Here is a 72,089-nt window from a genome sequence, read left to right on the forward strand (position 1 = left end):
GTAAAATAGGCCCTCATGAACAGGCTATATAAAAACGTGATTGATTGGTCTTGACATGTAATGTGTGTCAGCATGAATTCCTAATTGTGTATGCTTAGCGAGAAAAACAAACAAACAAAACAATCAATACTTAGTATAAGATATAGATACACACATGGGCATCCAGACTATGACATTGTCATTGATCTCCTCCCCACTCTGCTCTCTCTCACTCTGCTGTCTCTGTCTCTCTGTATGCCTGTGTCTCTCTGTCTCTCTGTCAGTCAGTCAGTCAGTCAGTCAGTCAGTCAGTCAGTCAGTCAGTCAGTCAGTCAGTCAGTCCGTCCGTCCGTCCGTCCGTCCGTCCGTCCGTCCGTCCGTCCGTCCGTCCGTCTCTCTCTCTCTCTCTCTCCCTCACTGTGTCTGTATATCTCTGTCTGTCTGTCTGTCTATCTGTCTGTCTGTCTATCTGTCTGTCTGTGTCTCTCTCTCTCTCTGTCTCTCTCTCTCTGTCTCTCTCTGTCACTTTGCAGTAAATCTCCTGTTATAAATCCACCCCCTCTCACTCCCTATGCTCCTTCATTCCATCACTCATTTTCAGTAACTCAACCTTTCAGTTCATCACCTTCACCTCGTCTGTCTACATTACTGTGTGTGTGTGTGTGTGTGTGTGTGTGTGTGTGTGTGTGTGTGTGTGTGTGTGTGTGTGTGTGCGTGCGCGTGTGTGCGTGCGTGCGTGCGTGCGTGACAGCTCAGTGTACCGCGTGCGTGTGTGACAGCTCAGTGTACCTATTCCCAGGTGACTTAACCTCCATAAATGATTGAACGAGCTCAAAGAGGAAATGGAGAGAGATGTACGGAATGAGAGGTGTGATTTGAACCTACTGTATTAAAGAACCAATGAGATTTCTCTCTCTTTCTCCCTCCTTCCCTATTTCCGACTCATTCGACAAGACACACTCACGGTCTTCTCCGTATGTATGCATCCCATTCAGGGACATGCTGGGCCCCTGATTCAGCCCGGAAAAAAAGAGTTGGAGAGGCCCTCATTTTTTTTCTGTTTTAGTTATATTCCGTCGTTGTCGGGTGGAAACCTTGTATGTCCAAAACCGTTTGTTTTGTATTTATCATTTTAAAAATGATTTAAACTAGTGAAAACAGCAGATCTACAAGCACACAACGCCTCGCGGTGCGAGGCGTTGTGTGCTTGTAGATCTGCTGTTTTCACTACTTTTGTGCAACAGCCTTGTATGATGAAGCAGGGCTTTGCTTTGCGAAAAACTTTAGACATTTGAAACTTGGAGATACAAGGTTTCTGCCCGACAGTGACGATTTACTTTGTTGGCTGCCCAGCCCCCAAAATGGAACATTTTATTTTTATTTTTTTTCTAATGGCCGGCCTGGACAGGCCGGGAATGAACCGGCCGTTCGGGAGTTGTCCCGCTTTTCCCAATGGCCAGCACGTCCCTGATCCCATTTGTTGTGGGATTTGTGTTTAAAGGTTCACGTGGTGGACGTAAAACATATACTTCCAACGGTCTACATGAACCCATTTACTTGCCCTTGGGGAAATGTGCTTCAGCTTTGGGGCTTAAGATATAAGGGCACTAGATATCAAATGCAGCAGCGGCTTGCATCCAACATATACAGCTACCCCGGGAGAAATCAAGCACCGCTGCATCGCCTCGCCTCGCCTCGCCTCAGAGCCCCCGCCCTTTACATCCAACTCTCATCATCCCAGGAGAGGCCCTCTAAAACTGGGGGTTTATGTGGGGGGCTAGCAGCTGTGTGTGTGTGTGTGTGTGTGTGTGTGTGTGTGTGTGTGTGTGTGTGTGTGTGTGTGTGTGTGTGTGTGTGTGTGTGTGTGTGTGTGTGTGTGTGTGTGTGTGTGTGTGTGTGTGTGAACCCCCTCAACCCCCTCTCCCAGCATGCGGCATGGGAAGACTGGCAGCAGAAATGATGTAAACTATAGGAAGAGGCCTGGTCATATACATAGGCGTTACGTAAGCACTACCACGCTGTTTGTCCCTCTGGGGATGCCCCTGTGCAGTGGTGATTATTGGACAGTCTGGCGGTAGTGGACTGGACTTTCAATGAGGCCACCGTGTTCTGCTCTGTACTTGGATTACGGTTAGATGGTCGATGGTACAATGATGAGCGAATAAATAAGTAAGTAAGTGAAGAAATGACTCCTGAGTTCATGGCTGCATCACTTATTGTTGAGTCAAGTGTGAAACGAGCTGTCCTCCGCATGTTCAGCATGCCATGCATGACCGTGTAAACGCATGCAGCACTTGTCCATGTCATCCACATGGACAAGTGTTCATACGGTGGCAAGGCACACACACACACACCCGCACGCACGCACGCACACACACACACACACACACACACACACACACACACACACACACACACACACACACACACACACACACACACACAGTGTGTTTGTTGGTATCTATCTCATGAAATGCAACAGTGCTATCTTCTGTCCTGCGGGAGGACTGCAGGACTGCGGTACAGTAAGTGGATTCTGTGAACAAGTGGTATACAGTTAGGTCTCCCTTTCTCCTTCCACCTGTATTATGGACAACACCTGCTGATTCATCTGAACCAGCAGGTTCGTGCGTGCGTGCGTGCGTGCGTGTGTGCGTGTGTGTGTGTGTGTGTTCCACTGACACTACATTATTAAAGATTGAATTAAAAACTTCCCATACTGTCTGTCTACCCACAAGGCCTGGGGTTCCAGTATGAAGTACAATCCTCCACTCTCACCCCCACCCCCCGTCTGTCTCCCACACTGGTGTTTCATCTTCCTCTCCAGTCTCTCTCTCTCTCTCTCTCTCTCTCTCTCTCTCTCTCTCTCTCTCTCCACCGCCACTCCATTCTGATTCCCCGTTCTCTGTGGCTCCAACTCCTGTTCATCCCCCCTTCATTCTCTTCCTCTTTTTCAACCTCCCCCTCCCATAGCTTCATTTATTTTTCCCCTCCTACTCTCTCTCTCTCTCTCCTTTGCCTCTCCCACGGTTCTCCATCAACCACCACTGACATACCTCACCCTCCCTCCCCTCTCCCATCTCTCTGACGTCATAGTAAACTGCAGTGTGGGCTCTGGCACTTGCTCTCTCCTTTCTCTCTCTCTCACACACGCACGCACGCATGCACACACACATGTACACACACGCACGCACACAACACACACACACACACACACACACACACACACACACACACACACACACGTACACACGTACACACACACACACACACACACACACACACACACACACACACACACACACACACACACACACACACACACACACACACATCCATGCCTCTGTTAGGAGGGGAAAAGGCAAAGTGATTCCACCGTCAGCGTTGGTAATGATATGACTCATACAGTGGTGCATGGCGCAGAGGGGCCAAGGCAACAGGCAGAGATGAACAGACCGGCGTCATACTGACGAAAGAGGGGGAGAGAGAGAGATGGAGATCAAACCATATGGACTAGAGAGGGAATGTTTGAGCAGAGGAGGGAGCAACTGAGCATGATATTGCTTGCCATAAGAAAAGGATGTGCTATTTTCAGTTTGTGTGACAAAGTTAGTGAGAGGAGAAAGAGAAGAGGATGTGAATTAAAGGCATTTTGGGGCAGTGAGCAAAGGGTTTGGGGATGGAGAAAGGGTTAGGCCTATTATATACTGTAGAGGTGCAGACAGTGTGAGATGTTAAGTGATTAGCATTCTATGGAGATGGCTGCTGAGTCAGGACGTTGTGCACTCTACACACTGAATATATATATATATATATATATATATATATATATATATATATATATATATATATATATATTATTATTAGGGGTGCAACCAGGCCTAGAATTTTGTCGTTTTAGGGGCAAGGCCAATTGGCCTTTGGTGTTGTCAGTTTTTTTAGGGCACAAAGGCCAAATGCTAGGGCAGGAGGGCCATCAAATAAAATAAATAAAAAGGTTTAGACCATTGAAAGAATTAATTGAATTTAGGGGTTAAGGATGATTTTGAAATGTAGATTATCTGCAGTGAAAGAAACCTCAGCCCTGCACAAATCAAACTTACTGAGTGTCTTGTAAGCCCGTGTGGGCTGGGCATCATTTGGTGCAGGACCCATAAATAAAAATCTCTATCTATCTATCTACTCTACTGCATTGGTCAGGGGTCATCAACCCCTGGGCTTGTGATGGACATTTTCCTCAAAATATATTTTTGCCACGGACATACAAAAGGAGTGGTCAATAATATTACTATGAATAAAATACTAAATGTATACTAGTCAAGTAGACATGATGGAGAACATATGCTGTTTTTAAAGAGGGAGAGTGGTTAGTCATCATCCCAGTAAGTAGGAAAGCTGAGAGAGAAGGCGTAGATGGAGCAATTTATAACCCATTTTCAAAAATTGCTTTAAAAGTCAAGTGTATTATTTCCATGGCGATCTCTGAACTGTTGTCTACTTTCTTACCTTCTTCACTTTCTATTTTTTCCTAAGTGATGGCTTTAAACTTTTCAAAGCACTAAAGACATATTAGCGAAGAATTGTCATATTGACGTCATCTACCGGTCATCATTCATTTGCGTAAAAAACCTGGGCTCTTTATTAGAGTGTTAATGTCAAAGGGCATTTGAGAAACGTAGCTCTTAAACTCTTAAGTTAAAATGAGATTATTCATTGGCTTGGAAGATATTTTTTGGTATGGTGACAAGTAAGAGACACTGGTGTCTATTGACAAGACAGAGACAGAGGAGAAAGTGGTAGGCCTACAGTCAGCTGGGGAATTAAGGCCACAGTGGCCTCAGGGCATGCCATTTTTTGAGGGGCACAAGGCCAAACCGAGGGGCAACGACGGCCATGGCCTTCATGGCCTCCCTGAAATTCCTGCCCTGGGTGCAACGGTTCACAAAATTCACGGTTCGGTTCTGTTCAATATTTTGGTGACACGGTTCGATACTTTCGATACAAATAATAAACAGAAATGTCCTTGATTTATAAATGTATTTTTATAAATATGTATTTTTTTGTTTTAATTTCAACAATACCGCACCCAACCTATAGGGTAGTGGTTCTCTAAGTGGGCCCCTAGGGGTCCTTGAGGGGGTTCCAGGGGAATGTGAATGTGGAGTGGTATGGTATTGTATTGTTCGGTACAGGGTCATTCGGTTCGACATTTTTTGGTTCGGTTTGATTTTCGATATTCGGTTCGATAAGTTGCACCCCTATATATATATATATATATATATATATATATATATATATATATATATATATATATATATATATATGAACAGGCTATAGGTATGTCCAAGTTTCAAAAATGTGTATGTTTTTTCGTAAAGTAGAGCCCTTAGATTTTGCATGTAAGCAGTGAGGAATTATTTACTGCCTATTGTGCTCATTTAGGTCATGGTCACGACTAAGTGGACCACAGTTTAATTCAAAGTGACTTAGCAATCGAGATAACTGTAACACACACACACACACACACACACACACACACACACGCGCGCGCGCGCACACACACACACACACACACACACACACACACACACACACACACACACACACACACACACACACACACACACAGGAACTCTGTCTCGCAACATTGGAACTCAGTCTCATTTTGAGAACAAGAGATTGAAATCGAATATCCCATAGGCCCTAGGGCAGATTTTGCAGCTGTAGCATCAAAGCAGCCGTTCCAGTCATGCATGAATCCCCACAGCTGAAAGTTAAGTGCTCATCATTTGACTCTAAAATCCATTTTGGCTGGCTGCTTTGGTACCTAAACCTATAACCTAAGGGATCACTTGGTGTGTGTGTGTGTGTGTGTGTGTGTGTGTGTGTGTGTGTGTGTGTGTGTGTGTGTGCGTGCGTGCGTGCGTGCGTGTGTGTGTGTGTGTGTGTGTGTGTGTGTTCTAAATATCTGATTAATCTGAAGAAGAAAAAAAGGAGAATAGACACATAAAATAACTATTTTGGTAGGTTAAATGTAACTATAGGCCTTAAAGGAGTAGTTCACCCCCGAAATGACTATTCTATTGATTACTCACGCCATGGAGACTTGAGTTCAATAATATCTTTTGTCTTTTGTCTTATATGCGACAAATACAAAAACATATTATTGAACTCAAGTCTCTATAGCATGAGTAATCAATAGAACATTTTTCATTTTGGGGTTGAACTACTCCTTTAAGGCCAAATATAATTGCTAGATTTGCTATTGCTTCAAACTCTAAGGATCTATCTACTTTGGATATCCAGTCATTATGGGAACAAACAAGAAGCTGAAGGGTATATGTAGGTAGGCCTACTAGTACTAATGATGTGATAATGATGTAGTACTGCATGTTCAAATCATGTATACACATTATTTCAGACCATTCCACTCAACCTGTTACCTACCAATCCCAATAGTCCAATACAGACTACATGACCAGATCATTTGGTGTCAATGGCTGAGTGAATGTGTGCCATCTAGTGGACAAACACATTAAACGCATTATGTCAGTGTGAGATGATCAGTCACTTCATGAATAGACGTTTTTCACAGCAGACCAGATAACTCAATGCAGCAGACTAGTCACAGTCAGGGTATAGCATGGTGTACCATGGATACAAATAAAATATCAATTACATTTAGTTAGGTTGTTTAAGGCAGCACAACCAATAGCACCAATACAGCACCAGCAGCACCCTGAATCTGATTATTGTAGGCCATGTTTCGAGTATGTTTTGGTACTAAGTATATTTTAACACCAATACTTTATTTGTACTTTTTACCCGAGTAAATTTTGAATTCCGGACTTTTACTTGTATTAAATGGAGTCTTTCTAATTGTCTTTCTTTCTTTTTCCTTTATTTATTCAGTGGAGCCCATTGAGAGCACCACTAGCTGCTTCTCCATGATTTCTAAAGGGATTACAAAAGCCTTCAAATAGTGGCGAAATCCTCCTTAAAGTAAATCATTTGAGTACTTTTCCCACCCTCAAATGGCCCCATAAAGACTACAGTTGTTGTGAATGAAAGTCCTCCCGAGCGAATGAATGGAAAATGTAAATGCATGATGATTGTTTTGCTATCGTAATGCCCACGTCATTCGTCTGCTCCACTGCGGAAGGATATTTGGCTGGAAACGTAGTTCCGGGATCTGGAACTACTTCCCGGCTCAGAAAACCTTTACACACTACACAGTAGGCTACAGGGCGCAAGGATACGACAGAGCTCCACGTCGCTACAGCAGCAGGTGCATGACGCAAAACACAGAGAGAAGCCAGCGAAAATAGAACGGGGAAAGATGCGATAGGAAACTTACCTTTTATTTATCTGCAAAGAAGCCAAAAGCAACGCCTCGTTACGACACAATGATGACACGGTAGGTAAGTAGGCTAGCATGCTATCGTCGCACAATATGCATTGAATATTCAACCGGGGTTGCTGTGAAATGTTAGCATCGGTGGCTAACAGCTGATGTCTCGTTGTCAATAATCCTCATATCTATCCAGGATGCTTACTTTAATATTACCTATCATCTCAAGTGTATGTAGGACATTTGGCATTGAAACAAACAACGTGGACGAATTGCAACCGGCATGCATTGCATAATAGTTCTTTGCTTTTTCTAGTCGCATTATAATTATGCCAGAAAATGGCATCATTCGCATACATAATTAGGGTGATCCCTCCCTGCGATAACACAGTACAGTGTGTCATTACAACCTACAAGAACTCAGGTTGTCAGAGGGGCCCTAACATCTCACATACTGTAAGTGTAATACAGTGAACAACATGACATGTGGGAAGAGTATTGCCTCCTCACTGTGTGTGTGTGTGTGTGTGTGTGTGTGTGTGTGTGTGTGTGTGTGTGTGTGTGTGTGTTTTTTTTGGGGGGTGGGATTACAGTTTATCCTGATTGCTAAATCACTTTGAATTAAACTATGTTTCACTTTTAGTCGTGACCATAACCTAAATGAGTGCAATAGGCTGTACTCACTGTGTGTGTGTGTGTGTGTGTGTGTGTGTGTGTGTGTGTGTGTGTGTGTGTACACTTCTGCTTTGGCAATGTAAACATATGTTTTCTCATGCCAATGAAGCCAATTGAATTGAATTGTGTGGGCATAAGGAGGAATATAATTGCCATGACAGGAGTCCTCTAGCCCAAAACTTTGCCACACCCTGTATGCCCACAAGTTTAAGTACCTGTTGCAGCTTCCAAAGTTGGAACTGCAGCAGCTTTACTGATGCCAAACAAACACCCGTTGTTGCATAGCAGATGCAGCGTAACGCTGATTGAAAGCCAAATGTAGGCAGTTTTAAGTCTTTGCCAAAGCTTTGCCCTACAGTTCCACACACTTCATTTTGGGAAGATGTGGCATTAAAGGTTGCAGTAGATTAGAGATTATCATGATTGATTATGTGTGACGTTATAGAGTAGATCATGTATTCGTTGATTATATTAATTTCTAGGTCTTTATGATGATACTAATACTTGATAGTTATGAGTCGAGAGGTCTTCAGTAGGCCTCAGTCTTGTTATGGTACAGCTCGTTCCAGAGGCCTTGAAGCCACACAGTATAACTCTAGTGTCTGACCATTATTCTTGGCAGAACTACCTTACCTCTGCCCAGAGTGTTAATTGTACTTCTGTCCATGATATCATGTTACATAAACTTGACCACCACCACCTAATATAATTGTCTTGTCTCCTCAATTGTCTTGTCTCCTCGTAATCTCACTGCATTTCCTTGTTTCCCCAAATGAACGCTACTTCGCAACAGCGGGAAACAAGGAAACAGGGGGAAAAAGGAAATGCATTGCGATTCCGTGACAAGCTGGAGTAAAACACTTCTTTATTGTAAAATATGGACTGACACATCCAGAGGAGGTTGCGAATAGATAGAGAACACTTGGACCAAGGAGGGAAGCACTTTATATTTTGGATTTGTGCATTCAAGCAGTTACAGGACCAAACAGCCTCATCAACAGGCCTCCCCCTCTCGCCGTTGTAAGTTTCCAATGTCCCATCGTGCATTGCGCAGAAGTTGTGCGGCAGTGCCGGCGTCGCAGCCGAGAGTGATCAACAAGCTCACAACAGTTGCATCTGCGACGTGACGTGAGCTTGTATGTCTGCTGTTCTCCGGATGTGTCCCACACATCATTCTACAGTAAATTCTCTTGGAAACAGGTGGATAAAGAGTTATAATTTATGGCTACTACTGTAGCGAAGAGAGGAATGCCAGCAAATAAGAAAATATTGGGGTAGCACCTTTAATGCCACAGCTTCCCAAAATTAAATGTGTGGAACTGTAGGGCAAAGACTTAAAACTGCCTACATTTGGCTTTCAATCAGCATTGCGCTGCATCTATTATGCAACAAACAGAGGTGTTTGGCATCAGTAAAGCTGCAACAGGTGTTCCTCTACAGGAGTAACTTATAATGTATGGCTACCACAGTAGCACATGTCTGTGTGTGAATGAGTCTGTAAAAGTGATTGTGGCGCGTGCCTGCGTGTGTGTGTGTGTGTGTGTGTGTGTGCGCGCGCACACACACGTGTGACTTAGTGTTCCAATGATCATTATTCATGGGAAGGCCCTCAGTTCTGCACAGCAGAGTTTTCTCACACAAGAGGGAAACATGAGTCATCATTGACGTCGCCACTGTGAGGGCCATCTGAAGGAACAGCTGGCATGGGACCGATTTGGGAGCAAACAAATTAGTGTATTGTTTATGCACACAGATCAATACACAGATGGATACAGACACCCTGGAGTATCTTGACACCATAACACTCTTCCCATTTTATCATAAATAGCAACGGACTGGGTTTTGGCGTCTCAGGGAAATGTCACACTCAAATAAACGTCCACAATGGGATTTCTTGAGCTTTGTTTAATGGCGTCAGGGTGTTGGCCAGCATGTGCAAACATGGGTCACCCGAGTCTCACCTGAGCAGAGTGGACCAGGCCCTCTTTGTAGTCATGCAACTAGGAGGTGGGCAGTTTTCCTTATCGTAAACACACGGTCTGGCACAAAGTAAACAGGTGGTGCTTGATTTGTAAGGGTCCTGTGGGTTTGTGACACAGTGGCCCCATTTAGAGCTGTTTCATCTTAGAATGTATCCCTGTTTGTTTGTTGTAGATATCATTAATGTGAATTATATTTGCTCTTTGCTTGCCTTTAACCCATTTAGGCCTAAACCTATAGTTAGGCCTAAATCAGAAATTAGCCTACAAAAACAAATATGTTGCTACATACTCTACATGTACTGTAAGCCCCTCCCATACACTAAAATGTGTACCCAGTCCCTGCCTGAATGAGTTAAAATACGGTATGTAAATTTCCTGGTATACACATTTCTATCTGTTTCTCCTTCCCCCTGATATGTCAGACTCGGTTTTAAAAATGGTTGTTTATCTCTGTATGTGTAACATAACTATATGTTAAGTGTATGTTTGTGTTTTGAGGATAATCCTGGCCCATGCTCTTGCTTAGACTTTTCTGGAGAAAGTCTTCTGGGTGAAGAGCTGTCTTCACCACGTCTTTTGGACGATAGCGCAGCCATTTGCAGCAGTGTTGTCCAGAGTCCAGACAATGTCAAGAATCAAGATAGTTTGTTGGATCAGGGTTCAAGGAGGTTTTCTGTCATCTTGACTTCCTAGGCAGCTGATTACGCTGTTGGCTGATTGTGCCTCAGAATCCCCGCTCGCCTCACCTCACCGGCTTCACATAGGCAGAGCTGTGAGACGGCTGGCAGTCCTCCAAGCCTCAAATTGATTTCCCTTCTCTCTTTAAAGTCCCAAATTCCTCTTCAGAGATGCTGCAAGCCTGCTGCTGTAATGAATCACTCCTAGGCGAGGCTGCCCGCCTGCTGGCTTGCTGCTTTGGCGTGCTAAGATTATAAAGCCATTGTGGCTGCCTGTGTGTATGTTTGTGTGTGTTATTTATCAGTCATTGCACAGCATGCCTTGCTAGTTACTTGCTAACAGTGTCCCCTGTTGCCGTATTGTGAGCTTTTCTTGACAGAGCTGCACTCCTGCTGTTTTCTGTTGAGGGGAGGGGGAGGCAGGTGGTCTGAGAATCCTTTGCTGTGACATTGTTGCCATGGAGACAGAAATGCATGACTGAGTTTATTTGTTGTTTAAAGCTAACATAATAAACACTGCACTGCAACCAATGCATAGTACATTAAGAATCACAGTGAGGAAAACAGATGGAAATACAATAAAGCCCAAGGGCTTATTTCAATTGTGGGTCCTCTAGTCTGTAACCACAAGATAAACACAAAACAATAACATAATAGGACAGCAAGCAAAGACGATACACTTAGTAGTTACGGTATGTCAGTGTTGTCATGTTGCACACATGTTTTCTTGGTCATAGAACATTTGTAACTTAATGCTTCATGCCTTTTTTTAAAGGGATATATATATATATATATATTTTTTTTTTTTTTTTTTTTTTTCATATCAATTACTCACCCCTTGGAGGCTGGAATTAATGGATGTTTGTTTGTTTGTTTTGGTTGCATTTCTAAGCCAATAATTTGATGACCAACAGTGGTTCCCTATGGAGACACAAAGAGTCTCCTGAGTCCTGACTCCTCACATTATTGGCATAGGAATGTGAGAAAAACAAAAATATCAAAGTCATTTTGGGGGTGAACTATTCCTTTAAGGCCACTTAAACATACTCTGTGAAACACTGAATTTAATATTTGTGGGCATTCCACAGCTGTATGATGTGTTTGTCTATTAGGCTTTTAAATCAAGAGCATATGTAGTTGTAGAGCTTTAGTGTCTCTTATTAGTGCAATAAGTATTTTGTTATCAAATGTGTAAGTGAGCAGCATCTTAGGTTCTTCTACCATCATCAACCAGTTAAGCTTTTTAAAATGTGCAGGACCGACTTGTATACATTGGATGGACATTTAAAAAGGTTTCAGCCAACCTGGATGTACAACTAAACGTTGACCAGGTCATTGTACCACTTTGACTGTTGGTTTGCTGGGCAACATGGTCTTTAGTTGACCGATACCAATATGGGAAAAAAAGAAAAAGGGGGCAATAAAAGTGTGTGTGTGTGTGTGTGTGTGTGTGTGTGTGTGTGTGTGTGTGTGTGTGTGTGTGTGTGTGTGTGTGTGTGTGTGTGTGTGTGTGTGTGTGTGTGTGTGTGTGTGTGTGTGTGTGTGTGTGTGTGTGTGTGTGTGTGTGTGTGTGTGTGTGTGTGTGTGTGTGTGTGTGTGTGTGTGTGTGTGTGTGTGTGTGTGCCTGCGTGCGTGCCTAAGTTTGCACAAATACTCAAGTCATGCATGCAAAGCAGCGCACGTTATGCAACCTAGTGAACCTACTGTTTCACTTGAGGTTCACAAATAGCATAATACCCACTGTTGCTAGGGGACAACTCAAACTAGTCCTTTTATTGTCAGAGTAATAACAGAAGCTCTGTAAGTTAAGTTTTATGAGACTGCAGAGACCACATTGAGTGTGTTAGTACGTCATTATCCCCCTCACCAATGCAAATCATCCAGTGGTGATTGACCAACTGAACTGTAGGGATCCATGGTCCTTTTGGCAACAGACTTGATGGTGACTAAAATGCTATCTACACTTACAATGCTTGCTAGCAGTGCACACAAGACTGTTTCAGGCAAGCTGTGAATATAAATAATATATTATTTTTTAATTCTGAGCACTAGCCTGTATTTAGTGTTACATCACCAAAGGGCCATTTGGCAGCAATGTAGCAGGCCTTTGCACTCTATGGAATGGCAAGCACCAACTTCAGAATAGAACGTAGCGTAGACCTGTGTGTTTGCTTATAGCTGACAACATAAGCAATTAAAGTTCAATTAACTCAAACTTAACATGAATTATTAAGTAGCCACTGGCCAGCTCGCTTGTTTTTTTTGTTTTTTTTTAATCTGGAAATGTTTATTTCAGCTCTAAGCCATTGACCATAAGCATATCTATTCATCCAGAACGGCTGTTGTCAAAATTGTATGCAGTCAATATATAGGCTACAATAATTTGTCACTGGGATAATGCACAGTGGTGGTTTTGTGAATTGTACCTATACCTGCAATGTACATTGAGCATCATTGACCCACCTGACCACCCTGTTCACATTTCAGCCCAAAAAAAGATTCTAGACCTCATGTGGAACTGGAAGCTAGATTGTCTGAATTTTCACCCCTTGTATCATGCACTGTGTTGACCCCCCAGTGCATAATGTGTAACCTACAGTAGGTTCCATGTATCTGCATGTCAATTACTGTAAAATCACTCAGTGACATGTGCTTGTGTGTCCCGGCCTTTTCCTGCTGCCATTCTCTCTCCGTTACTACTTATTGTATGCTTGCATCATGTTGCCCTGGCAGACACCTTGTAAATGCCAGTTGGCATTTACAAGGTGGTAAATGTCTCAAAAGAAGAGCAGGGAGAAAAAAATACAACCACTCCAATTGTAGAAGTTATATATTTGTATTATCACTCTACCATACATTGCATATTGGACAAAACAACATTTATTCATTTTCAAAAGCGACATAGTGCCAATTTAAACTCTAGAGCTATTGAAAAAATTATCCCAGAAACTGACAACAATTACATTAGCCCAGTAAATTAAAATGTCCATGGTGGAAAACTAACCAATTTTCGTTCAATCTGTGGTAAACAGGTTTTATTTTTGTGTTGGGAAGTGGCTTAGATGTAAACTTTTTGATTAGCTTAAACATCCATGAGAAACACTTATGTGTTTGTCCAACCTCTTTAAGGCTAGTCTTTTAAGACAAACCATGAATTGTTGCCCCAAGTCCTTTCCACAATAAGGAACCTGTTATTCACTTCCACTCGTCAGGCAAGACACCAAATCTGCTTCCTGCACATTGAATACTGCTGCGCAGTACTACCAGCTTTATTAACAAAGTCAAAAGGCTTTATGCTGTTTAGAAAATTCAAGGGATCTTTGCAATTGGACTAATACACAGAGTTTGGGGTTTTAAGCTTCTGCCAGTCGCTTGCATATTATTATGGCTCATTTATTGGACTTTCCCCACAAATGTCCCCATGCTACTTCCGTGAGCAGCTGTGTCATGAGTTGAGCCTGGAAGAGCCAAGACAAATAATTGTTTGTGTTGCATATGTGAAACAGTGTAAAAACAGGCCTAAAGGCATAATGACTCCTTTATTAGTTTAGCCTAGATCTGTGATCTAATCAGGGAAACAGAACAAACAAGTAAATGGGGCATTCTGTAGGAATAAGAATGCTGCCTAATGAAACTGCGAGACATGTTTTCTAGAATAATACTTACTTACCAGTAAGACTCCCTAATCGGGAGATATATTTAGAAACTTTGATATAGATTCTCACACACGCACACACACACACACACACACACACACACACACACACACACACACACACACACACACACACACACACACACACACAGTTAAGTGAAGCAGTTATCCTACTGCTGCTGTACAGACTCCCTCATTATCTGTACAGTTGATTTCTCTAGTCTACAGTGTCTTTGTGTGTTTCTTCTTGTCCTGAGTTTTCTTCTTGTCCTGAGTTCAACTCGGGGAACATAGCTTCCATGTCTTATCTCCAAAAATGCAATTCTAGTGGAGTGTTCATGGTCTTTTTTCTTTTTGTGTTTTTAATTCATTTTCAGGGTATTCTCAGGGTATTCAGGGTATTCCATGATAAGGTGGGGGATAATTCCATCTGCAGAATGGATGCACACACATGCAATCGACGCGCCGAGCAGGATTTAACAAATATTTTCAATGTGTCAACTAGCCAGATCATGCCAGTTGCTGACAAACCAGCACTCATCGGTGTATTTCCCCCTTGTCCACTCTTTTCTGTCTCTACAGAGCGGCTGCTATCTGTTGACCTCCTTACTCCAGAGCGGCCACACTCTCTTTGTACAGCCGCTGTTCACTCTCCTCCCAACAGCATGTCAGGTAAAGACTGAGGCTACATTCTGTGTATTTTATACATTACCATTCCTGCTAATGATCAGTTGTGTTTGCTTCCAAAATCCACATCAAAGTTGTGCTGCATAAAATTTCATAAACCTGATGGCGACACATTTCTTGTGCACACTCCAGTAGGCCATAGAAGTACAAGTCGATCGAACTAGAAAGAATGCAAGCACAACTGTCACAAATAATCAACCTTTTTACAGAGTGTGCAAGAGTTCAATATCGGCCAAAGAATGCCAGCAGTCACGGAAGTGTCCTTCAGTTACTTTTAATTCAGATAAGGCACAACAGGTAAATGACAAACACGTTTCAGCCGAAGCTTTCCTCAGAGTGATAAACATGATGATTATCACGCTGTGGAATGCTTTGACATTTGAAGGCTTTGCCTTATATGCCTTATCCACAAGTTTCCTATGTCCCATGAGCCCTTGCGTGAAAGGTGGGTATCACTTCCTGCTCCTCAGCCGTTTCATTCTGACTGCTGTGAGCCTGTGGCCTGTCACACCTGAATCACTCCAAGTTTGGTGTATTGTTGAATCAGCTGTGTGGAGGAAGTGGAGCTCACATTTTTCCCCAGCTCACTGGGAAACTTGTGGATAGTACCTGAATGCACGCTATCCTGAGTGCTGACTTTCTGTTGCTGACTGGTTTTCTTTACATTACGTTACAGTTTTGCTCTTTAAATGAATGTCCACCTTTTAAAAAAATAAGAGAATTCACAAACAGTATGACCTATGGTATGACCTCTCTGTGATAGTGTTCCACGTACTTTGTGTGTGTACTCCATCACTTCTGTGTATACCGTACCTCTGAAGTCTCATTGGCCTTTGCTTCTCAGCAGGTAGCTACACTCCGGCCCCTGGGGGCCCCTTCTCAGCCCTCACCCCCAGCATGTGGCCCCAGGACATCTTGGCCAAGTACCATCAGGTGAGGCTGGGATTTATTTAGATGTGTGAGGGCCGTCCTTTTACATTGGCCTATTACAGCGCCACCAGGAGGCGTTTTACTTACGTATTACCTATTACTTAGTATTTACGTATTACTTTGATATAACAGATTTTGACCAATCATCACGCAAAACGGTACACATTATTGTGATCAAGACGGATCTGTCTGATTTTTCATATTCCATCCTGATTGGCTAAGATTATCTTCTACTACCCGGCCAGGCGGCTTTTCCTCAGGCTCAGCCAAATGTTATTTTTTGTGTGTAATAACAACTGAAGGTTTTCCTGTCTACTTTGTGCAATAATTCTTACCTAGAAGTCAAAAGGCCATGATGAGATGGAATTATATAACCAATTATCATCCCTCACTGTTGTTGACAATAATGTTTGATGCTTTGGCTTTAAAGTGCCGTTTCTGCTTGTGTTATTTCGGTACATGCCTGAACATCACAATATTTCATTGTTTCTCCCTGAGCTTTGCTACAGTATATCTTCAGTTGTCACATTGTGATTTAGATCTTGTGCATGGCTCCCAAGAGCTGCCATGGACATTTTCAACAGGGATAGGACTATTTGAAAGTGGTATGTCTTTTTGTGTTCTGTCTTGTCCTACAGAAGGATCCCGAGGAGGAACTAAAGTTACATTATGATGAATTTGGCTTCAAAATGTACAGTGAAGGTAAAAAAAGAAAAAACACACACACACACACACACACACACACACACACACACACAATGCTTTCACTCAATTTCCATGGCTAATGTATCTTTCACGTTAAAGCCGCGAACAGAGTCGGGTCCGCGGTGGAAAGCTATCCACCGCGGTGTAGTCTTTTTGCGCGTTAACGTTGTAGTTTTATGACTCAAAAAGACTACACCGCACTACACCGCGGTGGATAGCCTTCCACCGCAGACCCGACTCTGTTCGAGGCTTAAGGGGTAAATAAACACGGTACCTTTTTGGCGTATGTGAATAATGTGTTACATGCGACGCGGAGTCCCATGGCTGAAATTCAATTGAGCCATTTCTCAAGATGACTCTCGCTGATGGACATCTTCTGTGTTCAACAAGGGCAGCGATACACTACCTACCTACAGTACCACCTGCACACAGTCTGACAGTGATTTAGAGATGTGATTCTCAACCTGTGAGGATATTGCAAGTGGGACCCCATATAATTGTAAAACATTGTTAAAAAAAAAAAATCTTTAAAACCTTGCCAAATGTGTTATAGGAACATAAAGTACACTGCATTGGTTCCATTGATCCAAGCTGGAACACAATTGATGATTGATCATTAAAATAAACGTGCTCTGAAAATGCACTCATCTGACCACTGAAGTTAAGTGGTCAGCTGGGCTGTTTTCAAGTGGGTTTTGATCCAGAAAGGGTCGAGAACCATCGATTTAGAGAGTTGATTTTATAAGCTTGGGTAATTGTCTTGACAGCTGATCGGTGGCTTTTATATTTCAGATTTATGACTGCATATGTAAATACAGCTGTTTACTGTATACTCAAACACAAATTATTTGCTTAAAAACTCTGCCTTTCCACATCCATCAGTTTCAAATCTTAGCTCAGCTGGGTAAATTTGTCATGTCGAGAGAGCAAAAATATGTTTATCTCCTTGGGTCTCTTGCGTGATTGTACTCCATGGCAATCCTTTGGAATTTCTTAGATTTTCTTTTGTATATTTATGGAAAAAAAAGTAGGAAAAAAATAATAATCAAGGAACCCATATAAATATGTCTGGGAACCAGTGTTTTTTGTGTCAGTATATGCATGAAATTAAGAAATCCCACCTGCTTGCACTGCTTATAAAACACATAACCAGTATACTCTCTTCCCATGTAGGCCTGTCACAATCATTACATAATCGTCTAATCGCAATTATTTGACATAATCGCAATTATTTTGTCATAACCGTCATAATCGTTTCCATGTTGAAAAATGTTCATATATTTCATATATTTTCAAACATGTTCAAAAATAGTGGAAATAGCAGATCTACAAGGTCGCGGTGTGTTGTGGGCTTGTAGATCGGCTATTTCCACTATCAATGTTCAAATATGTCATTCATTTCTTTGTCATATCTGCCATGTGCAACTTCAAAGCCTACAAGCCAAACAGAAATGTAATTGTCAACGACAAAAACACAATGAAATTGTTAATCACAATTATTTGAGTGACAATTAATTGTCCTGTAAAATGGCATAATCTATTTCCCATGTGCGCGTGTCAGATGGTGATGAGCCTAGGGGATGGCTGGGCGCTGATGGCTCTCCGCAGCGTGAGGACCCCCAGCAGCGCCTGCGCTGGCAGGCCCACCTGGAGTTCACCCACAACCACGCAGTGGGCGACCTCACCTGGGAGCTCATCGCCCCCGTCCTGCCACGCTCCGAGCGCCTGCGCTCGCTGGTGCTCGGTGGCATACCACACAGCATGAGGCCGCAGGTGGGCTCATCCAGACCAGTGTTGGTTTTGAACGGCAAATTTTGATTTGGTTTTAGCATCTGATGCCTGATTTTACGCTTGGTTGCATGCTGAAAATAGCCGCCGCTCACAACGTGTTGCAGCGCAACGCGTTGTGAGCTTGTATAACTGCTATTTTCCGACCGCAACCAAACATAAAATGACTTGTCTTTTAGTTCTACTGTTTTGAGAGTTGTTGTGTTGCCCTATGTTACCACCTACCGGTCGGGAACTATTATTGAAAAGACCCATATCTGTGTTATGTAATAAATATGCGACCAAGCTAAAGAGTTACCGTCTGATATCCCTTAACAAGTCGTTAATGTTCCTGGTACTACCATGACACTACCAGTGACTGAATTGTCAGTGTATTTAGTCTTAGTTTTAGTCATCATATTTTAGTTTTTGTCGTTTTCGTCAGTGAAAAAAGGTAGTCTACGAACTTTTTTGTCATAGTTCTAGTCAATGAAATCAACAATGACTCAGGCACAGTAGGGCAAGGCCCTTTGTATTTTGCAACAAACAACACAGACTCATTTCTTTACATCTCTGGATTGAAATGATTGAAATTGTTCTCCCTGCTAGTTATGGATGCGGCTGTCTGGGGCTCTGCAGAAGAAAAGAACCTCTGAGATTTCTTACAGAGAGATCATCAAGAACAGCTCCAACGATGACAACACAACAGCCAAACAGGTCTTACACGCACGCACTCACTCATGCGCACACACATACATGCGCACACACACAGTTTATATAAAGAGCTATAGGATCTTGTAGTAGCAGAAACTCACAAGCTGACTTTGACATTCGTGGTTGCAGTAAACATTTCCAATGGTAACCGCAAGCTTCACTAATCGAAGATGTCGCTTTTGCACTTCTTGGGATTCTGGGTAGTGTAGTTTGTGTTCTTGAGTTGGAAGGATTTTTTATGAGGGCTAACATTTATTAGTGTTATTTATTCGGCCAATAGGAGCTGATTTGCCAGACCTCCAAATTTGCTAGGTCTCTCTAGAAGTCAAAACACATTCCATTTATCAGCCTAACAAATCAACGCTGGCCAAACAAAACACCATTAGCATTATAGATCAAACACTTCTCTCCCTTTCCTAGTTGGTGCCTGCAGTTTTCAACTATCTGATGTTGTTTTTGTTTGTCTGTTCCTTCCCCCTCCTCAGATAGAGAAGGACCTGTTGCGGACAATGCCGTCCAATGCATGTTTCTGCAGCATGACCAGTGTGGGAGTGCCCAGGTTGAGGCGGGTTCTCAGAGGCCTGGCGTGGCTCTATCCAGACATAGGCTACTGTCAGGGCACTGGCATGGTGAGGACTGACCACACACAATCTTTAATGGGCCTCGTTGCTGATTTTCAAATCGTACATAACACTTCCCAGTGCTTGCTCTGTGACTAGGCGATTTTACATGTCCTCACAATAGAATGATATGGATTCAGGTGTAAAAACAAATTGCCATTTAACCCATTAAAACTGGGAAAAATAATCTGTGTCACTTTACATTTTAATCACTTTAACCGTTATTTTATAATTTGGCCATTTAAAAATGGCTGCTCTACAAGCTCAGCTTGTAAATCTGCTATTTTTGAAAAATGTTGAAAATGTGTGCAAATCTTTGAGTATAACGTTTTTAAAGCAAACATTTTTAACTCAAATCTTTGCTTCTGGGGGTCCCTGAAACAAATTATTATGAGATGGTCGGCCAAATACATAATTGTGGGGGTCCTTGACACGTTTGAAAACCACTGACATACTGTAGAAAAACACACGTTTTGCGTTAATGGGTTAAGTCGCCATCCACGCACACTTCTAACTCACTCACCCACCCTCTCTCTCTCTGTGTCTGTCAGGTGGTGTCATGCTTGCTGCTCTTCCTGGAGGAGGAGGATGTGATGTGGATGATGTGCGCGCTGATCGAAGACCTCCTGCCCCCCTCCTACTTCTCGTCCACGCTGCTGGGCGTGCAGACGGACCAGAGGGTCCTGCGCCAGCTCATTGTGCAGTACCTGCCCGCCCTCGACCGCCTCCTGCAGGATCACGACATCGGTAAGGCCTTTCACAATTATTATTATAATCGTCTAAGCGCAATTATTTGATATAATCGCAATTATTTGAAATAATCGCAATTATTTGAAATAATCGCCATAATCGTTTTCATGTTGAAGATTTTTCATATTTTTAAACGTTTTCATTTTTTATATTTAGGTTATGTGTCATAGCTGCCATGTGCAACTTAAAAGCCTACAAGCCAAACGGAAATGTAATTATCAACCACAAAAACACAATGAAATCGATCTAACAGCCCTAGACATCGGTAAAGGGTGCAGTGTTGAGAAACCAGAAAGAAGTAAGGAAGCTCCTCTCACAGAACCGGTCTGTCCCCAGCCGCGGTCCTGCAGGAATATCATGTTCTATTTTATTTACATTTTGGCAGTTCTCTGCTTTTATTCATACAGGACAGTGAACATTGTCAAAGTGTAATAAAGATTCAAATGGATCCACAACAAAATCAATATACAAATAAAATGCAACTCATCTTTAAAGGACAAGGGTTCATATTTTAGATAGTCATAAGCGAGATGAGTGTTAAAATGTTTTCATTTACTTCTTTCTATTGTTTTAACGATTTTGATTTGCATGCCCCCAGGTTGGGCATGCATGCCAAGTGCCTAAATATGTATTTTTAGACACAATAAGCCCATTCCCAAGATGCACCGCAATCTTTCATTTCATGGGCAGATGTGACTTATGGGGGCTGGTGTAAATAGTAACAAAGAAATTGCCGGCTTATTGTGTCTAAAAAGACATATTTAGCCACTTGTACGCATGCCCCCACCCACTGAAATCAAAATACTAAAATCGCTAAAACAATAGAAAGCAGTAAATTAAAACATTTTAACGCTTATCTTATCTTTTCTTTTCTCTAATTACAATCTAAAATATGAACCCTTGTGGTAAAAAAAACTAAGTTGTCCCTTAACCAAAAGCAGTGACATAAAAACAAAAAACCTAGACTGCAAAAGCTTGGTTTATCTTGGTCATCAGTCTGGATTTTGGAACGGCCATTGGATTTCTTCTTGAAGGGAGATCCTCCGGCTGTGGGAGACTCATAGGGGGAGAAAACTTCCTCAGAGTATTTAAGAGCTAGACCATTTTATAGGCTGTTTTGAAGGTGATATGTTTAGGATTTGAGTTTAAGATTTTAATTAAGGGGCATCCAATGACAGGAGTAGACATTTACTGACTTCATCTTGGCAGGGAACACACCAGAAGCTGTTAAGTTACACACACCAGGGCTCCTGACGTGTGTTGTATATTAGATGATAAGTGTGTTGGTTTAGTCCATTATTATCCAATCAAGTTCCACTGAGGAGGGGGATTGGTGTAATCACCTGGTGGCGTGTTTGCCTGGAGTTAAAAGCCTGCATATCATCAACCCCCCCGGTACATGATTGGATACCACTGGTTAAACCTTTAGATGTGTAGGAGGGGGACTGATTACTGGCATACAGACCCCACTGCAGAGAGATGAGCTTGAGGTGAAATGAGGGTAAAGGATATTTAATCAGTCTGGCTTTTCAGGAGATCATCACAGCTTGCTGTATTCCACTCACGGCTCCCTACATCCATCTCTCTGTCTCTCTGCTTCCACAGAACTGTCACTGATCACCCTCCACTGGTTCCTGACATCATTTGCCAGTGTGGTGGACATCCGTCTGCTGTTGAGGATCTGGGACCTGCTGTTCTACCAGGGCTCCCTGGTGCTCTTCCAGGTCACACTGGGCATGCTCAAGATCAAGGTGTGCTTGCATGACACCACCACACATAGGGCTGTCACAATTATTACATAATCGTCTAATCGTGATTATTTGACATTATCGCAATTATTTTGTCATAATCGTCATAATCGTGAATGTTGAAAAATGTCAGAAATAGTGGAAATAGCAGATCTACAACGCGTCGCATCGCGACGCGTTGAGAGCTTGTAGATCGGCTATTTCCACTATCAATGTTATTTTTTAAGTAGTAAGTTGTCAAATATGTCAGTAATGTATTTGTATATTTAGGTTATGTGTCATATCTACCATGCAACTTCAAAGCCTAAAAGCCAAACAGAAATGTAATTATCAACGACAAATACACAATTAAATCGTTAATCGCCAATTATTTGAGTGACAATTAATCGTCATGTAAAATGTCATATCGTGACAGCCCTAGCCACACACTTACCCCCCCCCCCCCCCCCCCCCAATTGTTGACGGGCTGATTCCAGAGGCTCTGTCGACTACATGGAAAACAAATAATATGGACCTCACTCAAACCTTTATTTTTTTTTTGACACTGTACATTTGCACACAAATTTGTCCTTATCCATTTTAACTATTAGGACTAGTGGGTGCTACGAGATAGCTCCCGCTTGTCAGATTGCCTCTCTACCCATTCAGCGTACTGCTACAAATGTGAGCATCACAGATTCAGCATTCAGCATTTAATTGTTGTTTTCGCAATAAGACAGTAATACAGTTTGGAACCGCTCGCGACACAAGTAGATGAAGCAGGCTAGGATATTTCCCTAGAGAGACTGCAAAGCTTTCTAATACTATCTAACATTTTATCGCCATGTATACAATATAACCATCCCAAGTAATGACCCTCCCCCCCTGCCTCCACTCAGGAAGAAGAGCTGGTATCATCAGAGAACTCTGCGTCCATCTTCAACACGCTGTCGGACCTGCCCAGCCAGCTGCGAGACGGACCTGCGGTGCTGGGCGAGGCCATGAGGCTTGCAGGTTCGCTGTCTCAGGAAACCCTGGAGGCTCACCGCCACAAGCACCAGGCCTACATCCTCAACGAGCAGGCGCAGCTCAACAATGGAAACAACGGGACAATCAACACCAACCTCAACAAGGTCAGTCACTGTCGTCATCAGGAAGTAGGCGCTCTTGAACACCCAACTATTCTCGTTGCGACACATTGTGAGCTTAAAGATCTGCTATTTCTGGCAAAGATATATGGTGTAGAAGAAGTACAGAGCCAACTCTGGTCCGTGTCACCAAGTATTGAGGGTTAAATGGTTAGAATATGCATACATGCATGACATGTATGTAGATGGTAAGTCTAAATGATCAACTCTTGAAAGGTCAAGCCATAATTTCCTCAGTTTAGAAGATTGTTACAAAAATCTTCTTTGTGTTCACGTTCAAGGACTCTGTGTATCTAGGGCATATTCTATATTCCAGGTTGCCATTTTGCATTATGTTTTGTAAATGCGTTTGCCTTGGGGGTAGAAAAAGAACATAAATGACAAATTATTTATGAAACCTTTTCAATGAATACTTGCCTTGTGCGCAGGTGGTCAGGAGACAGTCCCTGCGAAGGAAGTCCACCCTCAGCTCCCTGCTGTGGGGCGAGGACGAGGCGGAGGCCCTGAAGTCCAAGAACATCAAGCAGACAGAGCTGGTGGCCGCCCTCCGGGAGGCCATCGGCAGCACTGCTGAGCACTTCCACTGCCTGGACCCGCGCCACTGCAACACCGTGAGTTCAAGGCTGCACGTGCACGTCTCTTTAAGCCCTATATACTGTACTATTTCAACAAAAAGCTCACAATGCATCACCTCACGATGTGTTGTGAGCGCCTAGATCTGTTATTTAATACTTGCGCAAGCAGAGCGTGCAAGCATGTAATCGGCTGGGTATGAATGTAGCCCTGAAATGGCTAGGATTCTGGGTATGTATGTAACTACAGCCAATGAGGGACCAGCATTCCTGGTGATGCCACTGGTGATCAGCAGAGTTTGGTATATAAGAGCGTTCTTGGTAATGTCTTTAACAGCCATGTCAGCCAATGAGGCCAGCATGGCACACCTAGTGGCGCACTCTGCTTGTGCACAATTTGGCCATGTGTGCATGTGTGGCCTACTTGTGCGTGAGGCGCAAGTTGGCACCTCGACAGAGTGCAGTCTAGTTTTCACTATTTTTATTAAAGACACATTCCCCTCCCCCATAATAGGTACAGAGTAAATATGATATTATATATCTATCAGATAGTCAACATTTCCCAGATGAGAATGCATGTATGTAATTCAGTGTGTCCAAAAGCAGGGATAAAACATAGTGTATGACCACCGGCGATAAAAATGAATGACCGCGGGGGGCCTGCTCACACACACACCATCACTCAGCTGCCGAGCAGATAGCTGAGTTGCATCTACACCCCAACAGGCTTTTTTTTCCTTCTTTTTTTTCTTTTTACGGCTTGGAGTTTATGCTCTGTCTCCTAGGAGTTGGAAGCAATCAGTGAGTCATTCTAATGCGGCAGAGTGCAAGGTAGAATGGAGTTGACAATATATAATGGCACAATCGAGCCCCACAGCCTCCCTCAGCTGTTTGTTACAGTATATATATATATATATATATGTATGAATTCATGAGAGTTAGTCGATCCTGCAGTTTAGCCGCTGGTGTATGTGTAGTTAACCCCCTGTGTGATCACAGGTTTATGGCTAGAACCGTCACCAGTTTGAATCCCTGGACCAGTTGGGAAAAGCCTTATGTAAGGCAATAAACCCCACAAATGAGGCCCCAGTGGAACTGCTCACTGCTGGCCAGCTGTAGAAGATTGCTGTGGTTAGAATGGTTTGGTTATGTCCAATGTTTGAATGTGCGTATATGTCAGAGGTGTACAGCGGGGTATTCATTAATTGCTATAGATTTTAAACCGCAATTTTCTTTGTGATTTTATTTTTATTTTGTCTGCATCCCTGAATCCCAGGACATGAAAATGTACAGATTGGATTAAAGGATAAGTCCCGGACTAAATTGTTAGTTAGCTTGCTAAATACATTTGTCTAAATCTGTCCATCTAATCGAAATCAATCTGCCTATCTTGGGGGGGTCCGCTGGCCTAGTGGTCCAGGTGCATACCACATATAGGCTCTAGCCAGCCTGACGGCGCGTCCTGGGTTCGAATCCCGAACCTAACGAACTTTGCTGCATGTCAATCCCCATCTCTCTCTCCCTGTTTCCTGGCATATCTTCACTGTAACGCTATCAATAAAAAAAGAAAAAGCGGCCTATCTCATCTAACTAAATCTATTCTATAAATTATAGATCACACTTTCCTTTAATGTCACTGTCACTGTATGATTTACCAAATAGTTTTCTTAAATATGGTGTTGCAACATTATGCTGTTCAGCTAGTTGCCATCAGTTAAGACAAGAGTATACCAGTATCGCCGTCTAGTGGCTTCAACCTTAGTTAGACTTCTTCTGTAAGTTCTGTTACATTTATTAGTTTTTCCTAAGAAAGTTGTTTTTATTTTGTTGCCATTTTGTAAAGCGACTTTGAGTACTCAGAAATTGTACGTATTATTATTACTGTCCATTCTGTCCATTATTAATGACCACTGGACTTTGGACTGTCTCTTTCTGTCTCAGTCACAGGAGCTGACTCCTGACTACTCCATGGAGAGCCACCAGCGGGACCACGAGAACTTCCTGGTGGTGTCACGTAACCGACGGCGACGGGCCAAGGCCCTGCTGGACTTTGAGCGCCATGACGACGACGAGCTGGGCTTCAGGAAGAATGACATCATCACCGTGAGTGACAACCCATTCAACTGGGGACTAGCATTGTCTTAGACACACACACACACACACCTGTCTTTAACTCAAAATCTTAAAATCTCTTTGTTGTGTTGTTCCATTTCAGCTCATCTCACAGAAGGATGAACACTGCTGGGTGGGAGAGCTCAATGGCCTTAGAGGTGACAATTATCCCAATGACCAAACACACATGCTACTATACCAGTGGTTCTCAAACGTTTTTATTTATTTCAGGGACCCCATAACTCTTGAGTTTACAAACAGGTCCATTTGTACCAATTTGCACACTCTGAGTTACATGGGCTACATGGGCTCGTTGAGAGGGTCCATTTGGACCCTCTCAACGAGCCCATAGGGTCCCTGAACCGACTGATATAAATTCACACAGCTCATTATAAATGATGTGTGTGTGATCTTGTTTGACCACAGGTTGGTTTCCAGCCAAGTTTGTGGAGATCCTTGATGAAAGGAGCAAGGAGGTAGGCTATGTGATATTTTTGGATATGCTTGAAGTGGGGTGAGGGGGGATTAAATACAGAAATGTGATCTTGGGGTGTGTTGATGAAGCCCTGGGTATTGAATTTGATGATTGATTGGAATCAAATGGAAGCTTACACTTCGGCGTCCATTTAGTTCCATGTATACACTCTATTATACACTCTTGATTGGTCCACTTTGTCTCCAGTACTCGTTAGCAGGTGATGACTCTGTGACGGAGGCAGTGAATGACCTGGCCAGAGGAACCCTGTGTCCTGCCCTCAAGGCCATCTTCCTGCACGGCCTCAAGAAGCCGTCCATCCTGGGGGGGCCCTGCCACCCCTGGCTCTTCATAGAGGAGGTATCCTGACCTGACCCTGTTAATGAATACACACTCAATCATTACTATCAGAATATAGAGCTATTTAGCCAAACAGTTAGTTTAGCTAAATGAAAATCACTTAACTCTACCCTGTAATGTGCTAGTTGGGTTATAATCGTTTTGCTGCAAGCTACACGCATTATAATGATGCAACTGTGTGACAATATTCAAGGTTATGTTCAATATGTTGGCTAGTTGTCACCCTTCTGTATGCATAATAGCATAGCAAGCAATATTATGCTTACAAACGTAAGTGTTATCACTATCCCATTTAATACATAATATCTTACTCAAACATCAATCATCAGCACCCTAGAAATGTATGTCTAGAAATACCCCTGTACAAGGTTACTATATGAAAGTTATTTGGCATTGTTAACACATGTTAGTAACATTTTACTCCTAACAGTAAAGAAGAATCATTTAGTTTCTCCTCTAAGTTAAGTTAATGTGCTTTCTGCTCTTCTGTCAGGCCGCCAGCAGGGAGGTGGAGAGGGACTTCAACTCTGTCTACTCCAGACTGGTGCTGTGTAAAACCTACAGGTCTGACTCACATACACTACACCGAAAATAGCAGATCTGCAAGCTCAACGCATCACGCTGCGGCGCATCGTGAGCTTGTAGATCGGCTACTTTAGGCGCCGATCCGCTGCTAAGTTTAACTCGGGCTTCAGGCAGTACTCACACTCGTAATTTTTCTGCTCTCCGTGTTCCTGTCATAATGAATGATTCCATCTCTGCTCTTTCTGCAGGTTAGATGAAGATGGGAAGGTGCTGACGCCAGAGGAGTTACTCTACAGAGTAAGTATTGGTGAAAGCTTAGATTACTTCCACTGTCAACTCAATACGAGTTGTATTGTAAAGTCCACAGTAAAGGGGGGAAACGCTTTAATGGACATGCTGACTGAGCTTTTATGCAAGTCTGGGGCATAAGGCCCATACAAGTGGTTGTGTGTTGTCAGTAGCCTGTGATTGAGCGCCCTCTGTCTGCCCCTGTCAGGCGGTGCAGTCGGTGAATATGAGTCACGACTTGGCACACGCCCAGATGGACGTCAAGTTCCGCTCACTCATCTGCGTGGGCCTCAAGTGAGTTACACCCACACCCCACACACACACACACACACACACACACACACACACACACACACACACATTTGAATGCTGTTATTTGAATCTTCTAAGTAAATTATTCAGCATGACATTCAAATACAAAGGTCCCACATACATTTACATACTGGTACAAAGCATATATCATACTTTTCCACACAGCCTGGCCACAAAATGTATAGACTCGTTTCACAGCAGACATTTAAACACAGCTGAAGGTAATTAATTAATTGTTAATTGTAAACATTAATTGTGCACTGTGCTTCAGTTAAATGTTTTACTGTATGCCAGCTGTACAGTTAAAATAACCTCTGGCACCCACAAACCGCTACATGAAACAAACTCACGGCTAATCAATATTATTTAGCCTGGAATCCGGCCTGCTACGCTACAGTATGTTCGGTGGATTTGTTCAGTCACTTCGGTTCTCAGTCTAGCAAGCCTGCATTTGGCTTGTATTTTCACTCGTTTGGTATGTCCCGCCTCCCTTGGAGATAGGAGCCTTGCCAGACTGAGAGGCGAAGTGACAAAACAAATCGACCAAACGTAGCGTTGCAGCGAACCTTCAGCTGTGTTTATCTGTCATAATGTTAGCCATGAAAATAGTTTGTTAGGGCCGATTTAATAGAAACAGGATTTTTTGGGGGGCAGTGTTGTGTTCACAAATCACAGAAGTGTGCAGGAACAATCTAGAACCAAAAAACTGTCTGTTCTTATTAGCCTCATTGCTAGAGTTGATCAACATGCAGTTTGTTAATGTGGAAAATGTGCACTGAAGAGACCCCCCACCTACCACCACCCATGGAACTCATTTGCTTAGAAACAAGGCAAACAATGCAAATGAACAAAAGCACGCTGTTCTGTCCCTCTGCTGACCCGTGCACCTCAACCCCACCCCCCAATGTGACCCCACCAGTGAGCAGGTGCTCCACCTGTGGCTGGAGGTGCTGTGCTCCAGCATGCCGGCCGTGGAGAAGTGGTATCACCCGTGGTCCTTCCTCCGCAGCCCAGGCTGGGTGCAGATCAAGTGTGAGCTCAGGTAAAAAAGAAAAACACGCACACACGTACATACATACTGTATATATGCTGCTGCTTTATTATGTTTATACTTTTAAAATATACTATAGGGTCACTGAAGAAGAAGGAAATTTAAATCTCAAACCTGTCACCTTTGGTCATTTTTACCATAGATAAACCATACCAAGATTTAAGTGAAAGTAATGCAAGTAATGCATATTTGTATATTTTTAATTAACTCATTAACTGATCTACTTGGTTTGTGTTTCTTAAGCTGTGGGCAGTTCAGAAACAATGGCTTCCATTATAGCATGGTAACACTTTTCAGTATAGAAAGCCTGTAATTTCTATAAGAAGAAAAAAACACACACACTTGAAAACACGCCTTTGGCGGTGTGGGCTTTGGAAAAAATTGGCAGTACATGAGTAGTTTAACTAAACGTGTAGTGTAGTCGTAGACTGAGGTGTGTTACAGTTTAGAATCAGGATCAACTAGATTGTTTGCTTATCCTTCCCCAACGTCTAGGTTACTCATATTCCATCAGTTACAGCAGATAAGCGGTTTAAGCTTCTAAACGGTGTCCGTTGTGTTGCTGTTGTGTCCTCAGGGTCCTGTCCAAGTTCGCCTTCAGTCTGTCCCAAGACTGTGAGCTGCCTGACAAGAAGGAGGTGAGCCCAGATGATCTTACGCACACACACACGCACGCACACAATACGCCTAATATTTAGGCATTTTAGCAGACGCATCCAGAGTGACTAACAATAAGCAATACACCAAATGCATAGAAATAGTCATCTAAAAACATACAGTAGGTAGACCAAGAGAATCATCAATCTACGGTAGAATAACCAAAAAATAATTCAATAATCCGTACAACGAAGTTATACACACTATGACTATAGGATGGCAGGTCAACAATGACCTGGCAGACTATATAACGCACGCACGCATGCACACACGCACACACACACACACACACACACACACACACAGTACAGTACAGTAGATACAACGCATGAATAAACGTGTGGCTCTACTGTTTCAGAGGTCTGCTGTTCTGAAAGCAGAGGTTGTGGACGTGCTGGTTGAACACCACCTGTTTAGTTGGGATCTCTAGGTGAACTGGTCACAGGTCAGACTGTACAGTAGATGACTGTAGCTGCCATCTAATGCTGCCTCATTAGTCTATACCTTTTATTAGTCCGCCTGTACCAGTGTTTCCCAAACACATCTTTTATCCCATTTTAACATGAACTAAAAAAGAAAATCCAAACATTTTCACTGATACAAATAATTCACATTTGTCAATTATTTTCAAAAATAGTGAAAACCGTTTCCTATACTGTAATTGCGAGCTTGTAGATATGCTATTTTCACTCTTTTTGAAATGGGGTTTAAGTGATTAATTCGTAATGCACTTTTGTACCTTTGGGTCCGGAGAGACGCAACATTTCTCCTTTGGGTCTCGAGCTGAAATGTTTGGGAAACCCTGAACCCCTTTTCCTCAATTAGGTTTCATCTAGTTTGAATGAACTGCTCAAGCAAAGCTTTGAAATGTAACTTTTGATCTTGTAAGGAGAACAAGGGCAGGTTGCAGAAAGCAAGTTTCACACTCAACAGGTCCTTTCCTAGTCGCATAGCTAGAGGATGTAAGATCTACTATAAATTAAATGACTGCATTGCCGAAAGCAATCCAAAGACAACAGGGTTGGTCTTCCGTATTGGGGTGGCCGGGGGCAGCGATATGATTGGTTGGTTTGCAAAGCACTAGGCGTAAGTCTGTGAACAGCAATTCTTACTGCTATTGACCATAATTATTCACCTGGCGGCCATTTTTGAAATTTGCATTGAAAACTGTACCTACATAGGGTGGCAACTAGGGTGGCAATTCATTGTCAATGGCTATTTTATTTACCAAGTAGTTTCTATATGCTACAGCATGGCACACAGCCAATCCCTCCCTTCCATGTTGGATTAGCTCAGTGTCAATCTGAGTTCCCAGAGGTCCTTTTTTTCACCACTAGGGGGGCAGATAGCTCAGTATTAGATTAGTTTGTAAATTCCCTCTTGTCAACATCTCTTTATTCTTTGTTTCCCTTCTAGGAGAAGGAGCAGAGGCCATTGAAGGAGGGGGTGCAGGACATGCTGGTGAAGCATCACCTCTTCAGCTGGGACATTGACGGCTAGACACACACACACACACACACACACACACACACACACACACACACACACACACACACACCAGGGTTCCCACGGTCATGAAATTCCTGGAAATATTTTGAAATTAGATTTTTTTTTTTCAGTACTGGAAAAGTTTTGGAATTGATCAAGGGTCCTGGAAGGTCCTGGAAAAAATAGCTATGCATTGTCTTTGGTTATTGCTTTTGTTAATACCTCTGAAATGACAAATTAAACATTGGCCAAATTGTCAAATATTAGAGTCACAAATTGTGAAAATAGCAGATCTACATGCTCACAACGCCTCACGTTGCGAGGCGTGGTGAGCGTGTAGATCGGCTATTTTCACAATAAAACCGTGTTATACAAAATTCCTCAACTCTTAGTGCTTGTCAGGGTGCCGGGGTCCCCAGTTCAAATATGATTTCGGGGGTCACAGCCTGAAAAGGTTGAGAACCACTGGCATACACTACCTGTCTTTGGGCATTGCACATAGGAGTAAGCGACCTGTTATTGAGCTGAATTATTGTTATATAGTCCTGGAAATTGGGTTAAATATTCTGGAAAAGTTTTGGAAATTAATTGGTAAAAATGTGTGGGAACCCTGACACACACACACACACATACACACACACACACACACACACACACACACACACACACACACACAGAGTACTTGCATAGACAAATATACCTCCATCCCTAATCCCTAATGCTCATATCCTTAAAACCCTTGCCATTCCCATCCGGGACTGCATCGCTGTAGGCCTACATGCTCAAGCCATTCTACAGACATGGTGACATTATGATCAGCCAGAGAAGGTAGCACCCCTTGCAGCATAGACTTGAGCTCTATATTGCAGCTACTGTCCACTGGTCAATGTTATTTATTTTGACCATGCTCATTCATTCATACTAAACTGTCAGGGATTTTGGGTTGCTTCTTTTCACATTAGACTGTGACTCGGACCACATTGGAAAATGACGATACTTCTTTTTTCTTTTTCTTTGCAACATTCCTCTGGTTTGCATGGACTTGTGTGCACTTTTGGAGTTTGGTTTTGCTTATAGCCAGTGTGCGAGTTTTCACTATACAGTAAAAACTAATTTGTATAGTACTACTTACATAACATGGTCTATATTCCATGGGAATGCAGCATTCTGCAGTCAATCAGGAAGTATTTCTTTTCAGTAGGAGCTAACTACTAAGGGCTGTCAGCCTTCCATGCACATTCATGAGTGCATGGGCATAGAAGGATCGAGCAGTATAGGTCATTTTCTTGAACTGCCTTTGTCTATACGTAGCTGAAAGACACTTGGCCTTTGACAAATTCCACGTTGACCCACACATTTCCAAATGTAGTAGAACAGAACATTCCAAAACATGGAGCAAGTGTATACAGCTCCAAGATGCTCTCAATGTTAAAGTGGGAACGACACTCCTTCCCACTGGAAGCACCAACGAGTGCTACTGCATTTTATTGTTAACTCACATGCCAAGTAAAAGCCTTTCCCTAGTTTTATTGGTATTGGTATGTGTGTGTTAAATGACAACTGAGCATGAGCGATGGTAGTAAACACTACTGTACAGTATCTACACATGTATGACATTTATGTACTGTAAATGCCACAGCCACCACTTGAGTGTTCTGAGAAGATCTCCTTTTTGTGTCATTAGGTCTCAAAGAAATGTTACATTAATGTATGTTGAATGGCGTTTTCAGTACATACTGTATGGAGAGTACATATCCAGAGTGTACTCTTCTGATGCAGTCAAACAAGGACACCGTTTTCCTTTTCATGTTTCCACACATATTTTGTCTTAGCTGCTAGAAAAATGACGGCAGATTTATACTTGGGCGCGGCGGTGCTGTGAACCAAATATAGCAGAACTACAAAATGATGTGTATTATAAAGATATATTTGTAGTACAGCACACTGAGCTCCAGCAAATCCAAATGAGTCTTTGTGTATTATGCTGTATAATTTATGATTACCGTGAATATGGCATTGCCCAAATTAGAAATTTCAGATTTTGAGTTATTCTATATACCCACGCAGTCTTGTTGACATCTCCCTGTGTTGACAAGGATTTTCAAACGGTCCCCAGCTAATACCCCAAACCAGCTACTATTGGATAGGAGGGAGTTCACTCCACCTAGCCACCTAAAACTGAGTTCTTGGGTGTTTCACAAACTACCAACTACCCACACCCATTTTGCAACTATTCTATGTTGCAATATCCTTGATTCTTGGTATTCAAATGTTACTTTAATTTGTTGAAAAGCTGTAAATCTCAGAGGTCTAATTTTGGCCCATTGCTCTTGCTACCAATCTGAGATCATGCAGTTGGAAAATGTGTTTGTTACTAAAGACTTCAAAGGCAATTAGTTCCACCAGCGGCTAAGCTTGACACAAGATACTTTGGGTGTGCCATCGAAAGGTTATTAACAAATTACCATGACATTTCCAAAAGTTTGTTTTTGTGTATATATTTTATATAATAACTTTTCCACTGTAGGAAAATGCATTTGTTAATTTCATTTTTTTTCTTTTTTTTTTTTTTTACTATGTAAGTATAAATCAGATTATATCTACTGTCAGAAAATGTCAGTTGAAAGATTATATTGATCTCTATTCACAAGGTGAAAAGGGTGTTTATCCAACCAACAGATGTCACTTGTCACTCCTGTTCATGTACTATTATGAAAAGATTGAGGAAAGTGCTATATTTCTGGACCCAAAGAATCACATTGTATGTACAGTATACTGTATTAAACTACTATAAAGATTATGATTATTGACAGAGAAATGTGCCCGCTGTCCCCGATCATTTTTACGAACGTCTATGCTTTCACCTCGGCAAAGAAATTCATGCAGTACTTGTATAATTCAGATGGCAATTAAAATTTGCATTCAACATTTCAAGAGAAGTAGAGCTCGTTGGGATGAAAGACAAAGCAATAGGTTAAGTCAATAAAGCCTGTTTATTCATGGCAAACTTTTCAGAGGCAAAGTGTATTGAACATGTAAACAACAACGGCCCATAACGGATAAGGGAGAACTAGATATTCAAACGGCACTGCATGTATTAACGACCATGAGTAACTGCTGGAGTAACATCGTCATGTGCTGTATTCTGCGTTACGTCAAATACCGTCACCACGTGGTTCTGTAACTGGAGAGAGTGATGCTTTAAGCTAGAGGAGATGCAGTTGGGAATATAAGACCACAAGTGAGCCGGAAGTACGGAAGATGGATTACTTGGAAGGCCATCCTGGAGATGTATTATGGTGAATAAATAATTATAAAATCTAATAGCTTATATTTTCACATCTACAATTTCTTAAACCACTATTATGTGCCTTCTGCTACATTCGCTGTGATTTTCCTTTCCACACTTTGGGTCCCCCCCCCCCCCCCATTCACAACACAACTATATTACATAATGCAGTATATAAATATTACATGGACCTGTTTTGCATTGCTGAGACCAAGGGAATGTATGGGTGGGGGTCCACTTATAGCTGCTCAGATTGGTCCACGACCTTCAATGTAATGTTTTGGGATATCGGCCTCCATCACTGCCAACTGGCCTAAGAGACGCGTTGGATCATGCTGTGGGCTTGATTCCAAACCAAAGAAAAATACCCTCTTCCCTTTTGTTCTTGTTAAATGGGTGGAGTCCTGTAAAAATGAAATAACGTAAATCATTGTCAGTAAGTGGCAACCTCAAAAACCACATTACTGTACAATCAAATAATATATGCATATATCTTTTTGGAACACATCCCTTATTGTTCCCTTTAAAACAAAATGAAAAAAAGATAAATAAATAAAAGGCAAATCAAAGAAACTAATGACTGAGAAGTCATCTAAAGAGGAGTGGTCCAAGACGGATGGGAGTGGTAGGAGGAGGCGCGGACGGGGGGGGATTCTAGAAGCCCGCTGTCCCGGATGAGGAAGGAGCTGTAGTGGAGTTGGTGGTGCTGCTGTTCTGGCCTTTTCCTTTATGCCTCTGACCTCCTCTTCTCCTGCCACCACCTCCGGACTTTGGCTGCATATGAAAGGGCGTCGAAAAGTGGTCATTGAAAAGAGGGAATGGCTGAACAGACTACAGATATTGTACACAACCAAAAGATTTTGTCATGAAAGTGACAGAAAACCTCTCTACACTAAGACAAAACAAAAACGGTACAGTTGAAAATGGTTGCTGACCCAACTGAATCTCAGTTCAGAATCTAATCCAGTAATTCTCAACCTTTTTACATTTCAAGGACCCCCAGTTTGATGTTCATTTTGATCTCTGGGACCCCAATCTACACTGTAAAATCCATAATTTAACTCTTGAGAATGTGCAAATGGAACCAAACGGACCTGTTTGGTCCATTTGGTCCCGACTCATTGTTTGAATGAACTCCGTGACCTAACCCACTTTACCTTGTTCTCCTTGTTGCCCTCCTTTATCTGAGGGTCCTCATCCCCCTCTCCCTGAGGCGGCCGGCCAGCCACGCAGCAGAGGAGAGGGGAAGGGAGAGAGACGCAGCTCAATAAAAGTCATGTGATCAAAGAGGGAACAAGTGGCGCCAACGTAAAGAAAAGCGGTAAGAAATGATGGATAGAATTAAAACGTTTGATAATGGACAAGAAGAAAGAGCGAAAGTTGCACTAGGCTTGAAGACAAGGAAACAACGAGAATTAAGGTAACAGGAAAACAAGGAAAACAGGGAAAACAAGTTAACTGAACAGAGGATGCAAGGAAACGGAACACAGCAGGAAACAAGGAAACGATGGCCCAATTCCAATGTCCTCCCTAAGCCCTCAAGCCCTGCACCCTCACTGACTTAAAGTGACTTCAGCTGGTTAGTGCTTGAGGGTGCATCCCCCTAGTGGTGAGAAAAAGAACTTCTGGGGACTCAGAATCGAGGGTGCTGCTCCAAAATGGTATAAAAGGAATGGAACAGCACTTAAGATGACACTTTACATCACATCACTCTTTGCTGTCCTGATTTACAGTCATTGCTTTGAAGGCTGTGATTGTTGATTATTATTATATTTACGTTAATTGTAAATAATTTGCATACATTTGGAGGATACTCCTGGTAACGAGATGAACTGTGGGTAATACCTTTGACAAAAGCTGCACAGGTGCGGACTTACGGAAAGTCAGCAAAAAGGGGCAGAGCCCTCACTGACTAACCCATTTCAATTGGAACAGCCCTCAACGTGAACGCGCACCTACTGTAAGTCAGTAAGTAAGGGGATTGGAATTGGGACAATATAGAGGAAACAAGAAACCGAACAGAAGAAGGAAACGGGAATAAGGAAACGAGGAAATGGAACAGGAACAAGGTGTGATGGAAGAGCTTTCAGAGTTTCCAGAACACAATATCTCTCTCACACACACACTACAAATGATTTCCACAATCTTACCGGTTGTTGCGTAGCATTTGGAGTTGCAGTCTGTGCTATCGTTCCAGCCTCGTTGACAGCGATCATGCCATCCTCTTTTCGGGGCGGCGCCTTTTTCGTGGATTGCATTTTGATTTGTGGAGGTTTGGAGTTGGACGGCAAATTGTTGGTCGACTGCAATAGCTATAAAGAGTGGCAGTTGGTGTCAGAGTTATTATATTATTAGTTTACATACATTATTATTATTAATATTTAACATCGGGCGGAACTACCATTAATCACACTTTAGGAGACAGAAACAGCCACTGTTTGTGAAATAGCAGACAAAGCTCTCAGGGGAAAAGACCCACTCATCACAAGTTATAATGGTTTTGTTTTCTTCATTAGTTTTTATTTATTTTATTCGTGAGGTTTATTTTATTGTTTAAATTAATTTGTATTTTCTTTTACTTTTATAATATGGGGATATTTATGGAGGCAAGATTTAATACGTTCAGAAATAGATATTCCAAAACGACACATTGTTAAGCTAATGGACTCGCAGTCGTTTTGTCATCAGTCTTTTCAGATGCCTGAAGAAGGTCTTTGACTGAAATGTTGCATTCCTAATAAAGAGGTTTTTTTTTGGCAAGTGGAAGAAGCTGTGCGGGTCTTACATCTTTTGCATGTTTGAAAAGGTTAAAATTTGTATTTTCCCCCCACATATAGATTTAGTTTTGTTTTGTTCAACTATAATAGAACCGGGTCATGATTGTACAGAGTGGTTCAGACAGAAGCATGGGTACCTTGGTGATGGTGCCCACAGCCTTGGTACGGCCCTCCCTGAACACCAGCCTCTGGTCGCAGTGCAGGTACTCGGGGGTCTTGATGAAGCGGAAGTGGACGGAGGCCTTGTCGCCTGTCCGTAAGCAGTCCCTGTTCATGGTCAAGATGGTGGCCGTCTGCCGGATGCTGCCACAGTGCACTGGAGTGGCGGATGATGCATGCGGTTGGACAGAATGTAAGGTAAAACAGTTACACACTTGATGACACGCATCGTTATGCCCATTTGTGTCATGACTCATGAGAAGACATCTAAAAGTAGCATTCCATTTTTTAACCACTTTTAAACCCTATATCAAATTGTTATTTTCACAGAAGGTTAGGTTATATTTTGCTAAATGTTTGCAGAATTTGCACGTATTACGTATATATACGGTTTATGTGTCAGTGTGTGATACCCACCCATGGCCTGGTATCGGGGGGATATGGTGGTGGGGTGGTGCAGCACCAGTATCTCTGCCTCAAACTCCCAGGTAGCCTGTGGGCTTAATCTGGGAGACACCATCACCATGCCTTTCCGTATGGACGAGCGCTTGATCTGCACAGAGTGAGGAGGATGGAAGAAACGAGACCTGAGCATTCATTTCCAGGCCATTTTCACCTACAATATAGTGTTGCTGTCAGAAAGAAACCTTGTAAGAAATGTGTGTGTTTGGTTGCACTCTGAAAATGGCAGATCTACAGCTGCGGCGTGTATTGAGCTTGTAGATCGGCTATTTTCAGCATGGAGCCAAGTGTAAAATCAGCCAGTACGACACCATCAATTCTGTCCCAGTGTGCAAAGGCCTTTAATCAAATGTCTAAAGTCTGACTAAAACTAAATGGAATTTTATTCAAAAAAACTATGATTAAAACTAAATCAAAATTTTCTGTCAAAATCAACACTGAAATTAGTCATACAACAGTGTCGTGGAAGTCTGTCTTATAGTTTTTTTATTATTTAACAAACGGCAAATATGAACAAGTTGTGACTAAGTAATAACTATAATGTATCGATTAGAACACAGGTTATTTTTTTCTGTTTCCTGAAATGTAATGGTTTTGTACATACAAGGTTTCCACCAGACCACGATGATATGCCACTGTGAATAACCCACAATTCAATGTGGTTCATATAAACCATTGTTATGTTACAGTCTATTAATGTGAGATTGCATGAGTTATTATAACATTCCATTTAATCATTATGTAAACAACTTAATTCAGTTATTAAATACTTAATATAATAAGAGGGCAAGGACATTGGACATTATTGTTTCCATCATTAATGATAGTCCATTGTTTTTCACAGTTCATTATGTCTCATTACACATTATGAGCCCCATTAAATCCTGAAATAATATTGATGTCGACACTTGAACGTCCTACTGGAATGAGTCAACGGCCAATAGTCTGAATAAGTAAAATACACAATCCAGGGGTTGACACTAAGGTCTCAGGACCCTGGGGATCCTCAGAGCCCACTTTGAGAACCATTGATTCACTGATCCCATGCAGTCCCTAAACTGTGCCAGCAGATGGTGCTGTGAGGAGACCCCCGCCTACCTTTTTGAGAGCGAAGGAGGCCGTCTGTCCGCCCCTCACCTCCTTCACAGGCATCCTCTTGCGGTGGATGGATTTGACGGCGATGGGCATGAAGCTGCCCAGGGGGTCGGGCCCCAGCAGCATGGTGTCGTTCAGACGTATCAGTCCGCGTAAAGTAGTCCCCGAGACCACCGTGCCCACACCCTGACGTGTGAATGAGAGAGAGAGAGAACTGTGAGGCATCAAACAATGTTGTCGAGTGATTCACACATTACATCTCTCTCTGTATCTGAATCTGAATCTGATCAAGTACGTTATTTCCAGGTCTGTTTTACCAATTATAGAGGTCCCAGAGGTGTGTTGATCCCAGTGCATGACGGAGGATAATTTCACGATAAATTGAAATCTCCACGATACGATTATTGTGAGTGTTTTTTATCACGCTAAACGATAATAACGATTATCGTCCCATCCCTAGTTAATATATACTAGAAGCTGGGCCGCCCTTGCCCAGCGTCTAGTCGGCGACCTGGCCAACTCGGAACAATGTAAATAGGGAATGAATGCCCCGCCCTTTAATGCAAACCCCATTATACCTGTTTTCATAGGACCCGTTTTGACCATTTGTCTGCCTGTGTCCATTTATGCCCATATATGGAGATATCTGTATCTGTCTGTCTGTCGGTGTCCATTTTATGTCCATATATGGAGATCACTGCAGTTATAGTTCTGGGTCCATTTTATGCCCATATATGCCCATATATGGAGATATCTGTCTATCTGCGTCCATTTTATGCCCATATATGGAGATCTCTGTATCTGTCTGTCTGTGTCCCTTTTATGCCCGTATATGGAGATCTTTGTGATTCTGCATCCATTGTATGCCCATATATGCCATATATGGAGATATATGTTTATCTGCGTCCATTTTATGCCCATATATGAGATTTCTGTCGCTTTTTCAAACAGATGGTCAAAACGGGTCCTATGACAACAGGTATAATGGGGTTTGCATTAAAGGGGGAACCGGCACTGTGTCTGCAACACAGTCGGAGGCACAGACAGATACAGAGATCTCCATAATGGGAATAAAGGGACACAGACAAACAGATGGAGGAGGAGACAAACTTAATGCAAACCCCATTATACCTGTTGTCATAGGACCCGTTTTGACCATCTGTTTGCCTGTGTCCATTTATGCCCATATATGGAGATATCTGTATCTGTCTGTCTGCGTCCACTTTATGCCCATATATGGAGATCTTTGACCATCTGTTTGCCTGTGTCCATTTATGCCCATATATGGAGATATCTGTATTTGTCTGTCTGCATCCATTTTATGCCCATATATGGAGATCTATGCAGACACAGTGCCAGTTCCAGACATCAGAATCCGAACCTTTCGTGCTGGTTCCAGAAAATCGTGTATCGGGTCGGGTCGAGGCCGAGCACTGCACTACCTGCTGCGGTGGGGAACGCACGTGCCGAATTTGAAATAGGGAATGAATGCCCCACCCTTTAATGCAAACCCCATGAATGCCCCAGCCTTTAATGCAAACCCCAATATACCTGTTGTCATAGGACCCGTTTTGACCATCTGTTTGTCTTTGTCCACTTATGCCCATATATGAAGATCTCTGCACACACAGTACCGGTTGCGGAAAACTCTGATGTCAGACTTTATGCCCATATCTGGAGAACGCGCGTGCCGGTGGGAAGAAGGGTTCTCGAGATACGCGGATTACATACATACATACACATTCACAGAGATTTTGTGTTGACTCATGTGGCGTACGTGATGTCAGAGCCTTTTATGAAGTGATGTCACAATGACTCAGCGCTTGCGCCGATTTCCTCCGGAACAGCCTGATGTCAACAATCAGCTCCGCATAAGGAGATTCCGAACGTTTCGCGCCGGTTTCGGAAAACCGCGAGTCGGGTCGGGTCGAGGCCCGGCACTGCACTCCGCGCGGCGGCGGGGAACGCGCGTGCCGAATCTGAAGCCGGTGGGACGAACAGTTCTCGAGATACGCGGATTACAAACAAACAAACAAACAAACAAACAGACAGAGATTTGTCGCATTTATAGATAGATGTCTATCTGAAACTTTGAGAGTGTACAAATGTTCTGCTCTGGGGATTTGACAGTGTACCGGTACAGAGTAGGTATCATCTATCTGGAACTCTGCAGGCTGGTCATCTCTGTAGGAGGTTCTGGATGACAGCAGGTTGAGAAACATTTTCAACAGTTCCATGTTCTCCCCCGACACGTTGGAGATCTGGAAGATCGGACACATCCTGGGACACCAAAAATATATTTTGAGTTCTCAATCTTGTATGGACCTTGGAGTGCCAACAAAATGTTTGTGTAGCATGTTTCATACACAAAGGCAAATTCAAAGTTACTTTGAATACATAAAAGGCATTTTAAAGCACGATCGAAGGAATAAAATGGAAAATTGGAAAATAAGATGAACAAAATTAGGTCAGGCAGACTGGGAGTCAAGGGGATTTATACTAATTTGTGCTCCAGCGTCGCCAGATTTCAAGTGCTCTTGATGTACGAACGGCAGCGCACTGAATTATCGAACAACGATTAAGCACTGAGTGCACTCTGACACTTACGAGAGGCAGACTGTACTGTACATTTGAATAAGACAGGCAGGGAAAGTGAAGGCACTGGGGTAAAGAGGGAGAGTGATGGATTGACTCGCTGACTGACTGTGAGCAAGTGACTGACTAACAGAAGTGAGTGGCTGACTGCGTGTACCTCTCGGAGCTGAAGTTGGAGGCCGTGACGATGACATCGTCTTTGTTTTGGACAAGGACAGGGATCTTCCTACAGCCGGGGGACTTAAGTAACCTCTGCAACAGCTTCAACGTCTCTGTTACCACCGGATCAATACAATACATGAGTTAATTTATGTTTATATTTAATTGTTAGTCACTGCCATTTGTGAATTTAATCTACATTTGATGGACCATTGGTACACTATCAGAGTAGGCCTAGAATTATTGAATGCTTTAACTATTGAAAAATAGCAGATATACAAGCTCACAGCGCGGCACCGAGTGCCGCACTGTGAGCTTGTAGATCTGCTATTTTTGAAAAGTTGAAGTGAAAATGTGTGCAAATCTTTGAATATATATATATTTTTAAAGCGAACATTTGTAACGCAAATATTTGCTTCTGGGGGGTCCCTGATACAATATTTTGAGATGGGGGTCCATGGCCAAATACAGATCATTTTGGGGGTCCTTCACATGAAGACGTTTGAGCATCACCGACATAGAAACGGGTTTTTCAAAGAACCTTAGAAGGATTTGAAATATTCAAAGACGTGCACACATTTTCACGATTTAAAAGAAATAGCACATATACAAGCTCGCAGAGTGGCACTCTGTGCCGCGCTGTGAGCTTGGCCCAGAATTTGGTGCGACAACCCTGACTGTCAGAGTGGACGGACTGACCTTGCAGGATGTTGGCTGGACACATGTCGATCTTGGTGACCACAACAAACACAGGAACATTGAGAGCCAAGGCCAGGCCCAGGTGCTCTTTGGTCATCCCTACAATACCTGCGTTGCTACCCACCTACGGAGAAGGAAGAAGAACATGCATTGTAAATGTTTTTAGGAAAAGTGTATTATGCTAATTCACATTTGTGTGGAGCGGAGGTAGAGCCGCAGAAGGTTCCCAGTTCGATCCCCGGCTCCTCCTGGCTTAGCGTTAAAGTGTCCTTGAGCCCCCAACTGGTCTCAATGAGCAGGTTGGTGCCATGCCGTTTCCTCCACCATAGGGGTGTGAATGTACAGTTGCACCATTTACCAATATCATGTAGTCCCTGTCATTGCTGACCCCTACTGGTTGGTCTTGGGGAGGGTGTAGAACACTATCAGCTATATTTTCGTCCAAGCCCTAAACTGCTTTTCCTTTTTTGACTATTTTGAAAAACATTTGAAAATAGTTTAACTAGGCGATCTACATTGACACGTTGTGAGCTTGTAGATCGGCTACTTGTAGTATTTTAAAATGTTTTTCAAAATAGTAAAAAAAGGGAAATAAGTTTAGGGATAAGGGTTAAGGCATGGATGAGAATAAGCCCTATTTGTCTCCTCCAATACTCGTGAAGTCGCCAGCCGAGGAGCATGCTATTCTTCCCACCACAAATGTGGCCAATTGTGTTCATTGGAGTGCACAGACAAGCTGGATGCACCATGGAGTATTCGAACCCCTACTCTACTTCAGGGTGTTGGGCAGGAACTTTACCCCTGCGCCACAACTGGACATTGGGCTTGCCTTGAATTCATCAGAGTTCTATAAAAACCTTTCGCAATCTATGTTTTCTGTGCATTTAAAATGCTTCCTATATGCCCCATAACACATGATGATACACATCTAACCATAAAATAGGTACAGACTGACCAGATGTGACCAACCTCCTGGCAAATATGTTTCCTTATACAGTAGATCTCCCAGATGTATAGGCATATCTTTGCATTTAACATTTCCACACCCACTCTCAACGTGCCACATGCGCACGCGCGCGCACACACATACACATACACTCCGAGCTCTCTAACCATGAGCATGCAGAAGTCGGGCAGGTGTCCGGTCATGCCAAACACGGTGGTCTTGAGGTACTTCTCGTGACCAGCCAGGTCGATGAAGGTGATGACCTTGGAGGACTTCTCACAGATCTTGGTCCAGTCCAGACTTCCTCCATGACTGTCTGGTTTATTCACCACCTAGAGAGACAGGGTTCCTCAGGGTTCATTTAATTAAGAGAAATACAGACTTAAAAGAATCTTAAACAGGCATAAAAGAAACTATATCCATTCCATTTTATGAGCACATACAGTATTCCTTGGCTTACTGCTGCTTGTTGGGGTAATATTTTATTAGAAATGAATGTACTTGTCACCTTCATCTGACCTTGATTTAAGCACATAAGCATTTCTCCTATCTGCAATGGTAAAATTACATTTACATGCATATTAACAGGATGACGGGGAAGATGTGAGAGAGGGCTGGGGTGACATGAAGTCAATATGCTACAAAACCTAAAACCAATGCAATGTCCTATTGATGTACTCTCTAATCCATATCCTGTCTCCTCTCACCTGTCCCTCCTGGTCGAAGCCCAAGATGTCGTTTCCTACGCTGCTGGTTCTCCCGCTCTCCATCTCGTGTTTGTGTCTGAAGAGCTTCTGCCGGGCAAAGCCCCTGCCGTTGTCCAGCTCGCCGTGGGTCAACACCCCCAGGAGGGTGCTCTTGCCGGCGTCCACGTTCCCCACCACCGCCACCCTGGAGGAGGGGAAGACACTGACTAAGTCTGCATCTCAAGCCTTGCCAATGTTAACTCCACACATCACCATCAACTCATCAGCGTTGATTTAAAGCTTCAATCCGTCTCATGTCCTACCCGGGATTTGAACCCCGGTCTCCCGTGTGTGAGAGACCAAACTGTGGACAAAATCCTTGCTTAGTCGGGAGATAGAGTATATTGCGCTTCTGAGGTTCAGACCGTACTACTTGTCAACCAGTAGGTGTGAAAGAGTAGGGAGACCACTAGCCATACAGGGGAGCAAAGTACCGTTCTCCACTACTCATGGTGCTTCACATTTAAAAACATTAAAAAGTAGAGAGAGCAGAACATTGGTTAAAAAAAGGTGCTAATGCATTCAAGGTGCAATTTTAGGTACCATACTATTCAAATGTGCTACTCATCTCTCAAGAGGTTGGTTTTGGGGGCAGTATACTGTATGGTGAGCATTCAGGGTTCTGATGGTTTGGTTATTTCAAATAATGTTTAATTCATTAAAATAAGTTCTGGATTCCAGCTTTAACTCTGAGAGTGTCCCAAGTGGTTATATTTGAACACTTTCAGAGTTAAGGTCTTTGCACACTGCTGCGTTTTTTTCGGCTGAATATCGGCGCGAATTTCGGAGCACGTTTGCATCACACTGCTGCCTGTTTCGTATTTATTTTCGGACCAGGGTTGATTTTTTTCCGATTTTCGCAACTGTCGCCACTGGGTCCCTTGCTTGCTCTCGCTCTCTCTCTCTCTCTCTCTCTCTCTCTCTCTCTCCTTTGCCTGAAAAACATTTTTTTTTTTTTTTTCGGATTTCCAAAACGCAGAAAAAAAAAAAAAGAAAAAAAAAACAGAAAACGCAGCAGTGTGCAACTCACTTTCAAATGGATAGCTGAACAACTGTGATGGATGGAAGTGAACATGTCTCAAACCTCCCACCTGGAGCGCTGCTGCACTCACCTGACCTCCAGGAAGTCCAACTCGCCCACACGTCGGCGGATGAGGTAGTCGCGGACCACACCAGCAGCCTCACTGCGCTCGCGCAGGGGGATGAGGTCTGTGTCCAGCTGCTCACACAGGGAGCGCACCGTGGCCACCGATGCCTCCATGTCCTTCTCGTCCAGACCCCAGTCACCTCCGTCTGGAGAGCACAGCAGACGAGAGCAGGAGATCAGGCATGATATACTGTACATTGTAATGTCTAGACCAAGGGTCTTCAACAGGGGTCTGGGACCCCTAGGGGGTCCTCAGAGTTACTACAGGGGGTCCTCCAAATCTTTGTGAGGTACCGGAAGTGCTAATTTGTTCATTCAAGACGGAACGCTTTATATGGCGTGGTTTCATGGTTACACTCATGCTCACTGACAGAGCGTTTGTTTGAGCGTGTCGTGGAAACATTTAAAAAAGAAAACAAAGTACCTTGTATTTGAAAGAAAGAAAAGACTTTGAACGTGAACGGGTGCCGTAATATAAAATGGCAAAAAGCTTTGGCAGTTAATCTACCTTAGTTAGGGCAGTCTAAGTGTTAATAGATCCACCAGTGAGAAAGAAAAAGCTGCATTGTTTTTGGGATGTATGTAATGTATTAGGAGGACAGGAAAATATATTGTTTGTGATATGAAACTAGATATCCTCTATATCGCATATCGCAATATTGTGATATGGCGTAAGTGCTGCCTGTTTCTGGTTTTAAAGGCTGCATTAAAGTAAAACAATGTCATTTTCTGAACTTACTATTATTTTCCTTTTTCCTATTTAGTTATTATATAGACATTACTGATCATTACCCAAAATCTCACTGTTAAATATTTTGTGAACGCACCAAATCATCCCGACAAATGCATATAATCGGAATATTGATATAAAAGGTACTATTCACTGTCAAATTGTGTTTTTTTCCCCAGTCCAGTCCTGCAATATACTGTGATTGATTCTCACCTGAACCCATTCCCACCACATAAATGGTCTCTCCGCAGCCTTCATCCATCCTGTCCCGTAGCTGTCGTAGTAACGAGTCATACTGCTCTCCGTTTGGACTCACCAGGGCCAGCTGGGGAGTGACAGGGTGACAGAGACAGTGAAAGACACTTTCATACGATTATTCTATTGATATTTTTTCCCAATTTATCAAGGGAAATAACCAATCCATCCATAGCACTACGCATTATGAGCTTGTAGATTGGCTATTTTCGCTACTGCTTAAAAAATCGCCTAATGACATGCCCTAAAATAGTTATTGATTATTCATTTGTTAGTTTCTTAAATTATCAATAATAGATTTTTTCCCCCCTTTTTTACAACAGATTAAAATGAAATCCTCTGTGTTAAGTGTTAACTCACAAATGGCTAAATGAACCCTTCGAATGTTACTGTGCAGAAAAGTTGTTGGACTGGCCTGGTGAGTGGTGACCTGTCATTACATAGCATTGCATCAGGCGTTACCGCTTTGAAGAGAGTGGACTTCATGTAACAGAAGCTATGACTGAGACATTTTGTCATTCATTTCAGACAATTCATTCATGTCCAAATAAAAATAAAGCACTGGATAAAACATGCCGATCAGAGCGCATAAGTACAACTTCCGTTTTACTTCAGAGCTGAGCTCTGCCGTAAAAGAGACAAGAGTTTTAATGTATCCATTCCTAACTGTGAGTGTGTGCCTGTAATGGTACATTTGCACACTCTAGTTAAATGAACACTGAGTAGTTGTCTCCACCAGCCGAAGGCTGAGGGAGAGTATGTTTTCCCCTCCGTCCGTCCGTCCGTGCGTCCGTCCGTCCGTGCGTCCGTCCGTCCGTTTGTCCGTTACCAGCTAATCTCCGGCGCCGTTGGCCCGGTCGCTGCCAAACTGTGCACACACACTCCCTCGACACCAATTCAGAACCTCTGCCCCAAATATTTCACATGGGCCTGTTCTAGCGCCACCAGGAGGCCGACTTTTGCAAAACTAACTTTTGCCAGTACTCCTACAGATTTTGTCCAAAAATCTCGTAAATCAGTAGACAGTATCTCTACAGTCATGTGATCGACATGGATGTGTCAGATTTTCCATATTCCATCCTGATTGGCTAAAATTGGCTTTCAAAGTTTGCAGGATTGGTCAGTTTTGAATAAAATGCCTGAAATCCTGAACGCAGTGTGCGATTTTGGTGAAATTGTGCATGCACATTCCCAATAGGCAGAGGAATAAATGCCACTTAAGAAAAATCAAATCAGCCTCATGGTGGCGCTATAACAGGCCGATTCATGTTTTCACCTATAACTCCAACGATTAGTGTCAAACTTTGTATGCGCACTCCTTAGAGGCCAAGGTAAAACCTTTTCCCTGCATTTTTTACATCAGCCTTTTATAGCGCCATCAGGAGGCCGACTTATGTAAAACACATTACATGCCTGACCTGGTGGAGACCTGTGCTCGGAAGAGCACTGCTTCTGGTTTACAGTGCAGCTGTCTCGCTTCCCACACTCACTGCCCCAAGGACACATGGAGACAGAGACTGCATTAACACACAAACCTCCATGCTGGATGACAACAATCAATAAGCTACATTCGAGCTTATGCAGTCAAATCCTTATGTTAACTTAAGTCTGAGAGTGTACAAATGTAACCATAAGGGTCCATTTGGTTACATTTGTACACTTTCAGTTACAAATGGAAAAACCAACTCTGAGGATTTTACTGTGTATGTTGTCTCTGGCTGTCAGTATAAACCACAACACTCTCACTTATGCTGCACTGTACACCACAACGTCCAATACAATTAAGACTGGACAAGACATCCAAGACATTGTTCAGAGTCAGACATATTATTCAACATGAACCGAAGACGGCTGTGACAATGTATTGTGATTTAATTAAGTGTTGACGTCATGTGTATTATTCGTAAAAAATGTTGACTTTGTGCATCCCATTCTGAATAGTGTGTGATAATATTGCAGATCTAATACTCAAAATTCACTACATAATGTATGTTGCTGTGGCAGACTCCGATAACAATGTCCAACAAACCAACATATATGAAGGTGTAATAAAACAAACATGGTAGTAAACATTATAATAATAACACACTTACACAGTGGATTTTACTGTGTATTATAACATCATCTTTGATGAATGTCCAGAGTGTTCAAATTGAACCACATGGACTACTACTAATGGTAAAAGTAGTAGTAGGAGGAGTAGTAATGAAGTGTAGAGAATGAAAGTAAAGCTTCAGCCCATAGGTTAAACTTTGGAGTGTTAAAGGTGAGCCTGAGGCTTGTCTCCTGGCTGTTGCAACCCACTGCAATCTGCCTACTATCCATCAATTACTCAATCATATGCAATCAGAGCCTACAGGGATACAGTGACAGTGCACTGCACACCCACAACCACTTACTGCTGTGTTTCATCAGCCTGAAGTGAATCATCAGGGCAACTCAGTGGCTTGTTTGACAACACTGACTCGTGGTTGCTATGTAATGTGTCTGCAATAGTCAGCAGTAGTAGTGTTTAATAAGTAGACCTACTGTGTGTATTTTGTCAACAAATAACTAAAAACAAAATTTGCAAAACATGTATTTTGACCATAACTCTATGATTTTGACAGAGAAGCAACCATTGTGTATATGCCCTAAGATACAGTTGGCTATAGCATCACAACTGGCTAAGCTAACGTTTTAAATGTCTTATTTTGTAAGTCTGGGGCCAAAAATGCAATATCAAACATGTAGACAGGTTTAGGCTGCAGCTTGTGTCAATATTTCAAAAGGCGCTCGCCGGTTTCAACTTCCATGCATGCATCTCATAGCCTATACTGCACAATGACAAATGGATACACATGCCATATGCTTCATTCATTCATTTGCAGCAGAAGCCATAAAGGCCTACTGTACTGTACAGCCGGACCTGCACGTACGGCGGTGTCGCGCGACGAAAATAGCACGAATCCACAAGCTCACAACGACGCGTTGTGACTTGTGAGCTTGCGGATCCCTGCTATTCTTGCGGGCCAAGCTTATCCATATAGCCTACAGTATGCATGTATTTATGTATACCTTGCTGGTGAAGTCCACTCTCCCTCGGTCCCCGGGCTCGCCGTCGAGCATGTCCCCGTCTTCGAAGCACTCGTCCCCGGCGTCGTCTCCCCCGCAACATCCTCCTCCTCGGTCCGGAGCGAATATACTGGCGGGGACGAGAGCGTCTGCGAGCGGTATCGAACAACCCGCCGTGTTTATACTCGGCTCGTGCGCTGCCATTGATGCCATATTCTTTTCTTTTTTTTTTTTTTTACGCCGACAACCCTGCAAGTCTCCTCTCTCTCCTCTCCTGGCTCTCAGCCCCCCCCTTCCCTTGTTGATGCTGCTGCTGCTGCTATGCTGATGTACAATGTCTATATCTATATTATAGTGTTGTTATAGACCCTATAACAGCACGTAGTCGTACACGGATTTGACTGAGTATACACACACTATCAACCAGCCACTGGCTCCCGGCGATAGCGTTTGTCTCGCTTTAATATTGTGACATTTACATGTTAAACCGGCTCGCATTCAATAACCATGAGGCAGGTGTGTCCTTATTGTTTGTTGGTAAGCTCTTGGCCAATGGCGTGTCTGGCCGTTGTACATATTTTACCTGTGGACCAATGAGATGAAGGGGGTCGTTCATATGATTTAAGGATGAGGCAATGTTGTTCTGCGCCGTGAAACTGAACTGAAGCCATGCCATGCAGGCCCTTATCAGTCATCACAGACAAACGTCCTGTTGTAGTTGTAGGAAGGAGCAGTGGTGGGAAGTACCGGTATATAGCCTACATTTACTCCATCACTGTAGATAGGCAACTGAAGTGTACAGTTGAGGTACTTTTAGATAGTTTTGCCTACTTTGGGTCAAATATTGTTACCGTATATGAATCCACTACAATTATTTGAAAGCCAGTTAATTTATTAATGCAACGCATTATGATTAATTGATAGACAGACAGACAGACAGACAGACAGACAGACAGAAGACTGACTGACTGGTTGGAGTTGGCATTGCATTGCCAATTTTCATACCGTCACGTTCACCTGTGGGTGGCATTTAGTGGCAGGCAAATCTGTGTTGCCCAATTATGTGCCACATTATCTATTGTTCAACCCCCCACAAACACATTCTGTACACTGTAGTGTAGTGTATATTATAATTATTATTATAATACATTATGCTTTTGTTATTGAATATTTTTAGTACTATATATATATACCTACGCTATTTCTGCTGTACCTTTATAGTCAATTTATGCTAAGTTGCACATTAAGGCTATTCTGATATGAAATAGCCTAACACAATCTGTTTTTCAGGTATTGCCGCTTTTACTGATTGTTTGAGCTCAGGACAGGTTGTTTTGGAAACCTCTGAATACTAGTCCTACTGTATAGCAACGGTATGGGTTACAAAACACTAATCAATATGCAAGAGAAAGGTTGCTTGGTCAAATCCCAGGCTGTTTCTCACCATGGTGTATTTACCACCCAGAGTTTGGAAAGTCACATCAATTCCAGAGGAGAATAGAAAATGTTAACAATTTTTGTTCGATTGAATTACATCAACATGTCAGTGGTCATCCCTACAGTGACCTACGCCTATGTGAGACGTGGATGAAGACAGCCAGCATCACCAACAAGGATGTCTTCCACCGACGATGCCTCAGATCCATCTTGAGGATCTCATGGAGAGACCACATCACCAATGAGGAGGTGATGAGAAGGGCAGGTGTGGCACCACTGTCTGAAATTGTTTCTGACAGGAGAAGGAGATTGGCTGGACACGTACTCCGACTGCCAAGACAGAGACCAGCAAGTGTGGAAATGGACTGGATGCCAGAAGGTGGAAAGAGGAAGAGAGGGAGGCCAAAGAAGACGTGGAAACAGACAGCCAAGGAAGATCTGAGTGAGATGGGAGGCAGCTGGCATGGAGCACGAAGGGTCTCGAGGGACCGGAGCAAATAGAGGGGACTCATCACCCAATGTTCCAAGGAGGAACTAAGTCTAATTAAGTAAGAATTACATCATAATTTTAAGGTGAGATAAACCTTTTTGTCATGGGTAAATATAGGTATCATGGCAGGAGGTAGGAGATGAGAGAATAAAATAAAATAACACCGACTTTTAGAGTCAGACATAGAGACATGGTCTGACTGATTTGATGTATTTATATTCTGTCAATAACAACAATTAGATGGCAGAGAGAACGAAGCAAACAGGTGCTCACCGGAGACGTTAAAGTCAAAAGAGTTAAAAGAGTAAAAGGTGCTCCTGGATCAGACGGTATAAGACATCAGATGAAAGATGGGAGATCCGGGCACTCAAGGAACAGCCTTTATTTACACCAAAAGTGGTCTCTCATTATAGGGCTGGAAACAGGGGAGACCAGCCTGGACCTGATGAAGACCGCTTTTGGTATAAATATCTAACATGTTGGTGTATTAAATAAAGGCTTTTCCATCTTTTAACCTTGAGTGCCCAAAATATCCCATTTCTTGTTACCATAACTAACATTTGAGTCTTTTCCTTAAAATGTCTACAGAATGGCCTCACATTTACATTAGATGGATAGAGGACTGATTGATTGATTGAATACTTTATTAGTCAGAAATGTAAACGGCACAAGGTACAGTCAGACATTCAGGCTAAAAGGATAACACAAAAAGGTCCATGGTGGCTTGTTTCCATTGTGTTGTGTTCAAACAGTAGCCTAGTGATTGTCAATGTTTTAATCCTGTTTTGTTTGGCCTTGCTTTTTGTATTGTCTTGCTCATGTGGACTGGGCACATTTGGCAAGATACTTGACTACTATTTTACACTCACCCCCAAATGACATTTGAACAATTAACAATAGAGTTAATGGACATAACCACTTGAATCTTAACATGCTTATTCTAACATTTGGGTTGTAGAGATTAGAGAACAATCTTTCCAGTGAAAAAATGGCTACAAAAGTAATCAAGGTCAGCTCAAAGGACATGATTTTGTTGCAGGATTTCCTTCTTGGTCATTAAGAATACTCTGAGGACAGTAGCGGGAGCATTAATACAATGTAATTTTTACTATGCATGCACATCATGGTACTCTAGCACCACAAAGTCCAGTCAAATAAGTATAGGGTGTAAGTGCTTAAGGTATAGGCCTAGGTATTCTACAGGTGTGAGTAAAAAACAACTCCTTTAACTTTTGAATCTTCAAGGTACAAAGTCTGTTGAGCTCCCTCTAGTGGAACAACTTTGTACATCACCAAAGTTAGAAAAAGCAGTTGGCTATATTTGGGTATCACCTTGTTCACAATCCTGTGTGGACCATATACACATTTTAATGTGATACTCTATCCTTCACTCTGTGCCACTTGATGCTAATACCATGAGCAGGGAGAACTGGTGTTTTGGGGCATAGTTTAAGATCCCAACCCCAAATCCAAATAGTTTATTTTGCATGATCTGTAAATTCTTTTTTTAACAATCTTAGAAATGCTAGTGTACCAGAATGTGCAGGCTAATCAAAATTGCATTGAATAATTGTGTTCCTGACAATATTTCAAAAGCAACTCTATAAAAGTGGATATTCTAAAGATTTCTATTTAGTTTATTGTGTAATAATATGCAGCCCAAGTGAGCAACTTCTTCCTTGGCTGTAACTTTCCAAGTGAAACTAGAAATAATGCAAGCACAACACAGTCACAAGTAGGCTAACCAACTATTACCAGGTGCAAGGCTCTGAATGGTTTAATAATGGTAAAAGAATGTCAGCACTCATGGAAGTGACCGGGTATAGTGTGGTTGCCCCTGCAAGGCAACCACACTAAAGTATTTGTCCGACTTTATTCCATCTTCCATCATCTCCTAAGTAAACTGCAGTTTCGCCACACTACTCCTCCCACAGACTAGTTTTGGTGGCACGCACTTGGGCCATATGTCAAATCAACTGGCTTCATCGGGACACGCATGTGTGCTATTTTGCTAAGACGTTATATAATTTAATTTATATACATTTATTCGTGAATTAATTTTCTCCATTGACTTTAATTAAAAATTAAACATTTCCCAAATACGGAGATGGCTGACATCATAGATGTCTGACATCATAGACCACATGAGACTGACGCAGTATGTCATGGGCTTTCCTAGATATGGGCTTAATATTGATGCAATCAGGGATCTCCATATATGGGCATTCATTTATTAGTGAATATATTTTTCCCATTGACTTGAAAGGGGAAAATTCAAATGCTAAGACGAAATTCATTTGTAAAATGTGTGTCACGGCAACCACACTTGCAATTTCTAATTGCATCTATCTAATTTTTGAGCGGTGCTAACCGCTCCTATAGACCGCTTAGAAAAAATGATGTCACAAATGATGTCACAAATGATGATGACATGAGTCCGCTAGACCAATGAAACACTTCGATTCTGTTGATCTGTCCATGATGTCATAGTCACATAGGCACCCGATTGGTTAACTCTGATTTAGAACGCGTTTAGGCCGCCAAAATTACGTCATAAAAAATTATTGAGCGGTGCTAACATTGAATTTCAAAATAGTTCATTTGAATTTCTCAATTGTATGAGTCATGTATTATCTATAATACATGAAAACAAACCACACTTTTAGACAGAGCGCTTTAATCACAGGGCCCTGTCTAAAAGTGTGGTTTGTTTTCATGTATTATAGAGAATCCAGCTCAAGACAATTTTGAAATTCAAAGAATATAAATAAACAGCTTATCACAAATGATGATGACATGAGTCCACTAGACCAATGAAACATTTCGATTCTGTTGATCTGTCCATGACGTCATAGTCACATAGGCACCCGATTGGTTAACTCTGATTTAGAACGCGTTTAGGCCGCCTAAATTACGTAATAAAAAAATATTGAGCGGTGCTAACCTTGAATTTCAAAATAGTTCATTTGAATTTCTCAATTGTATGAGTCATGTATTATCTATAATACATGAAAACAAACCACACTTTTAGACAGAGCGCTTTAATCACAGGGCCCTGTCTAAAAGTGTGGTTTGTTTTCATGTATTATAGAGATATCCAGCTCAAGACAATTTTGAAATTCAAAGAATATAAATAAACAACTTATGATTATCATGTAGATCGAAGTACGAGCTTTACCACGCCTAACCAACCCCATATCCTGGACACTTCATGGGAGTGAAAATACAGTAGAACCTCCTTCTCCTCTTTGGATCTGCAACTACTGTTGAATTTTGTACAATCGGTCTCTCATCTTGCCGGCCTTCTGGCTAAACTGGGACAGTGATCATGAAGGTGATACCTATAATAATGTCATGTTTGGCAGATCCTTGCGGATGTCAGCACTGAGTGACAGAGAGAATGTTTGCAAGATGTCTAGAATGTCTAGAACCACTCCACAGCAGATGTGGTAAAGTCTCGACCAAACAAGTCCAGTATTTGTCTGCAACTCTACAGATCCTTTTGTCATTGTGGTTAAAGTAAAGCAATAGAAACTGTGCATGACATTCCAGCTGCTCTTCATGCTCTTTGGTCTTGGGCTTCTCAGCCATCATTTGCAAGAAGACATCAAATATCGTCCCAACAGAAATAACACTCTGCCACATGCCAGACTTGTCTTTTTGAATGACTTTGTCTTCAAAGTATCTTAACATGACCTTTCAGGGTCATTAGAATGCACTATCCTCATGTATTCTAATATTTAGGTACCGGTATGTAGACATGGCAAAGTCCAGCTTATGGTCCTTATAGTACCAGTACTCATCCAGACACAGCCCCACACAGAACACCTGGAACACAAAGAAGGGGGCGGTGGCTCTCTCCCTGAAGAGCTCAAGGAAATCAGGCACCATCAACAGTTGGGTCTCTCCTTAGGTCCTCTGTACAGGTGGGTCTCTCCTTAGGTCCTCTTCCTCAGGTGGGTCTCTCCTTAGGTCCTTAGGTCCCACTTCTCCAGGTATTCTTTGTCTTTCTTCAGGTGATGAATAACACCGGTAGGTTTCCCCCGCACAGTCCTTTCCAAAGTTTCCTCTGCCTTCTGGATGCCGAGTCTGAAGTCGGCCACATTTGGACGCAGCTTCCGTCCCCTATGGTAAACAGCCAGTGCAGACTCAAAATCCCCCATGGTGCACAGTGCCTCTGCCTTACAGTACAATCCCTTGTAAAATGTCTTGTCATGTTTAAGAGATGCCTCAGTGTCCCTTAAAGCATTTTCTGGATCCCCCATCTTCAGGAAACATTTAGATCGCTCAGCGAGGCAGTCCTTGTCTTCCACCTTGAGCATTAATCCCATGGAATAGCTTTCTATAGCTTTGACATAGTGCCCCTTTTGGTACAACTGATCTCCCATTGCCAAATAACTTTGAAATGTCGGGAAGAAGGGGATGACCTTTGGTGGGACGACCTTTGGCGCTGGGGCTCCTTCCGTGTCAATCATGGTGGCGGCCATTTCAGCCTTTATGTGGTGCTCGCTGCTCGTGCGATACCAGACAATTGTGATCCGCTTTTGGAGAAATTACCTGTGTTGGTTTGACTGCTGCTTTTATATCCGTTATGCTGACGACAGATCTACCCATGACGTCATCCATTGCTTTGTGAAGTTCAGTTTTGAAGCCTTGATTTCGGCAAATTGGATGTACTGTAGCCTACATGTAGGCTACACATTTCCGTATGCTACGTGAACACATCACATTGTGACTGTAAGTAAGCTATGTAGGTACATTGCGAAGAAAAGGCTTGAAATCAAAGTTCACAGTATATCATTGCAACCGTAGGTCGCATTTACTACCAAAACCTCCACCGGCTGTCCGTCTGTGAGTCAGTGAGTCAGTGAGTGAGTCACACTTTTGCCCTGCTCATATCTCCACAACCGTTGCCCCCATCCATGCCAAATGTTGCACACACACTCCTTACCTGCCAAACTACAACCTCCAAGGACCCCCAGAGCTCCAGGGACCCCCAGGTCCCTGGGGGACCCCCAGGTGTAAAGAAATGTCCCTGTAGGCCTATTTGTTGTTGTTGGGTGGGAGAGTGGAACTGGGGAAACACATCTTTGCGATCCCCCATCTTCAAGAAACATTTATTTTAGATCATCCGACATAATGTTCAAGTGCCACGTTCCTTTCCCTACAGAGAGAAAGACAGCGAGAGGGACATGGAGAGATCTATTCAATATTCTTCTATGAGTCTCGGTATCTGAATCTATCTCCAGATGTCTCTGTAAATCTGTATACTACTATATTCTTCTGTATATAGCTAATTTATAACTAAATATGACGTCATGCCGTGACGTGACGTATCATGCTCGTTTCCTCGACAACACTGCCCCCGTGAATCCGATAACATGAGGATTCACAACGTATGTTAGAGGTAACGAATGTTTCTTCTTCGCGTCTCCTAGTCCTGTTGCGTGGATCTGATGTGAATTATTCAGTTTGGGACCTTCTAAGTCTATGCTACTTCGCTCTTCCTTGAAGCAGATTATAAGGTTGGGGTGGAGTGGAGCTATGATGGGTCTACTCTATGCTGATGAGATTACATATCTTCAAGACGCTAGAAATATCATGGTAATGTAGAATTCATCTTTGAGGTCTTGAATGTCATGTTGAACTATGAAGGTTGAGTAAGTACATCACATTTCCATATGCTACGTGAACACATCACATTGTGACTGTAAGTAAGCTATGTAGGTACATTGCGAAGAAAGGGCTTGAAATCAAAGTTCACAGTATATCATTGCGACCGTAGGTCGCATTTACTACCAAAACCTCCACCGGCTGTCCGTCTGTGAGTCAGTGAGTCAGTGAGTGAGTCACACTTTTGCCCTGCTCATATCTCCACAACCGTTGCCCCCATCCATGCCAAATGTTGCACACACACTCCTTACCTGCCAAACTACAACCTCCAAGGACCCCCAGAGCTCCAGGGACCCCCAGGTCCCTGGGGGACCCCCAGGTGTAAATAAATGTCCCTCCGTGAGTGACACGTCACACGTCACACTTTTGCCCTGCTCATATCTCCACAACCGTTGCCCCCATCCATGCCACATTTTGCACACACACTCCTTACCTGGCAAACTACAACCTCCAAGGACCCCTGGTGTAAAAAATGACCACATGTGCAAAAATGACCAAATGACCACCCCAACGGGGCTGCTCACGGGGAATTCCTGGGGACCACCCACTCCTGGTGCTCCAGAACGGATGCAAAAGTGGTGGCGCCCCCAGTGGAGGACCCCCTCCACTGCAGCTCACATAAAATGCCGTAACTCGGGCTAGGAGCGTCCGGGAGAGCCGGGGCCGGTACCTATTCGTCCGCCAAGGCAACGCGGAGACCCCACCCCTCATTTCTCACATGGCCCTCTTCTAGCGCCACCTGCAGGCCGATTTTTAAAACACATTTTTGGACACTGCTCCTACAGTTTTTGCCCTAAAATCACGCAAATCGCTACACAGTATGTCTACACTCATCCCATCAACATTAATCTGTCCCATATAGCGCCACCTTCAGGCCGATTTTTAAAAAACACATTTTTGGACACTGCTCCTACAGATTTTGCCCTAAAATCACGGAAATCACTACACACCATGTCTACACTCATGTCATCAACATGGATCAGGAAGATTTTGGAAAACCCATTTTTGCCCTATTTGTGGAGATAAGCGACCATCTCCCGATTAGGGAGTCTTACTGGTACTCCCTAAATATTTCTGCACCGCTCACTTCGCACAGGTGCGATTTCAGGTTCAGATTTCAGATTGTGAATACTAAACTGCTCATGTTGAATTCGGCTAATTCATGGTTAGAACAGTTATTGATCGATCACGGCCATTTGATTGAAGACACACAAAGCATTATTATTATTATTATAGATTATTTAAAGAAAAACAAGGCTTGAAAATTGTCCACAATGTATCTCCCTAAATATATTTGCACCGCTCACTTCGCACGGGTGCGATTTTTTATTCAGATAATCCATGTGAAAACCATGAATGGCTCAGTTTAAAAAGGTTATTCATGTGTTGATAGGCCTGTTTAAAAAGACAGTTAATCTCTACTCAGACCACATTAAGTGTTTCACCCAGGTCCTCTTTATAAGTGACACAACTGTGCTTTCTTTCATTATCCCGCTGTGGAAGGCTTTGGCCGAAACATGTTTGTGGTTTGCCTGTGCCTTATCTCAATAAAAGTACCTGAAGGACACTTCTGTGAGTGCTGGCTTTCTTTTGCTGATATATGTCACTTCAAAGTCACCAGTTTCAACACAGGGTACTTATGTTATTTTGTTCTGCATTAGACCCATAGAGTATCGATTCTATCGTCTGTCTTGTGTCTTGCCAAGTTGTATAGAGACAACTAAGTGTCCAATGCTGATATTGTGGAGTTCTGTACCAAGTAATTTTTTTCCCTACTACTACAAATGTATCATGATGAGAGACTATAGATGAGATCAGCAAAAGGAACAGGTTAAAATCACTGGCCGACGTCATGACATTAACATAATACAGTATGTGGAATAGAGGACTTAAATGCTCCCTTGAGGGTTGTGGGTGAGGTGAGGACATGGTGTCGTTCACATCCACCGCTTGTTCTCTATCTGCCCCCAGATATGACCTTATTGTAAGGTGCACTGCTAAAACCCAAAGACCTAAGTTTGCTCAAAAGAATATCAATTACGTGTCAAGAGCCTTAGATGATCCAACATTACCAATGCTGTGGTACCTTCACATATCTGCTTTTGTCCTAGTGTAAAATATTAGATAGAGCAGAGAATTCATGAAGAAAATTACCTTTTTCATAATTTTCAATCAACAAGTTTGTTAGGCTATAATTGCAGGGAGTGTTGACTTCTGATCTTCAGGCAGAACTACTCTGCCACAATTGTATATGCATTTGTGCGTGTCTATCCATGTTTCATTTGTGTGTGTGTGTGTGTGTGTGTGTGTGTGTGTGTGTGTGTGTGTGTGTGTGTGTGTGTGTGTGTGTGTGTGTGTGTGTGTGTGTGTGTGTGTGTGTGTGTGTGTGTGTGTGTGTGTGTGTGTGTGTGTGTGTGTGTGTGCATGTGTGCGCGTGTATTTGTGTGTGCGTGTGTGCGTGCGTGCGTGCGTGGGTGTGCCCCTTTTTTAAGCAGGCATTGTTGAGTTGTTGTTGATAAGGAATTTACAAACAGACCATTGCTGTGATACAGGCTATCAATTGTCAATGTGTGTGATGTCCAATCCCAAACACTACTGTACACTTAATAAATTATAGTCCCTCCTCTCTCCCACACCCCTCTCACAGATGTGTCAACAAGCCTGCAACGACCAACGGCCATAAACAAACACTGCTGCTGTCCAGAGATTTAGATAATAGGTGTCAAGTTAGTATTTATGATATAAAATGTAATTTATGTTTGCACGTACATATGTATGAGACTTATGCAAAGTAATCATGTTACGTGTGGTTTATGTAGTATTAATGTAATAATGCATACTGTATCTAAGCATACAGTAGAGGATATTGGGCCCTAACCTCCGTTGAGAGCATTATAAACAAGTAGAAGAACACAGGAAGCCAGTGAAGTCTAGTTAAGACTGAAGTGATGTGCTCTCTCTTTTGTTTATGTTAGCAGTCTAGAAGCTGAGCTCTGATTAAGCTATATCCTTTCAAATTACTTTTTTGGAAAACCTGCAAAAATTGAATTATGACTTGAGATTAAGGCAGGAATTCAGGTCGCTATGTCTCTGAGCTCATCCTTTTTTGCTTTGGGGCCAACTGATGAGATTTCTATCTCATCCTGGTTTAATTTGACAAACTCATTATTACTTACCTATTTATTGACTGCAGACTGAAGTGTTTTGAGAGCTTATGTAACAGTTGACCGATGTTCAAGGCTCCAAGCAGACACAAATCCAGGAATGCAATTTTAGCTGTATGTATTCTTCTCCAAGAGTACTAACAGTCCCTGCACAAATATATACAGTGCAGTGCTGGCCAATACGAAAATACTAGAGAAAAAGTTGAATAAATAAATAACTTAAAATAAAACAACCCAAACGGTTAAGAACTCTTGCAGGCTATATACGCTTTCACAAAGGGCCCTGCATCTCTATCTGATTGTCTGTCCATGCAGACTCCTTTATATACTGTAGGGAGTAGATCCTACCAGGACACAGGAACAATTCCATTCCATTCCAATAACCCTTCCATACATTCCCCATAGCACACAAGTCACCTAAACATTCCTAAAGATGCACTCAATCATTGAGTTTATCTTTAGCAGTATCAGTGTGTGTGTGTGTGTGTGTATAGGGCACGGGCTATACCCTGTGACAGCTTAAGGCACAATTATACAATTGTGTATTATCACAGCATGTGTTCTCAATTAAATCATATGATAGTGGAAGTGGAAGCATAGTGAGAAGACACCAAACATGCACATCTTCTCCAAGACTAATGAAAATTTAGCTTCCTTGTTTGTTCCTGTAAGTCTATGTAGCCTAATGTATATTCAGAACCAGTTTAGAATATACGCTGAGTAGTCAAAACCTAGCTCTCAAGGTAATTTATGAGGATTTCATGGTTAATTTTACGAAGCTAAACTTACTAGGCCAAAACCAAGAAGAACCAAAACATAAACATGCAATATTAACTCCAGAGCTGGATCTCTGAATCTGCTTGTCAGGCCCAGGTCCAGACCAGGGACCCAAAGGTCACTGAACAGTGTCAGTGGCTTTACCAAGGCACACTAATGGGCATGTCAAAATCTAAAGGCACATCTGTGTTAGCAGATATTCAAGCGCACAATGTTTTGCATCACATTCACAACACATTGTGAGCTTGCCATTTTTGCCATTTTTCTTATTTGTGAAAATACATTGATTTATTGATTGATTGATTGATTGATTGATTGATTGATTGATTGATTGATTGATTTAAAACATTGTGTCCATAATGACTGGACCAAAATAGGCACACCAGATTCAAAGTGACTAAATATAAGTTATATATTTCTTTAGGATAGAGAATTTCCCTCTGCATTGTGAAATGAGTGTAGATTAAATAAAATAATAATTGTATAGTATATTGTGCAATGATAATGTGTCAAAAGATCTCAATGCACACCTAGACTGCTCTACTGTAAGGGCTGAGGCATGCAGTCTTAGGCCAACTCCCATTTTAAGGGATGTATTAATAATATTTATGACTCTGTTTGAAATCTATATATTCTTTAAGACTCTCCTAAAGCATATAGAAGGAACAGGGTCAAGACAGAAAGGGGAAGACTGAACACTGTCAGCTGGTGAAAAAGGCTATCGGATGTGTCAGTGAGTCACGGATATAGGCCTACTAAGTGAAAGTTTCTTTTAAGTGAAAGTTTCTTTTTTTCTCTCTCTCTTTTCACTTTTTCCCCTTTCCTCATTCCCCTCTCAAGTCATCTCAATGCAAAGCTGCCATACGTGCTTACATTAACAGCTATACAGTCTTTAGCAGTTACAAATATTTAGCTGTCTCCCAGGCAACATAGCGATGCCTATTTTTACATGCCTGGTGGCCCTCTGGCCTGCGTTCTTCTCTCCTTGCTGTCTGACTAACTCAACTACAATGTTGTAGTAATGGCCTAAAGTAATAAATTATCTATAATTATTTTCATATTAACACATCTGCCGCCCAGCCCGTTTATAAACGTTCTATTTTGCCCAGCTATTTACCGCCCAGCCCGTTTATAAACGTTCTATAGTCTTTTCATTGTTTTACAATTGATGGTGCTCCGGTGCTGCCTGTGACTTAATACAGTAGGGCAACATCAAAGGGAACCAGGTCATTCACGTGAATGAAGAAAAAAGGTCAAAAAACTGCATTGAAATACATGTTATCAGGCAATCCAAATACAAGAGAGAGAGAGGGAGAAAAGTCTGCAGCTGTTTTAGACGCGACAAGCCAGGCTAGCCAGCTAGCCAGCTGAGGAGAAAAAAGAAAGAAAAAAAAAGATCGGTTGGGTGGCTCGGTTGAGATTTGAATATAGGATATTTATAGTTAGAGTTAGAGTTTAGATAGTTGATTGATAGCCTAGAGATGACAGTAGAATTCGTTTAGATTTGAGTGTATTTAGGTGAAGACACTCTGTATTTATAGTGGGAGAGGAGGAGTGAGTGTGTAGAACGCGCACACACACAGGGGTGTCACAAGGGGGGAGTGCGAGTGGAAACCCTACACTACTAGGGCCCAAGGTGGAGGGGACATAATTATTTTATACTTTAGCTATTGAAAAATAGCAGATCTACAAGCTCACAGCGCGGCACTCTGCGAGCTTGTACATCTGCTATTTTTGAAATCCCCCCTATGAAGAACAATCATGGGGGTCCCGCAGTGAATCCTTGTGGCCAGGGCCCAGATTTTGGTGCGACACCCCTGGCCACACGCAGCAAAACAACATCCATCCATACGACACGACACACAATGAAAAAAACGGAAAAAACCAGGGTCCTACCTGATACACTGTCACCTCCTCCCCCCCAGTGCACTCCTGGCTCGTAAAGATATTCCATTGATAAACAAACAGTCTGCTGGCTCGTAAAACTATAATCCATGTGGCTAAACAACAGTAAGGAAAATGATCCAATGGTCCAGCAAACTTTTCTCTGCATCGATCTGAGTTTCCGTTAGCTAAGAAATCACGTGACATAACACAGGCAGGGGCGTCAATTGGGTATGGCAGGGGTATGCAGCTGCCAATGCCATACCTTGGCTACAGGGGGAAATAATAAAAATGTACTTTTCATCGTGCCTGCACGAGGGCACGCGTGCAAGACACTAGCCATGTTGCCATACCTTAGCTTGTTCTGAACTGACGCCACTGAACACAGGTGTTCCACAGGGGCGCGTGCGTGCTCGCGCATGTGGATGTGCGCGCGCATGTGGGGTGTGTGTGTGTGTGTGTGTGTGTGTGTGTGTGTGTGTGCGCGTGTGTTTGTGTGTGTGCCTGAAATGTCATAGGAGGAGCTCAGGGTGGTCCTTGTGCTTCGTGACGTTCGCGCGTGCGCGTGCATGCGCATGCATGTGTGTGAGTGTGTGCGTGTGTGTTGAGACTGAGTACACAGTGCCACAGTGCCAATTATTGGCTTGAAACAACAAAATCAACCCAATAAGAGACTTATTCATGTTATTTCATAAAAAGCCTTTTTTCTAGCCTTTTTAAACAAATTAGGCCATTTGGGGCAGGCGCAGTAGTCGCTAATAAATTCATTGAAAAATCATCATGGAACATAAAACTCTTGTTTATTTTTTTTTATAAAGTATAGATTTTAATCTTTCCATCGGTATACTCAATTTGTTCATAGACATAGAAACAAATTTTCAAAATATTACATTACAAATGAGTCAAAATGCTCCAAAACCCTGACATGTTTTGGAAGAGTTTAATAAAAAACGTGGGGCAGGCAATGTGTTAATACAATTCACAGTCTTCTCTCCTATGTGCTGCTGGATAGTGTATTTAGATCCAAGTCTAATATCACCAAGTCACCATGCAGTCTTCCCTAGTAGGCACGATTCTATTGGCTACTTAAAACGTCTGTCAAGTAAGGCTGACACATGCTTACTATAAAGAGACTGTGAGTGTGCAGTTCTGCCCCGACGCACCAGCACTCTCTCTCTCTTTCTCTCTCTCTACTTTGTACCAGACAGGATCTGCAGGCAAAATGAGTGTAAGTATCATTCTCACACTATACTTTCCTCCTGTTTTATGCTGTTGTCTTTTTATATTTTATACTTGGGTTGGGCTAACTTACATTAGCCATGCTTTGAACACTAATGACAGCTGCTTGACTGTGCCAGCACCTTTGTCTACTTGTGTTCACAACTTCCGTAGGTTTTTGCAGTTGCGCATATTACGAAATACATTTTAGTAACTTCCTTTTTTGTCTGAGACATCTGCTTTTGCATGTTCTTTCAATTACCATTTATGGTCAAAATATTTAGGCTGCTGCCAAACAGGGTCTGACCACATAGGCAAACAAAATTATCATCCACCTCATAGTAACCTATGTGGAAGCTATTAACAATTTAATTTGGCTACAATAAATAAGTTGTATTTTAATGCAACAGATTTATTATTATAATACCGTATAGCACTTAATTTCTCAATAGTTATATCCCAAATCCACTCAAACATAAATAGCACTTGTCCATTCTAATCACGTGGCCTTTTTCTTTTCTTTTTTTCTATAATAGGCCTTTTCTCCCATGCAGTAGTCATGATATTATTGACACATATGATTGTGTAATGAGCTTCCTCAACACATGGTGTTACTGGTGTAAAGATACAATGTAGGCACTATATCACTTCAGCTATTTGTTGTTCACAGGGGTAAATGTTTTGCAGAAACGCAGGCTTAAAATTATATTAAGGGTTGTGAAATCGAGGTTGCAGTTCAAAGTGGTCAATTGCTATTTTAAGATTTGATGTAATCTCTTTGGGTAAAAGAAGGCATTTTGGAACAGCATGTGATTTGAGTTTGTGCTACTGTAAGGGAATCCTAGTTTCACTACAAAAGGCTTATTGTACATTTCTAATTTACCAGAGGCCATCAGATGAATGCATCACACAGCAGCTGTAGTACAATTACATTTATTTAGTGAATTTATTAACACTAAACGGACGCAAATTGAACCAATTGATTTCAATTTAAGTTGTATTATGAACATGAACTTGTCAATTGTTTTTTGTGGAGACCAAATCCATTTCTTAATGTGGGGTCTGACCGCCCGGGGGAACTAAATAGACTGTGGGTTGCTGTGGCCAAAAGAATATTGGCCGTCGTTGGAATTTAACAGGTTGAAAGTCACTGCTTTACTGTATGCTATTGTATATTTAATGGGTGTGTTTCTGGACAGTGGAGAGCCCGGCACCAGCTGTCTCGTGTCTCTGACAGGGGAGAGGCTGGGAGGTGGGTCGGCATGTCACACACACATAGGGATTTCTACTCCTTGCAGTGTGTGTTATGATGTTGACTTGTTGCCAAGTCCAGCCCCATACGACCCCAGCCCCAGCCCTAATGAAGTTTACAGTTACACTGTACAGTAGGACTAGCATGGAAAGAATTTGGTCTCACTCTATGTTCACCCATCCCCTTCATTCAAGCTTTCATTGGGCTGTTCGTTCCTCTTTCTGATCCGTGTCTTTTTTTTAGCCCACATTTATGGGAAAACTAAACCTTTTTGATAAAAAATTGGCAATACTTTTTTCTTTTCTTTGTTGCCAAGCTGGTGTCGGTCACAAAATAACCAAACCATTTTGGTGAAAAACAGGGTGGAAGTAGGCTACAACCTATGTGACTACATTTCTCATACAATGTTTCACAACCTTCTTGCAACATACTTTTGCTTTTAGTCTTTACTTTATTTAGATAGGAAAGTATCTGAGATTCAGGAAGAATTACAGAGGGGAAGACATAACACTCCAGCTGGAATCGAACCCTGGGACGTGATTACAAACTTTATCCACCATTGATGACATTTCCTAAACGTTATCAGCAGCTACAGTATTGCCTTGAGAAACAGTGCATGTCCCAAAGACCTTAGGATAGATTTTTTTTTGGGATAGGGAGTTAATAAATCAAAATTTGCTCCTGCTCTTTCAAAACAAAAAAGTATTTTCAGGAACTGAAAGTGCTTATGTTTTTATTGTATCTTTTGCCAGTGGTTTTTTTAAGAGCCCTCAATTCAGAAACCATGAAACTTAAGAAAACGTCAACGAACACACTACAGTCATGTAGGCTAATTATTACCTGGCAGTGGCTAAATGTAAATTATTCCACTGTAAATGATTGTGAGTCACAGATGCACTAAAACAACATAATGACTGCATCACTGTCTGCTGTGCTCATACAGTCATTAGACAGGTATTTGATACACATGTTTAACCATCGGTTGGAAGAGATGTCAGTTGTCAAAGGGCTGCTAAGGCTGTAATTGGACTTGGGGGAGAATGGTGAGCAGTGGTGGTCTGTGACACTACAGTAATCACTGTACAACTCCCATATTCCCATCATGCCTAATGTACAGTACAGTCCTGGATTGGAAGTGGGTTCTGCTGTGCTCAGCCTTTTTTCTTCTGCACTAGCCATCCACTTAGGGGCCGTTGAGGAAAATGTGACTCATTTAAACAACAGCCTTCCCCCATCATTTGTCAGACATTTTTAACGTCTCCTACGCCAAAAAGTCAGTGCATGGAAATCTGGGAACGGCATCCAAGACCGGGATAAGAACCGGTAGGAATCTGTGAGCAGTCCTATGATGGGAGAGAGTGATTGGAAACATGTGTTGTATTATTTGAATGTATGGGGCCAGGGTTAAGATGAAATGGTTCAGCACATTAAAACTTGAAGCTACCTCTGGTTCCACCAGTGTGGTTCCGCTTCTGCCAGTGTCCCAGGCTTTCAATGCTTTGTGCCAGAACTAACCTAACGTGGACATTCTATGGCCCCGACAGATCTCATCGGCTCCTCCGGCGTCTCGAAATGGACGCGGCGGGGGACATGACTCCTGCTGCTGTCCGCTTTGAGTGAATGAGGAAGTGGTCCACGGTGGAAAACGAGTGATAAATCATAGCGATTTTATAATTATAATGGATAAGCCTATAAACAAACCAGTTCACATGAACATTACTGATGTAAAATAAGATATCTGAATGGCTACATTATTTTTTTCAGTGCTCAAAGTTATATCATCATCATCTAGTTGTATTATTAATGAATGTGAAATGCAACTCTTGAAACCACAGAAGCAATATTATGGTTTTAACAAGATGCAAGATGTACTGAACACAGAGTGTAGCATATCATTACATCAGAGTATTGTATAACAGTGTTCTCTCTCTCTCTCTCTCTTTCTCTCTCTCTCTCTCTCTCTCTCTCTCTCTCTCTCTCTCTGCATATAGGGAATGACTATTAGGAACATGTCCTTCAAGGTCGGACAGACCTTGACCCTAGCAGGTATCCCCAAACCTGATGCCACCAAGTAAGTGTCCCTGAATCATACAGACTTTCTGTAACATATCTTAGTACTCTACATTGCTTCTAACTAATCTTGCTTAACTTCTATACCAGTGTTTCTCAAATGGGGGCACGTGTACCCCTAGGGGTACGCGGAGGTACTGCAGCGGGTACTCAAGATAATGGCCCCCAAAAAGAAAAATAGAAGTATAAACCATGATACTATTATTCATAGTTAAATAACTACAATTGAATTAGAAGGAGAAAAAACTTTTACTATTATGTTTAATGATGACACCAGTAGTTGCCAACCCAAATTACATATAAGGCTACCAGGCAACTGGTATGTGTTTGAATGTTGTTTGAATATACTGTTACTAGAATTTTGCGGGCGCTTTGCTGTTAAAAGTTGTTATCCTTATGCATAGATTAAAAGCTGCCGTTTCATTTGCCGTGATGTTGAAAGTGAACACGGTAACACGTGTGAAATCAGTGGTGGAAAAAGTACTCACATGTTACTAAAAGTATCAATGAGCAGAGTGAGATCAGCATGACAGAACACTTAGCTTAAATGGGACTAATAGTAGATTCAAGTTAGAAGAAAGGCTTAGCTTACAAAACTGCAGACGAATTGACAGGAAGGGTGTAAATGTTAATGTGTCTGATAGCTGAATGTTTGTGAGACAAAAATTGTGAAAGAAATGGTTTATCTGCAATTGTGTCTGGATTCTTAACCGTTGACAAGACAAAAGTTATGAAAGTACTGTAGCTGTTTATCTGCACTTGAATCTGAACTTGTGGGCTATGTTTCTCTGTTCTTCCCTATTCTGAGATATTGTAGATATTTTGCGAAACTCTCCTCCAGAGAACACCACAATTCTTTCACATTTCACAAGCCCTAGTTGCTTATTTTTGGCTTATTTTTTATAGACCTGGTTGCTTGTTGTGTTTTGTTTGTCATGTCTAACTCACGACTAAGATGTTATGGCCACAGTGTTGAAACTCTCACTCCCTTTTTTTTTTTTTTTGTGATGTTAGATTCTTGAAAAGGGGGGTTATACTGTTATATACCGCTAGTTATGGTTTTAATTGCAGTTGGGAAAATGTTGTTGTCGGGTAAAGGGGGTACTTGGATTCAAAAATCTGCGAAAGGGGGTACTCTAGCCAAAAAAGATTGAGAAACACTGTTCTATACTGTACTATACTATTTCTTGACATACTGTGCAATCGTAAGATATTATGAAATGTACATTTAAAGGTGTTTTCTTCTTGGTATAAATTATCTGTCTTTCTTATAACTATGTTTCTCCAAGTGTATTACTTGTAACTTTTTTGTATAATATTAAATATCTATTTGTTTTATGTACATTGTTATTATTTTGACATATTACATCCATTTCATTCATGAAACGGATTTACTGCAGACATGAAGTATAAGACAACGTTTTGTACGTACAACCTCCTGGAAAACTGAATGTACCTGTTTGTGTCTGTGTGCCATAGTTTTGCATTGAACATCGGCCCCAATGACAAGGACATCGTGCTGCACATGAATCCTCGATTCAATGCCCACGGAGACGAGAACGCTGTGGTGTGCAACTCCTACCAGGAGGGCAACTGGTGCGAGGAGCATCGCGAGGGAGGCTTCCCCTTCAAGCTGGGAGAGGAGTTTAAGGTGCGTGTGTGTGTGTGTGTGTGTGTGTGTGTGTGTGTGTGTGTGTGTGTGTGTGTGTGTGTGTGTGTGTGTGTGTGTGTGCGCGTGCGTGTGTCATCAGCCTCAGTGCTTCCATGCACGTGGTGTGAAATCTTCCCCGTTACCTGCAGCGGGTCAGGAGCTAGAGGGGCCGTCAAGGAACCGCATGGTTCCGTGTTGCATCCCCAGTTACTCCTGCCTCTGCAGGGGTGTAAATGGGTGAATGTAATACACAATGAAGTTCTTTGGATAAAGCTAAGCTTAATACAGATCCAGATCTAGAAAATAAAAATTGAATATTGAGTAAAAAGGTGCATTTGAAAATTCCCACCATGGCTACTGGAGGGCGGCGCACTCACGTATAGTTTGTATTGGCCAGTGCGCTCGGGGTGCCCAGTGCTGTAGGCCCAGTAGTGCTTTCGAGGCCGGACGCGACCGGACGCCGTGTGGTCAATATATTTCCCACATGCACACGCACGGATGGCAGTGCATGCTGCTAGAACCATGGAGTTATAGGCTATTAGAGTGACGACGCGCCATAGCCTATCTAATCAAATGACTATTTGCAGGTTTACCAGGTTTACCAGTGAGTGATGGGCTTGCGCATATGGATAGGCTACTTTGACTGACACCTAGGTTTCCAGCAGTGACTGTAGCCTATGTGCATTGTGCGTTGCGTCCTCATAGGCTACATGGCTCCATTACTGTGGTCGGTACTGTTTGAGATTCGTTCAGCGCAGTATTTTCTATTTGCTCCATGCGCACATTTAGGCACGCACACATCTCAAGGCGCGTGCATGTGACGTCAATAAATGACCTTCAACATTAACTCCCGGGGAGCCCGGATTCGAACTAGGAACCCTTCGTGTTCTAATGACGGTTTCTCTACCCCTAATCTATGCCGCCCCTGGTGCCTAGTCATCAGCTTGTCATCAGCTTGTCATCAGCACGTCATCAGCAAGAAAGAGAGTTTCAGAATGGAAACGAATTAGGCCGAACAGCGGCCATTGCTCTCTTCACCGATGTATTTTTGTACCTTCTTAAACACTCTCAAACTTCTTTTTTGTGGCACCGAATTTACTTTTAAGATATTTTAGGATAGTATTTAGTTGTTTGAACGTCATATGTGTGGTCAATTCACCATGACAGAGCCTATGTAAAAATATTACCACAGGAAAATCTCGATAGTCCGAGGTCCCATTAGTCTGAGTAAGGTTGGCGTTGGCAGGTTAGCCTCGGACTATGGGACCTCGGTCTAATGACACATTGAAACAGCTCTACGCTGAACTTACCAAGATTAAACTACTTATTTCAGTCATTACCCTGTCCCATCCCACCATTATTCTTTAAAAATGTAAACGCAGATATTTCTAAATTTCTCTGGAACCACAAAAAAGTGCGAATCTCTTTGGCCACTTTATGTAAACCCTATAAAGAAGGAGGTTTAGCTCTGCCTAATCTCAAGTTATACTACTGGTCAGCTCAAATTAAACGAATGACTGAATGGTTTCATGATTCCGAAGATTCTCTTTGGAAACCAATAGAATCCCAATTCAGTCACCCAATTCCGCTAAAAACTATTCCATTTATAAACAAGAGTTTGGCAGGGCCGAACAAATCCTTCGTAATTAATAGTATCTTATCAGTCTGGCCAAATTGTAAGAGATACTGCAAAATTAACAAGCATATATCTGTACTTTCACCCATTTCTCATAATCCCGATTTTCCAGCAAGCTTAAGTGAGATAGGTTTACATAGGTGGACTATTAAAGGTGTTAACAATCTGGGTTGTCTATTCAGAGACACAGACATGAAATCCTTTTCAGAGGTAAAGGAAGAATATGGTCTGTCCTCTACAAACCTTTTTCAGTACTTACAGGTGAGACACTTTTTACAATCCTTGATTAAGAAAAACGTATTTAGATTTCAAGTAGACGAAATAGAAAAAATGTTTTTCAGTAATCAATCTATGTCTAAATTGACTTCAAAGATCTATAAAACTCTTAATGGAGAGTGACCTCATCCTTCCAACCTCTGAAAAGGCTTAAATCTAACTATAGAGCAAGAAACATGGACAATGATATGTGCAAAAGTAAATCCATCTTCGCTCCCCGCTAGAGTGCTGGAACACAATTATAAATTTATTTTTAAAACGTTTCTAACTCCAGTTTGTTTAAACAAAATGTCCCAGGAGTATTCGCCATTGTGTAATAAATGTAAATTAACTTTGGGTACATATTCACACATGTTCTGGTTTTGTTCCAAAATCAAACCCATTTGGCAAACAATTCACGCTTCAATTGAAAAAATCTTCAAGTTAAAACTGAGAAAATCTCCTATTTTATACCTGTTGGGAGTGGATCTAAATGTACCCATGAGCTCTTCACATCGGAAGCTGTTCGATTTCTTTAGGTTTCTGGCCAAAAAATGTATTTTGACGTTATGGAAGACCGATGAAATCCCAAACGAACATATGTGGATGGCCCAAATAATGTCTTTGTTACCCCTGGAGAGGCTTAAGTATGAATTGCAAGACAAGGCAGAGGTGTTTCTTGAAGTATGGTCCCCCTTCTTAGACTTTCTAGAAGGGGGCAACTGATTTAGATTGGCTTATGATCCTTACTGTATGTAAGTTTGGTTATGATAATATGATCGACATCCCACCACCATGTACGCACACGGCTGTTTTTGGAGCTTCTTACCACTTGATATGTATATATATTTCTTTCCCTCCCCCGTTATTTGTCTTATTATCTGTATGTATGATTTCCTGTATGTCTTTTGTCTTATGTGTAGTCAAAGTCTGTTAGTCCTGTTTGTCTGAAAAAAAAAAAAATGAAAAAAAAAATAACAAAAAAGAAACAGCTCTACGCTCCCCATGTGTGTATGTCAACGCTGTGGCATACACATGCAATGTTTATGTGTAGCCTACTTTCTATTTTGGAAGTACATTTGCATGGAAATGCCCACAGACAGCACGCACACTACATACACAGAGCATAATATAGCAGGGGCCATAACTTGATTATTCTTTGTTATGCTAAAGAAAATGCCAAGTGCAACCTGATCATTATATAATGACTTTTGTCATTTCTGGTTTACACAATATTCAGTTTTTTAGATGGATCTGTAGGA

The 72,089-nt window shown here is 42.2% G+C and overlaps 3 protein-coding genes across 6 annotated transcripts in view; 2 read left to right on the plus strand and 1 right to left on the minus strand.

Moving 5' to 3' along the window:
• The first annotated feature begins 7,258 nt into the window (after positions 1-7,258).
• On the plus strand, positions 7,259-33,961 carry sgsm3 (small G protein signaling modulator 3). Of its 4 annotated transcripts, none has more exons than XM_080723899.1 (21): positions 7,259-7,396; positions 14,902-14,991; positions 15,851-15,939; positions 16,575-16,638; positions 18,203-18,414; positions 19,018-19,125; positions 19,608-19,751; positions 20,294-20,489; positions 22,098-22,243; positions 23,119-23,352; positions 23,796-23,978; positions 25,881-26,042; positions 26,155-26,209; positions 26,478-26,527; positions 26,734-26,886; positions 27,380-27,450; positions 27,660-27,708; positions 27,908-27,993; positions 28,931-29,053; positions 29,640-29,700; positions 31,136-33,961. In XM_080723899.1, the coding sequence occupies exons 2-21, from the start codon at positions 14,985-14,987 to the stop codon at positions 31,217-31,219; spliced, it is 2,277 nt and encodes a 758-aa protein (XP_080580025.1). In that variant the 5' UTR covers positions 7,259-7,396; positions 14,902-14,984; the 3' UTR covers positions 31,220-33,961. The 4 variants fall into 4 exon arrangements, with proteins under 4 accessions (XP_080580025.1, XP_080580026.1, XP_080580024.1 ...); XM_080723900.1 differs by having other exon boundaries at positions 15,854-15,939; XM_080723898.1 differs by having other exon boundaries at positions 7,298-7,400.
• Positions 33,962-35,150: 1,189 nt separating this feature from the next.
• gtpbp1 (GTP binding protein 1) lies at positions 35,151-49,533 on the minus strand (the record flags this gene model as incomplete). Its single annotated transcript, XM_080723188.1, has 14 exons — positions 35,151-35,270; positions 35,654-35,704; positions 36,647-36,808; positions 37,411-37,589; positions 37,850-37,985; positions 38,993-39,175; positions 41,125-41,269; positions 41,742-41,856; positions 42,443-42,566; positions 43,556-43,720; positions 44,096-44,279; positions 45,247-45,427; positions 46,225-46,336; positions 49,324-49,533. 14 exons carry the CDS (start codon positions 49,531-49,533, stop codon positions 35,151-35,153), a joined length of 2,067 nt encoding a protein of 688 aa, XP_080579314.1.
• A 14,376-nt stretch (positions 49,534-63,909) lies between these two features.
• The window catches only part of lgals2a (lectin, galactoside-binding, soluble, 2a), a 9,695-nt gene continuing 1,515 nt past the window's right edge, over positions 63,910-72,089 (plus strand). The window contains exons 1-3 of the mRNA XM_080724734.1: positions 63,910-63,973; positions 67,207-67,286; positions 68,765-68,936. Coding sequence (XP_080580860.1) covers positions 63,968-63,973; positions 67,207-67,286; positions 68,765-68,936 — 258 coding nt within the window. The 5' untranslated portion in view covers positions 63,910-63,967. The remainder of the gene's footprint in view (positions 63,974-67,206; positions 67,287-68,764; positions 68,937-72,089) is intronic.

This window comes from Nannobrachium achirus, assembly GCF_963921795.1.
Source record: "Nannobrachium achirus genome assembly, chromosome: 4".
Classification (NCBI taxonomy): domain Eukaryota; kingdom Metazoa; phylum Chordata; class Actinopteri; order Myctophiformes; family Myctophidae; genus Nannobrachium; species Nannobrachium achirus.

Excerpts from the sequence above, each read along its gene's own strand:
- sgsm3 (XM_080723899.1), top strand. Across the intron at positions 20,490-22,097 it reads CCTGCAGGATCACGACATCG|AACTGTCACTGATCACCCTC; the intron begins GTAAGGCCTTTC and ends CTGCTTCCACAG. Across the intron at positions 27,994-28,930 it reads CTCATCTGCGTGGGCCTCAA|TGAGCAGGTGCTCCACCTGT; the intron begins GTGAGTTACACC and ends TGACCCCACCAG.